General features: G+C 37.5%; 1 protein-coding gene across 4 annotated transcripts; it reads right to left on the minus strand.

Annotated features, from left to right (window-relative positions):
- Positions 1-5356: 5356 nt before the first annotated feature.
- ST18 (ST18 C2H2C-type zinc finger transcription factor) lies at positions 5357-53948 on the minus strand. Of its 4 annotated transcripts, XM_069005961.1 has the most exons (19): positions 53759-53942; positions 49164-49523; positions 48729-49079; positions 45843-45977; positions 44043-44133; positions 42461-42565; positions 41147-41352; positions 37785-37996; positions 28940-29185; positions 23190-23305; positions 19868-19930; positions 19003-19071; positions 13930-13992; positions 13754-13834; positions 12492-12713; positions 10339-10427; positions 8774-8877; positions 6452-6595; positions 5357-5653 (listed from the first exon to the last, which is right to left on the minus strand). In XM_069005961.1, the coding sequence occupies exons 1-19, from the start codon at positions 53931-53933 to the stop codon at positions 5513-5515; spliced, it is 2973 nt and encodes a 990-aa protein (XP_068862062.1). In that variant the 5' UTR covers positions 53934-53942; the 3' UTR covers positions 5357-5512. The 4 variants fall into 4 exon arrangements, with proteins under 4 accessions (XP_068862062.1, XP_068862061.1, XP_068862063.1 ...); XM_069005960.1 differs by having other exon boundaries at positions 48729-49523; positions 53759-53948; XM_069005962.1 differs by lacking the exon at positions 28940-29185 and having other exon boundaries at positions 48729-49523.
- Between the last annotated feature and the right edge of the window lie 18141 nt (positions 53949-72089).

Consider the following 72089-nt stretch of genomic DNA (forward strand, 5'->3'; position numbering starts at 1 on the left):
CTTCTTTTTTTAAATTTTCTGTCAGAAGAAAAAATTTTAAAAAGTAAAAAAAAAAATAAAAAAGATGTGCACAAACAGTAAACGAGGAGTGTGGTAAGGTTTAGAATCAGGCTTGGGGAGACAAAAAAGATGTTTTCTTCAGTACCTGGGATGGCTACAAGTACCCACCTGGAATTTTATGGTGTATTGTTTGTGCAAACAAGTATTGACAAGGTATATTATATATATATATATATATATCTCTGCATATATGTATATATCTCAATGCTATGAAATAATATGAAAACTGAGTAGCTGGTAATTTGGATTGGCCAGGGAAGGGAATTTGGAAAAAGCCCTGCTTGGCAAAAACAGCTGTGCATTTAGCTTCTAAAAATGAGGTTCCTCCAAGCATGTGAAGCTGGGCATCAAAATCTGGTGCTGGGCACCAAAAGCTTTTTGGAAAAAACGTTGTGCAGTAACAGTTTCAGGAGCAGACAGCAGCAACCTAAATAGTAATTACTATCACATAACTGAAAAGTCCTGAGATTTACTTAGACAATGTCCCTGGGAACATTCGTTAAGAATGAAATGCAGTTGGAGCAATTTGTACCATGAAGTCAGACAGGAAATCAGACTAATCCCTGATGCAATTATGTGTAAGCTTGGCTGTCTGAGACTTACTAGAGCAAAAGAAACAGAAGAAAACCAAGCCAGAATGAGATATTGAAAGGTACTGAAACTAGGTCACTGTCCTACATTACACAAAGGCTAAATGGAGCTCTATCATCCCACAGTATCCTGAGCAAGTTGAACAAAGGACTTTGTCTGGTGCAGATCTCCTGGCAGCATCCAAGTTACACAGCTGCATGAATCATAAAAAAACCTTAAGCACAGCAGAATTGCCAAGACAGGTAGAATGTATTCTGAAGGAATACATTCTGAAGCACTGAAGGAACACAGGAGGAAACCAAGGAGAGGACTTGTGTCATAACTCTGTGTCACTGCATGATAACAAATTACCATCAAGGGATCCTGTGACTTATTACAGTGTAAGTAGGACGAAGAGACATTGAGTAGAAAAGCCATGACATAGATATATATACACTAAGTCAGCAGAAGAGATGCTTAATTGGTAAATAGAGATGAAATTGCAGTAGAAAACAGAATCTCTTTTCTACAGAATCTATTTTCTACATCATAAACTCAAAAATCTTCATCATGGTTAGTTAAGAGAGAGGATAGGCTTCCTGAGATGTCAGGACAACAGATGTTGACTGCTCTTGCTCCCCTTCCTTCTCTTTGGTATTTAAAGCTTCAATTCCTTTCAAGTTAATTCAATAATTTGAATTTACGTATTTTTACTGAAATAAGTACTTTTCCCCCTCCTACAGGCATAGTTTGTTAAAAAGGGAAACTTCAGAAAATGAAAATCATTTGAAAGGTTGTTCAAGCACAATGGGTGTTCTTGTTTTGGGTTATCCCTGACCCCCCAGCTTATATTAGTTTAATAATGAATAAAGTTTAAGTGGTTTTTTTGTTTGTTTTTTTGGTTTGGTTTTTTTTTTTTTTTTTTTTTTATGGAAAAGGGCCATAATTTCAATGCTGAAACATTATCAGATCAAGTTGTTTAAAGATGAATGTAGATAGTCTCAGATAATAATAACAATTTAATCACTTAACTGTGGATATCATACTCCTATCCAAAACCACTGGGAAAAGTGTTTTTCTACTCACAGAAAAAAACACAAATCCTTGTCTCAGATTGCTGGAAGCATTTGAGAATAGAGCATAGTTTTCTCAGGTGTATGTAGAGCCTAACATCCTCACATGACTGCCTTTCCCCAATCTTATAAACAGTAGATAATCATATTAGGTACAGAACTTTAAAAATGACACGTGAACAGCTGTCTGTCTGACAATAAGGCCCTCTAAATTTGTGATTTGAATTTAGGCATCCAGACAAAATGAAAACGTTGGCCTCAGTCTTTATCTGTTTAGCATTAAGGCACATTGCTAACCTGTTTCTGCTTCATCTGTGATGTGTGAGAAGAGACTGTCCCACTAGTGTCTCATGATATGAAGATCCACAGTGGGAGTTAAATAGTAAATTTTAAGAACCCTTAAAAATATTATTTTATATTCATTAAGTCATATTACGTAAATAACTAATAATTGGCTTAATCAAAAGAACCAGTTCATGCTGTCCTTGGATAAGTGTCTTAGAACAAAGAAAACTCTGAACCCCAGTGGAGCAGAGCTTCCCAGGTCAGGTCTGTCTTCATTCCAGCCCTTTGCTGACTCTACAGCTTCAAACCTGGCAAGATTTGTGAGCATCATGGATTCATGTGATGCAAATTTTGAAATTCTCTTCTAGCTAAATGCAGGACATGTCATATTTTTATTTTTCCGTCCATTCTGGTTTATCTAAATATGTCTAGTCGAATAAATAATTATCAGATACTTTATGGTATTTAAATTTGCCTTATTTTCCAAATTAAAATTATTCTCTATCTGGGAAAAGTTGGAATCTGAGACAAGAAATGCTCCTGAAGCCATTAGCATGCATCCTAAACAAAACTGTCCTGTTTTCGCTACAATGAACAGTGAAAAAAGAAAGTCCATTAGATGGAAATATTGTCTTTCTAAAACCAGAAGATTTTTATTTCTGCAATGTCGAAGCACTGCAATTCTCAGCAGAAAATTGCACTGGAACAGTGGGCGGTTCCTAATTGCTGGAAACTTTGCAATGGCTTTTATGTTTAAACATCGTTTAGCAGCCGTTATAGGACAGCACAACTCCTGTACTTTATCAGTATAAATGAAGTCTACAACTGCCAAGAAAAGAATGCATTAAATAATGCAGTGATTATCATCTTGATTTTTTTTCTTCTTCAGAAGTGAAAAGGACCTCTTAAGCTGTTCTATTTTTCTCCTCCTTATTTCAAATTGACAAAGTAAAACACTAATTAAACTATTTATATCAGAAATTTACTTACGAGGATGACACATTTTGTACACAAAGCAAGAGAAACATTTGACACATCGTATAATGCCAGGTGCAGTTAAGAAGGTGTAATATAAGTCAGCAGCTAGAGGCTAAAAAACCCAACAAACTTGCTGCAATATTTCATTATCAATTTTATTTCCTACCATACACCAAATGTACAGCACAGAACACAATTTTGTTGTTTTGATGTAAGAAATATTAATTGTATGAAGAAACAGTATACAAACTACTCCAAATTAAAAAATGCATACATCATTGCTCTTTACAAAAGGTCTAATTTACAGTATAGCTCATCAATGCATTTAAACACAAAAAAAAAAAAAAAAAGAAAAACAGAAAGAAAAAAACCAGTGCACATTACAAAACACATCAAGTACAAGGGAGGCAAATAAATACAAACATACTTCACAGAACATCCTGAGCAAACAACCAAACACAGATAAATTAACCTGAAGCCATAGTAAATCATAATAATAAATACATAGGTCAGTAAGAGATTTTTTTTACTTAAATAAAATATATGACAAATTTGTTAAAATATTTAGTAAATTAAATTTTAGTCTTTGTAATGTGTGAACTCATTTTGTATGCATTTAACAAGTATAACAAATGTTTGCTTTTTGTGTTTTTAGCAAGAACAATAACTTTAATAGCAAATTTTTGTTTGGTGTTCTCCTATTTATATTAGACAGCACATATGGTAGCTTTTGAAAAATCAATTTAAAAATAAACACAGCTCCTAAGAACACACATTTTCCCCTGTCTAAACTAAGATTGGAGAGTTGAATCAACCCCCCAACAAAAAGCAAGCCCCACCTAATGCAGAACAGTGACCACAGTGCATGAGAGTTGAATCACTTCTGAATAGTACTTTTGTGCAGGAACAGTAATAATATAATTGTATATGTCAAGCCTGTGAATGCCATCATATTCAATCTAAATATAAATGCGGCTAATAAAAATAAACACTTTCATTATAGCACGGAAAAATTAAACACACACTAGATCCATGTATACATTTACACTGAGGCACATATGCACATGAGGTGTGTGTGCATACAAAAAAGGCAGTTCAGCTGGTTGTTTATACCTTTTTCTTAAAAAAAATAAATATAAAAAAAACTTCTGAAACAATGCTTAATTACTTACAATCCCTGAAATAGACATTGCCTCTGTTATAGCAACCGCCAGTTTCTGACGGAGTCAGAAGTTCCACACCCAGGCTAACCGGATACCGAGGCGCACGCCCGCACCCCTGCGCAAGTGCTCATCTGTCCACGCCTGCCTGTCTGCTCTGTAGCACTTGGTACCCTACCAGAAGACTGGTGACAAATTCAGTATCAGCCTAGTCTTAGTGAAGAAGGATGGGAGAAACCAGTCACGGTGTTGCTGCCGGTCATTCAAAGGGACAAGCGACCACCGTGGTGCCAGAGGGGTGTTGTTGCCCTCCAGACCGCTGCCTTCTCAGCTGCCATTACCTTCAAACCAGTATTAAATGCCATTTCAGGGGAGATGTGTTCGACTCATTATGTACAAAGCCTTCAGCTTGGGATGTGTTTGCGTTTTTTTAAAATCCAAATCCATTGCAATACTGGTCACTTGCTTAAAACCTCAATGTCTCATACTAAAAGAGTACCAGTACCTACCTAGTTACCCTTCTTGTTTAAAGATAATTGTCGTTTCCCTCCATGAGCTAACTCTGAACAAAAACTGCAGTGGTAAAATAAATATGAAGTTCTCTTGAAACATTTTAAATAATCATTCTCATAGGCTAAATCACACAGCCAAGTCAAGTGCTTTGCTGATTGCTATATTTCATTATTGCTAACATATTCTTTAACACACTGTTTTCCAGCATACTGTGCTTTTAAGAGCCCAAGTTCCCCACTAGTGGGCACCATTTATCTTCTCATTCCATGCATCTTCACATCTCATGTTACTGCAAACCCATTTCTGATACAAAGCCATTATAAAAAAGCAGGATGTGAGGAAAATAAAACTAGAACCACGGTTCAGTCATTTGTTACTTTCATAGGTTTTTTTTTTTTCTTCCTGTACAAACCCAGCAAGTTATTTAATTTACAGTATAGCTTTCAGTCTATTTAAAATCCCATTGGAAAATAAATTAATAAACACATTTGTAAAAATATGGCAGGCCGCAAAAATGCTGTTAAAAGATAAAAAAACCAACTCTTTGATTAGAAATAAATAAAAAATATAAAAAATAGTCGCACACACTTTTTACATTCACTTTACAAAAACTGAGTGCAAAAGAAGAAAAAAAAATTGTACTGAAATAAATACAATATACTAACAGAGTGCATTGCTGTTAATACAAATAGTCTGTTGTGGTTTTATTCTTTTTTTTTTTTTTTTATGTCAGCTGGGAAAAAATTAGTGCAATGTTGCAATTGTAAATGCAGCATGGCAACCTACACCCCTTAGCAGTACATGAACTCCTAACAGATCCATCTGGAGTTTACTGCTGTTAAGTAATTTCTGTTGCCCAGCAGCTTTCACATCCTACACATGGATGCCCTTCACTGCCTGTTTGATACTTTCCAGCAGAGCTTTGCATTCGGGGGAATAGTCCCGTTCCAGATTGCTGTACATGTCTGTGAGTGTATTTACATATGCTTCGAAATTCTGCTCACTGATTGGCCCCTAAATGGAGACAAAACAGATTATAATTGTAGGAGGTAAAATTAAGGCTGAAAAAACCCAAACACCCAACCCCAAAGCATGTCAAAGGGGCAATATGGCAACTAGGGAGAAGTCATAAACAGGGCAGCCATCCAAATTAATGGAGGGGTTATGGAAATTACAAGAGTTGCATGTCCTGGGAAATCCACACTCTCTCCAAGCAGGAAAAGGAGTTGGAGATATTATGGTTAGTATAACTTTATTTTTTCTTTTTTATGGTCGATTTGGCTCTGGGATTGTGAATGACATTCCTCTTAACTGTCCTTACTTAATCTTCCAATGGCAGTCTTGATGTTTGGAAAGGGGCTTGGAAACGAGTACCTCTGGATTTGGCCTGTGTTTGAGGGTAAGATGTGAAATTTTTGAGAAGATAGAGCTTGGTTGGCTCCAGAAGAATCATCTGTATGAAACAGGTTAAAGTTTTGATCTGGGAGCTGAATAAATAAGGATTCTCATCAGTGTGAAGTTTTCACTCTTTGTGCAGTGTGGGTGTTCAGATAGGGAGGGACGAGGGAAAAGCCTGCCTTGCACAGCGTGGTACAGGGCAGAGATACCAGGGCTGGCTCAGTCCTGGGAGCAACTGCACCTACCACCACACAGATGTCATGATCCTACATCTCTGCAAAGTAAATCAGCCTAAAAGTGCTCTCTGCTAATGCAGCTCCAGTGTTCCTGCTGGTCCCTGAGCCTGCTCATCTGCTTCAAGCACTGGCAAGACAGTCTCAAAAGAAGGTGTGAAGTTGCTGGCTGTGGTCTTACCATCTGTGGAAGCTGAATGTCAGCGAGACTGGAGATAAGGGCTTGGCTTAAGCCAGCTAACTCCTTCAACAGGCTTTCGTTGTTCTGCTCTATGAGTTTGTTCTCTTCTTCTATTGTTTTCAAATTGCTCTCCATAGATGTGATCTAAAAACACAGGCAGGTACAAACACAGACAGACAAACCCTTGGCAACATCGTTACTGCAGTTTGAACCCAAAATATCAACTGGGTGATTACGAGAGGCCATGATAATCTGAAACTCAGCTATGCTTTTTTGGGGAGAGACATAACTTCTCCACCGAACATTCAGAGCAAAGAAGAGATTGTGTTTGCTCTGAAACAATGGACTTTGCTGCTGGTTCATGAGGAAACCTTGTGAAAGCAAGGAACTGGAGAGTGCCCCAGAGTGGGAGGAGGGAATTGAGCCTGGAGAGGAAGGTCGGTGTGGAGCTGGGGTGGAGAGTGTGGCCTCAGGGCTGGCGGAGAGAAGGAGAAAGGAGGCTGATGTTTACTTTGCTGTCCTGCTCTTACAGCATCCCTGCTGCTCGGCCACAATAGCGAGGGCACGGGTATTAGCTGCTGTGCTACTTTCCTGCCCTGCTCCTGGGTGAGCTCTGGGCTGGCTGGGATTAGCAACAGGCCTGGCGCTGGAAACAATAAGGGAAAATAGAGTGGAAAGCAAACTGAGAGGATGAGCACACATCACAAAGATGATCTCTGACCAACAGAATGGAAAGGAGGATTTTGGAAAGAGTGGGAAAAAGCAGCCAAGTAGAAAAAAATGGTGTCTTTTTGAAGTGAGAGCTCTGGGATATACTGAGCTCTGAAAGCTTAGATGTCAAAAGCAGTGCTGAAAAAACAAAACCAGCAACGGCAGGGTCTGGTTTCCTCCTGCCCCGCTCCTTGTCCCGGGAGCAGCCAGCTCGGCAGGGCAGAGCCAAGGGCTGCCATCCCTGTGCCCCGCCACAGCTCCACAAGGCGTGGATCCGTGCAGTCGTATCCACGATTGCCATGCCCACCCTGTCCTTATTAGTATGCACCTCTTTGCACTACTTAATTGCCTCCTGCTGTGGCCACTTTACTTCCTTCCACACAGCAAAACTCCCCAGTGTGAGAAACCAGTTTTTGCGTGCCTGCCATCCACTACAACCCCTCCTTTGGAAGGTGTTTGTAGCAGTCTAACGCCTGGCGGGGGTAGATTTAAAGGACGTAGGAGATTCACGTTTTCTGCTGTAGTTCAGTTCGGGCTTTGCTGGTCAAAGTGCCTTCACCAGGGAGAAAGTCCGGGGAGAAGAAATCTGGCTGCATAAATGGGGCAATCTCCATGAAAATAGCACAGCGATCACCAGAGAGAGCTAAGTGTCCTGAGACACTGAGCAGAGGCCCCCCTGCAGTGCAGTTTGGGCTGGACATCCTCACAGATTGTTTAGATCCAGCACAGGTGGCACAGACTTCTACCTTGTTTAGACCATACACGCAGTGGTTATTGCAAAAACAGCGTGAGTCAGCGCTGCTCATTCCAATGTGGTACAAATACAGGGGGTATGGTTACACTCAGTTTGGTTTAGATCGGTTTAGACTTATATTCAGTTCACAGATCTCATTTAGGAACTTTTTCCTTTCACTCTTATCCTGAAAATTCTGAGTAAGCTTCTGCCCTTGCTTTTACCCAGTCTGCCCAGGTTAGCTTCCAGGTGCACATGGGAGTCTCTGTAGGGATGAAGCTATATAGCTCACTCCATAGAACCACTGGCAGCATCTTAAAGCCAACTTCATTCTCCAGTATACAAAATACTGACAGAGAATGGCTCTTTTCCATAACTCCTGTCAAAATCCTCTGCTACACAAATTAGCAAAAGGTATACATTCTTTACCAGGTGTTGCCTGGAGGCAAAATTCAAACTATTTCAATAACTGACAGCAGGTGAACTAAACTGGGAAGGTTTTCTTAGGTACACATAACAAAGTCAACTCTCATTAAGACTTGGAGTGGGTTAGTAAGAGGAATTATCATCCCTAAAAACTCACGTCATATGATCTGCATGGTTTGGTGAACAAATGTTTGGTCAACAAAGGAAAATGCATGTTTTGTTTGGTGAGTATGTTTTTTTCTGCTTGCCAAGATTAACTCCAAACTGCCCTGAATCTGTCATTCAGATCTTTAAGACAATACCTGCTGCTTATTTACAGAAAACACAAACAAGAGCTGGAAAAACAAGTGCACAGGAGACTAGCAATTTTTAAACATAGCATTTACATAGCATTTAATTTATTCATCGTGCTTAAACATAACATAAGAAAAGGTTTCACATTTATGGCATACCTGAGTTTGAAGTTTCATCATATCAGCTTCAATTTTAAGATTGGATTCATTCAGTTCTTTTATTTCCTCATCCAAGTGTCTTATTTCTTCATCACTCTCAATACCTGTAAATAGTTGAAAATAACAATATCAGATTTAAAATGTCCACATGCAAATGGATGTATGAGTAATAAGCTGTGTTACCTGTTACCTAACCATAGGAAAATAAGCTTTTCATCAAATGATTGATCCTTAAATTGTCTTTTAGTTTGCTTTTACTGTCAAAATTGTTTCCTACTTGTTAAACATCTACATGATCTGAAACATAGATGGGGCTATCTTAGTCCTCATTTTTTCACAATTTCTTTTTTTCATTGCAACATGCAACTACAAGCTGGAGGGTACAGAAAGGAAAAATTTCCCAGAAAGAGGAAAGTTTATCATAAAACATGAGGGGATATTTACGCTGTTTAGGATTGGGGGATTTTTGGTTTGGTTGGTTTGGTTTTAAAAGAAATGTAACAGCAACCCTTCTTTTTCAGTGAACATCCCAGGGCAACATCTTCACTAGTAAAATTGCTGACTCCAGTAAATCAATCTGTACCTCTTTCTGATCTTGCAAGAATTTCTGTGGGGGCAAACTCCTGTGCAGAATAATTTCAATAAGCACAGCCTTAGTTATATCTGATAAATAGTGAAATTTAAATAACAGGAAAGGGGAAATTGTCAGAAAGCTTACAAGCATTACAGGGAAGGAAAAAAAAAAAAAGGAATCTAGTGTTTTACATCCCAACAAGTTAGACAGCAAAGGAAAAAAGCTTCAGTTCTTTAATGAAAGCCTTGTCCTGAAAAACACTGAGCTGTAGCAGCTGCCGGCAATACGTGTGCATGTTTCTGCTTAGCATCACTGTGAGCCCAACTCTGCCTGCAGATTTGGGCCACTGTTGTTGTTACAGCTTTAAAGCCTAGAACTGAGTCTACTGGGGAGCCAGCCTGGGAAATCTGTAAGCAGTAACACAACCGTTTTGCTCAGCAGTTGGAGGCTAAAGACTAAATTTCCTGAATCCTGGCTCAGTGCCCAACTTGCTAAAGCACATTGTATAAGAAGGGAGACTCCTACACATTTCCCCCCTGCAACTCTTCGGTAATTATTGCTTTGCACTTAGCTTAGCTAAACTACACAAGCACTGCAAAGATACTAAACCGTGTAGGATTCAAGTTAGGGAGATGAGTCAATTTCTGCCCACAATATTTCTCCCTTCTTACCTTATTCGTCAGATAGCTAAGTCCTCCTGATCTGGAACTAATAGTTTGTTAATAACAACAATATTGAAAGCATATCCAAATAAAAAAAATAATACTCTGGGACAAGAGCATACCCTCAATGCTGAGTTATCAAGATGTAAATAAGAATAATTTTATAATCTCTCATGCAAATATTTTTGTTATTCAAGATTTTTTATTGCTAGAGACAACTGAAAGTAGTGAGAATTAATGCCAGAATGGCATGAAGGGGCACAAGTATAAATGGGAGCTAGGGCCCTTCTATCTGAATAAATGTCATCATCTTTTACAGATCTCCTTACCACCACTTGCTTTAAGCTTGATAGTCATTAATTCTTCCGAAATTTTGCCCTTTTTTATGGTTTGTGCATTCAGAGGACAACCAGACAGGCTGAAAAGGATAGGAAAAAAAAAACATTATCACCCACTTGAAAATGGCAACAATCTTTTCAGGCAATATTATCATGCACTTGGACAGACCTCTGTACCTAAGGTCACATCAGTATCTCCATTATAGCATGGCTTCGGGGAATGACATAACTCATAAAGAGCCATTTAGCTGTATATTCCAGCTTGAAAATTGGCACAGAAATCTCAGTCTGTGAGTAAACAACTCTTAAGCATATTTCAAAATAATCAAAATTGCAGTGGCAGCTGCTGTTAAGTTACATGAAGAAGCATTTACAGAACTCTTAAAGTTCAAACATTTATAAACTGTTTTTATCAAGGGATTGTGCTCCAAAGGAGAGGAGAGTATGGTAGTTTAAAATGGCAAGTTTGCTATCCTAAAAAAAATTAATTAATGGGATGATGTCCACAGTGCACAATTATTGTATCACTTTGTTGATACATAATAATCATCAATACAATAATAACTCTGGATATACCCTATAGGCTGTAATAGCTTTTTTGAATGGTTCTATTATATATTCAGTTTGCTTTTTAACCACTCTTCACATTAAATTACATTTTGCTATTTCAAAGCTTACAATTTCATCAGCTGGTAATTATCTGAGGCAATTTTTATAGCCCACTAAAGGGCTAAGAGGAATTGCACTGTCTTAATACTATCTTTATAAATAACAAAGAATTACCCATATGCTGAAGAACTGGCAGAAGGATTTGTATTTAGGTGTAGCCAAGGAGTGAGGGAAAATTTTGGTCCACAGGAAAATGAATGATGTGCGTGTGTGTGTGTGTGTGTGTGTGTGTGTAAAAATTTAAAAAAAAAAAAAAGAAAATCCTAACAGACATGGAATTTCCACATAGGAAAAAAAACCCAAAACAACAAAAAAGCTCCCAACAAAACCCAAGCTTTTCCTGTTAGCTTAGGTAAAAATTATACAGGGGAATATGTTAGTTCTTCAGATCTAAATTTCTGCTTTTTACCTCTGCCCAGAGCAGATTGCTAACTGGGAGGTTGTTTGAAAGTCATGAATTACTTGTTGGGCTTCAAATGTCTTAGGAAAGGATACCAAACCAAGCTATATTTGCTACCACATTTTAACTAATGTGATCTTGAGAGTGACCCAGTCTTACGTAGGACAGGAATCATCTGTACTACGAATTGCAACCAGCTAAAATACAGTTTATGCTACTTGCTTAATTAGCCACAATTTAAGGGTAGTGTCCTAATAGAAAGACTTTTAGATGGGATATAGGGAATAAAATTAGGATAACACTGGACTCTGACTGAATTCATTCAAATCACCTTGGACATTCTTGTATTGAAGAAGTTGGTTCAGTGTATTAGGAAGAAAGCAAAGGAGATAGAGAATGTAGACTTAATTACTGTTAAAGACAGAAAACCAAACTTGCCAGATATTAATTCAGATACTGTAATCAGATTATTTGTTTATTTTTGATTCAATATGGTCAGATTATAGGAATTTTTTTTCACAATGATAATGATGTTTGTTGTTGTTAGTTATGTGTGTGACTCCTCTGTAAGGACAATTTTTTTGTACGATTGTCATAACTTCAAAATTCTTTAATCCATATGAGTGCTGCATGCTTATTGTTTTTTCTTTGTATGGCTTTAGTTGTTTAAATACAAAGTTTATGAGTATAACTTTTCCACTGGTAGAAAGATGAAATGAATGACTCCTGGCTGAAACTTTCCTGGTGACATTTCAATGATATTTCTCTTTTCTTTTGAAGATATGTGGATACAACTCCATATTTCCCTAGGAAAGAACTCTATTTAATTTTAAACTGCATAGGCTTTGTGCTAATCTGAACACTTCGAAAAGTCATGCTTCAATGGGAACACAGAAAAAGACATAAAAATTTAAGTCTCTCAAAGTAATTCTGTTTTGTATTACTTTAGCTGCAATGTAAACTGTGTTGTTACTCAAAAAACTTCAGCACAATTTATTCTGACTCTAACCTCACATATTGCCAATTCAAAGTGGAATGTTAAGGAAAAATGAAAAGAGAAAACACAAAGTTATACCTTCTGTGGGTGACAAAAACATTATTAACATGACCCAGCCCGTTGCAGCCTGGCAAAGGACAGTGTGGCAGCTCTTGTTTGTTCAGTTTCCAGGATAGTGAAGACCCATTGACAGGACTCTCCTTCTGTCTCTTGGCAGCCAAAGGACAACCAGAAGCAGTGCGATGAGAAGTGTATTTACCTGATATGTGACCTTGGCCATCACAGCCTATCACTGGACATCTACAGAAACACAGCAAAAGAACCCTCGTTTTCACTGGAGAGATCAGGCAAAGACAGTCTCAAAAAATTCTGAGAAAATCATTCCAGCTGCCTTTGCTACTTTGCTTTAATGGATTAAGTCTTGGTCCCTGGTGGCACACTGTACCTGAGCATCCAATTCTTGTCAAGCTGAGTTATGGGGGTTCAGGTGATCTTAAAATAAGGCAATTTAAATTACACTTGTAGAGACTAAGAAGATAAGACATTCATTTAGATAGTATTTTACCAGAAAAGAAAATTGAAGTTCTATCACAGCCAATAAATCTTCAAGTATATGGAAAGTCAACATTGCCTCCTTTCTACCTCGGTTTCTGGTATGAAGAGGAGGGTGGGTTCCTGTAACTGGAAAACTTGCATGGAAACCCATGCAAATACTTGCAAAGAAAGGATAGGGAATTTTTTGTGCTGCTCTGTCAGTGTTATGCAGTTTTGCATATATCACTAGCAAGTATTAAGGCAGGTATTGCATTCAGCTAAGTCTTCACTTTTATATTCTGACAGTTATCATTTACAAATTTTAGTGGAATGTGCATTCTAGCCAGGAATGTAGTGAATCTCTACCGAGTTTCCAGTTTTCATTTTAAGTGAAATTTTCATTCATACATAGAGAAAAGACATGAGATTTACAGATATTTAAGTTCTCTGGAACATATTTTGAAGGTGTCGCTCTGATTTAATTATCTGATATGTTTCACCTCAGTCAGTAATAATTTTCCTTCATTTTGCCAAATTTTTCAACCAGGTGGCACTTGCATAGCACTCTTTAAAATAATTGGAGCGATGCAAGCAGATATAGCAATCCTTCCTCACTGTTTAGTCTCCTAGGTGATGGACTCCACCAACTTCACTAGAAGCAGAAACACTTGGTTTGGTTCCAGCTCTAGGCACTATTCTCATATGGTTCAGATTAACTGGAGCATCTCCCTGAGATTCCTCAAGTCCTGAACACTCACAGGCCACTTCCCCCCTCCGCTGGTGGTGGACCCCTGCTTCTCACTCACTTAAGTTCAGGGTCTTCTTTTTCTTCCTTGGTAGGAGTGACTTTGATACCTCCTTTCCTGGCACGAGGACAACCAGACAAGCTGAAAGAAGCACACAGAGTAAGAGCCACCTCTTTCTGCTGCTGCCAGCCGAGAGCCCTGAGCACTGCAGCCCCCTGCGATGGGATGGTTGTTACCTTCTGTGGGATGCATAGTTCCCTGTCACGTGGCCAGAGCCGTCACAGCCAGGTGTTGGGCACCTATGGAATAATACAGGAAGCTTACAAAATACAGCCACAAAGATACAGAGTGAACAACGTGTACATTCTATATTTTGTCTAGAGTGGAATAAAGAACAGCAGAGCTTTTGTTGAATAACTAAACCTAGCTCTCGTGGGTTTTTTGTTTGTTGGTTTGCTTTTTTTTTTAAATAAGCAGACTCCTTTTTTTTGGGTATTTTTTTAAAATAGCAGAATTCAGTAAGAATGAGAGATATATTGTATGTGATGTGTAGATTTAATTAGTTTTTATCAATATTTGCATTGAGCATTTTTTCCTTGTACAGAATCAACATTACAAAGAGAAGAAAAAAAAGCAGCTTGATATAGATCTATTTGTAAATTTACTATCATGTGTTTGTTTTTTATGATGATGTTTTCAGGTACAGATCTAAAGAAGCCCTTTGCCAGTATTTACAGAAGGGGAAATGAAAGCAGAGAAGCAGTTTTACTTTTGGGCATCAGTAGATGATATCCAGAATTTGAATTTAATAATCTGTGTGTTCTAGCACTGGAAGCATACCACAGGACCATCTCTTTCTAGCATGAGATTCAATTGGGTATTCAGCTGAGCAATTGGATTATGCTTATTTCTTATGGTTAAGGGGTATCTCTGTGTATGTGCAACAAACAAGCCTTTTTGGGTATGAACATTTGATACTGAAACATCTATACAATAAAAAGAAAAAAACCTGCCTATTACTGTGTTTTTTCCAGTGGTCTGGCAGGTAGGGCTTCTTGCTTGCTGTGCCCCAAAAGCCAGATGGAGTCAGTAGGGCTTCCCACTGACTTCTGTGGGGTTTGCAGAAGGACCTTACTCGTAACACCTTCCATCTCAGAAGTACAGAGATTTTTCTTTTTTTTTTAATTTTTCTTTTTAAAAACTATTTTATTTAAGGCTGCTGTATGTTTGTGGGGTGGCTTGGTTTGAGGTTTTTTTCAGAGACTATAAACATACCTCAGCACACAAAGCAGCACCAAAAACCTTTGCCTTTAGAAGTTATGCCAGCCTTTTCTATGTTTCTGTATTATACAACACAAAGTTCTTATGCTAAGCAACCCTAGGGGACTTTGAAATGCTATGATTTTTACAGAGTATCAGAATTACATAAGGAGTTGTGCCAAATAATGTTGTACTGAACCATTAAGGAAACTTGCATGGTTCAATATGCTCTTAAGTTGTTACTGAATCTTTCCCGAGTTAAAGAGATTCGTGATTTAATCTCATCATTGGTAGGCTGCCATGGAAAACACCTACAAATATAATTGTAATAGCACATCTGAGTGTGCAGGTGCATCTCTTCACAGAATATTTAAAACTACTTTTCTGTGAACAATTAATTTGTCAAAAATCTGACTTCTTTTGGACATGAAAAAATTTATGCATTGATTCACGTAGAATTCAGCAAATAATTTCAAATTAAGAAGGGGGTGACTTTTTTTTTAAAAGATAATGTCAAAACATTTCACGATGACACTTTGTGAACAAAATATTTTTGGCAGAACAACTTGCCTCACACTGACAGCAAAGGTAAAGGTGGGGGCTGCAGAGTGCCAGGATATGCTTGGCTGTGTAGAACTAAATATTGACCTGTCTAAGTGTGGGACAAGGACTGGGCACAATGTCATGTGGAGCAGGCAGCAAGGGCAGATGTCTGGAGAGCGTGAATGCTCAAAAGTAAATCCAGAACACCTGCCAAAAACTATGGCTATTAATTTTAGCTACTTGTTTTATCAGATGATCACAGATGGAAGGGCTCCCTGCATAGACTGGAGGTGGACTTTAATTCAGTAAAATTTGTGTGAGACATTCAGATCTGAAAGTCTGAGAGTTGTGAATATACTTAAAAAGGACACTGAATTAAATTTTAAATCACACCATCTGTATTTACCACTTCTGGCAGCAGACAGATTTCCAACTGCATTGGAATCCAAGCTATTCTGGAGGTCACTGAAGATTTGAGGCTGAGATATTATCAATCATAATGAAGTTATAAGATGATATTTCAGGTGGACTACTGACAAATCAGTAAAAAGCTTAATTAGCAAGACTCTTAATCTTGACCACTGGGTTGGGTTTTCCAAATATTAGTTATATCTTTGTATGGATTGTGAAATTCCAGAACACAAAATAGACCAAAAATCTATTGCCTTGCACTCAGTAATGCTGTGGAATTTCATCAGCTTTTAACTGGTGTTTGGACTGGTGCCCCAGCTTAGGGAGTCATCCTCTATAATGGATTCCTGTGCAGAGCCAACAAAATAAGATTTAAATTGAAGGGCCAGAGGTCTCAGGAGGTCAAATTAAGAGATGTCAACCCTCAGGTGGGTGTAGGTTACAAGTTCTTTTACAGTCCTTCCAAATTTGTTATTCAAACACAAACCTCTCAGCAATTTCACATATAAAATCTTGCAAATGGGCATCGAGTACCTCCCATTTTGTCCCTTTCTCCAAGAGGATTGCTTTATCTTTAGGAAGATGAACTACAACTACATGCAAATTTTAAACACTGAGCTGCAGGTTTAGGAGCACTTCTGGTATATTTGCTCCCTCAAAAGCTCACTGGGGGTGTTGGATATGAACTGTAGTTTAAGCAAACCCAGTATCAGTATCAATGTTTTATGTAGAACTCCTGTAGAAAAACTGCTCAAATCTCTCCTAGAAATTGACATTTAACTACTGCAAAAACTTGTCTAAAGATAGGACTGACCACCTATTCCTCAAAGCTTCTGAATTGTTAGTAAATATCTCTCTAAAGTACACATTTAAAATTCTTTAAGGCTTGATAAGCAAGCTCTTCAACTAAATAGAGTATCAGCCAAAATTATCCTTTTTAGCTTTAAAACCTGAGTCATCATCAAACTTATTATGTTTTAAATTGACCACCTCAGATTGTTCTGAGCAGCAAGAATCCTCATATAGAAATTTTCTTGAGTCTGAATCGCAGGCCCACTTTCTGAGCAGATCTTCCTTATTTCCAAACTGTGGATCACATGGAAGCCTTGTATCTTTGCTGGCATAGAGTTTCATAATTAAAGCCAAAATCTTATCTTGATTCTGGCAAATTAAACATGAATAACATTTGGAAAAAATACACAGCTTTTTCATATTCATGCCTAACTACATGAGGGTACTTTCCTGGCCTGATTCTATGAGCGTTTATGCCCTCTGCTCACACAGCAATACTAAAATTAACTATTGATATGACTACACCAGCACAAGCATGACTGCAGAATTTTGGCATAAGGTTTAATTTAGCCAGAAGCAGAGTTTTGTTCAAAATATCACCTGATCTATGTTTGCAGGAACCTAAATTAAGGTGGTACATTTGTGGAAAATAATTTTATTTAGCCCTTTTTTCCTTTTGCGAATTGTCTGTGAACAGATTTTGATTTTTGCTCTTTTTCTAGTTAATTGAAATTAAATGCTAACTGCGTTATGCAACATATTTCTGTCTGTGAAATGTCCATGAACCTTGACTTTGTCTTTCACAACTCACTTATTATACATGGCGTACAGTGTGCAGTTTGTCATTTAAGTCATATGCTGTTGCTCCTCTTTCCTTATGGCATGACCAAAACTCTAGAAGCTTTAGTGGAAAAATAACCATATTGGTATGCAAATTTACTTATTCACACATGAATGGGGCGGGGGGGGTGATGCATGAGGAGCAACTATTCAAAATATTTGTGTGAGTGTCTTTCTATGGCAGAAAGCCAATAAAAGCAGGGACAAATATATATGACTCAGCAAATGATTTCAAATTTGTCAGCATTTTTGCAAGTCAGCTCCTTGCTAACCATTCTGCTCTTTTAAAACCAATTAAACATACATTTTATACCTTTGAGGATCAGGGATGTCAAAACATGAAGCATTGTGCCAGTGTGCCAGTTTACCTACTGGCTTTGCGAACTGCTTTGGACAGCTGCCTAAATAAATGGTCTTTCTTTGCTATTTTGCTGCATCTCCTGTACATTCAACTTCATAGCTACCATCAGTTCAGCATTTCAATTATAATTTAAGTTGTAAGGCTGGAGAATAAGACCACTAACATTTGATCTGGGGAAGCCAAACGCTGAGCCAAGTCTAAATGTAGTCACTTCTGCTATTAATACCATTAGGAAAGGAAAATAGAGCCATCATCAGACTTTATTTTCTTCTATCTGGACTAGGGATGAACTTAAAGGACAGAAAGGACAGTCACGGGGTTCTCCCCTTTTTACATGCATTCATGAGTTTTTCCAAGCCATCTATTATGGGATCCAATTTACAAGTTGCAGAGGGAAAGCTATGAAAGAACTCTAATTATCCTTTCCTTTTCCCCACATCCTTATTGACAAAGCCAATTCAATAACTAGATGACTGGTTGCCAGTGCCTCTCGACTACAGATTTTTGAAATATTCATATGTCCCTATACATCTGTCTATATAGCAGAGCCTGCACAGTCCTTTTGTAAGTGACATTTCATGGTGAGAATTATGCCAGCACAAAATCATATGACTTGATGTCTGCTTCACTGACATTAAACTCATAGTATAGGGTAGTGAGTAATAAAAAATGATTTGCAGGTATTCTGGTCTCATTTTTAGATTTATTCTAACTAGATTTATTTCTAACTAAATAATTCCAATTAATTCTATCTGGATCAGTTATTTGCCAGATCAGTCTTATGTATTAGATATTTTCTATTCCTATCTGATTCAGAAATACTGAGAAAACTGCATCTTTCCTAGTGTTTACAATTTTTTCCCCCGAAGTCCTGATTAATTAATGAAAATGAAGAGGTTAATTAATCAATGAAGAATGAAGAAAGACAAATGGAGAAAAGTAAACTTTATTTCACTCAAAAGCTTTCAAACCAATTCACTTCACTTTTCAAACAAAGGTTTGATACCGCTCAGAGCAATTCAAATTTACAATTTCAATAACGCAGGGAACATGTTTGTCAAAGACAAAAACCAATAATATTTGTGCTATTGTTAATACTTACTTGAGCTCCTGAGAGTTAGCAGCCATAAGGGATTTTAATGTCTTGTCAGCTAATGGGCACCCAGAAACACTGAAAAGAAAACCTGATGTGAAATACTTTACTAAACGAAGGCCTTTATTTTTATCAATACAACAACATACAGACAATCTATGACTTATACCAGTTAAAATTATACCTTCAAATGTTTGTTCTTGGCAAAGAAGGAGCAGCCAATATAAGGCTGTGGTTCTTAAGTCAATTAAAAAATATATAGTTAGGGACAAAGGTTTTTCCCTGTAAAGCTTTGCTAGGGTGGGGCAGCGGTACACAGAATCCATCCTTTATGCTTCGTATATGAAGGACAGCTAGAGGATCTGGTCCACATGGGTGGTAGAAGGCAGAATACACTTCCATCCTGCTCCCAAGGGAAAAGCAGGAAAATATAGTTTCAACCCCTAGGTTGACAGTAGGCTACTTTGAGGAAGATATTTAACATCCTCAGGTTGTAATAGCAGATCTATGAATTTTAAAGCCATTCATAGAGAGATATTCAGGAACCTTATTTCTAGTTGCATGCAGCAGCATTTGTATAGAGACTGCTTGTACACTCAGGGAAATGCAAACTTTACTAAATGACTTATCTGCAGGTCTCAGCTAAGAAGTGCAGCTACATTAATGAGCATATGCTGCTTAACTCTGCATTAATATCTAAAGTCCAGACTTTCACAAATATACCAAAACCAGGAAAAACAGACACATTTCTCTGTGGATTATTTACTGCAAAGTGCTTTCGAATATTTACCCATGGTTATTATAAAAAGGTTAAAAGATGACAAGAGCTAAAAGTAGCTCTATTTCCTGTTTTAGGCTTCCTGTTGTTTCTTACCTGCGGTGTGAGGCATAGTTTCCTGTTACATGACCGCTACCATCACATCCTGGAGTTGGACAGCTATGCAAAGAAGAAGCAATGAGAAATTAGAGTATATGTAATTCACCACATAGTTCACCATACCCTGCAGTGAATTATGTAATGATCTTTAGGGCAATCACATTCATCATTACACATTTCAACATTGTCACGACGCTGCAGAAAACTAGAAAAACTTCACTTCTATTTTTTAATGATTACTTGAAGCGGAGATGGAAAGAATTTCTCCTATTTCCACAATGCAAATCATTCAAAACCTTATTTTTTATCTATGTAAGGTTACCTTTGCATAGGTATTTTGGTTACAAAGTGGGTTCTTAAGAAGTCTGTTTCATTGTCGGTACAAAATTTTGACAGCAATTCTTAAATGTTAGAGCTGAAGTTTCTGACCTGACCTCCAGTATAACATAGGGAAGAGAACAGTAATATTTAAAATAATTCTTTTCACTTCTGACTAGATTAAGGCACTGTCTTTAGAAACACATCCAATATTTATTTACTGATAGAGTGAGAAAGGTGTTAGGGTTGCTTGCAGAACAGAAAGCACTTCAATGTCACACAGCTGAAGTTCAGAAAGAGCACAGAACTTTCTCAAGATGTTTTCCAGATGAACTGAGAAGTGATTCAAAAGTGGTTGTTGTGGTTTAGGAATGGTACTCTCCAAGTGAGTGTTCCCACCAAGACTCTCCAAACCATAGGCCTCTTTCTCACCCTCCCTTCCTCCTTCCTCTGCAGCAGGTTGGAGAGGAGAATTGGAGGCACAAAGGTGAAAATCACATCTTGAGGTAAGAATAATTTACTGGAAAGAGCAATGAGATAACAAAATGCATGGTAACAGCAAAAATATCCGTAAGAAGGTGTACAGGATAGGCACATGATTGCTCAGAACCAGTGCTGCACTACCCTGGCTCAGTACTGGTGTTACCCAACTGCTCCCTTTGCCAAGCTTACTCAACTGGGAGGAAAACCTTCTCCCTGGGTGAGGTTCCAGGTCCCAGCCGTGCCATCTCCTGGCTACTGCAAAAATTAACCCTGTCCTGGCTGGAACCAAGACAATGGTGTACATTTAACAGAACACATAAACTCATTTAAATCAAGGGATGGAGGTATATGCTCAGCCTGGAGAAGATGTTATAGCTTCTCTTTTTCCTCAGCCCTTCTTCAGTTGTAACGCTAAACTCATTTATCAAACTGCAACACTCCAAAAGGGTGAAGATACCAAGAAATGCAACTTGTGCATGGAGAGGGAGGTGGATTAAATATTCCTTTGTACAGTACCTTAAAACACTCTTAACACCAATGCTGCAGAGTTGCCTAATAAAGAACTGGTTTTCTTTAACTGGGAATATGGATAAAAAGGACAAGCAGATGCTGTTCAAAAACCATTATCTAGTGTTCCATGCTAATGAAAAAGGGGTGCCTGAGATGCTCACCTGGGTATTTTCTCTGAGCTGGCAGAGTGCTAGGAAGTTTTTCAAATCTGTAAAAAAGCCTTAGGAAGACATCAGCCTCATTTTCACAGCCCATTTCAACCTGAGTGATGCCGTTAAGGGCATCAGAATTAACATGGAAAAACGGAAAGCACATGCTAGAAGGTGGTGTTCATACAGTTCTTCACTGTAGCTGCACTAACCACGTTCAAAAATTTTTCTCTGCAAGTGCTTATGTCATTTTAAAAGCTTCCTCATGATGGAGCCAACTGTACTGAATTGTTCAGTACAATTTCTGAGCTCAATGGGATCACAGGAATGTAGTCTGATCCCTACATAGCCTATGGATTCTTCTGATAAATTAAAACTATTCCTTATTTAATTTTCAGCACAACTACATTTTAGATACCTATCTCTACTCACTGTTTGAACATAATAGAGTACAACCACTGTAAGCTCATCATTGCCCTAGTAAATACTCTGGTGTTATTATTTAGGAGAGTGGAAAAGTATTTTACAGGCATCTCAAAACAGGTCAGTATGACAAAGGAATAAATATTATAAAAGAAAAGCCATTAGTCTTCAGAAAATAAAGTCTCAGTGATTTTGTATGCATTTGTTTTAGAAGAAGAGGCAAAACAACCTGACCTGTAGCAATTTAGGTCATGAACTACAACTGCAGATATAATGTGGTGAGTAGGCAACATGCAGACTGCATGACATGAGGGGAAAGAATCACTCTTCATAGCAGCATTTCCCCAGGGAAATGTAAATTCTAGAGACAGAGGCAGCTCTAACTGCTTCAGTGCCACCGAGTCTGGAGAGCAGGACACAAGTTGGTGGGATGTGACTCATTTATTTATGGGTGAGCATGCAGTGATATGTTATGGGCTATCATCACTCAGTGATACAGACCATGCTTGTTCAGAGAGACCTGCTCTGGTTTGGGACAAAAAGAAAAGTGCCATAAATGATTGCTGAGTCCTAGTGGACTATTACAGTGAAAACTCAGTGTTGATATCAAAATGATGTTGATGTGAACCCATAAGGACTTTTGGGAAGAACCTAGATGAGGTTTTTAAAAAGTGACTTGTGCTATGAGCTGCTTGGGACAAATTTAGTGAACAATTCTAAACTGAAACAAGCTGTTGTATGCAGACAGATTTAACAGAATATATTTGCAGTTCTAGATAGTAAAGTTTTGGATCTTAAGATAGAGCAGGTGCATCTCAGTACTTCAGAAAAGAGGGTATTAGCCTATACTCTCAGAGCATGACTTTGTACAGCCACTGGGTTTTCTGCAAGACTGAATAACTGATTCTGCTTGGAAGGAAGCAGATGAAGGACTTAAACATATTTCCTACAGGTTGGAAAACACTGTGGCACTTTCTGTCTTGTATTTTATCTTTTTATGAACTCTGCATGTTTTCTGTCTGAGAAATCCTGACTGCTTCTGCACAAGCTCTAAGCAATGGATCTATAATGACGATTGTTCAATTAAAGCTTATTTAATTATGTAAGCATTATCAGAGCCAATCTGTAGCATGTAATGAAACTGTATTTTTTAGAAGGAGTTGTTGCCTGCTTGATACCTATCTAGCTGAGGAATAAGGAGTGGCACCCAGTAGAAATTTAGTCATTGATCTATCCAGACCCCCAGGCATACTCTGGCTTGATGCAGCTCCAAACCTCATGTCTACATACCCACAATGTGGAACTAACCACGTGCAGTAAATTGTGCAACTCTCCCTGCTCAGCTCCTGCAAATCTACTTCAAAGCAGAACTCAGAACAGCAGCACAGCCGGTCTTTACCAGGGCAAAGGAAAATGCAGCATTTTTTGTGACTCACGTGATGAGTTCCTTTTTGAGATCTCTTGAATGAAGCTTGGGTTTAGGACTCGGTATGGAGACATCTCCTGGATACTTCTTTTCCTCCATGTTTTCTGGAGAGCTCACTGGATCTTTCTGAAATATTAGATGAGAACGTGACAAAAGGTTTCTCTCTTCAAGTCCTCCCACACATTCAAGAAATAATTTGCCATGGCAAGAAGAGAACCTCTTGTAAAACTTTAAAAAAATAAAAGGAGAAAGAAATTTAAAAGATATGATGGAGAGAAATTAAGAAAGTTTAGTACATCATAGTTTCAGGTTCTTACAGGTAGCCTTTTAAAAATATTGTGTAAATATTTCTGAAGACAGATGCTAGCTTAAGCCATATATAGGAGAAATTTGGGGTTGTTTTATAAGATGATGATAAAGACCAAAGAAAAGTACAGAGAGAAAATAAAAGTGGCTGTTGGGAGAGCCAAACCAGACTTCAGCAATTATGTTCTTTTTATTTTCTGTGTAAGTATGTTGCTGACTTTTGAATACAGTTGAAGTGGTGACTATTGCAATCATAAATTATAAAATTGCAATCATAAATGTAAAAAAGTACTATTTTGCATAAGCAAATGTAAATGCAAAGCTTTTTAAGTCTGTGGAATGGAATGTCTTGTTATCATATTCAAAGAGCAGATTCTTGCTAAAATAAAAATCATAAAGAAAAAAATGACTTTGAAATTTTCTTAAGGGCAGGATACTAAGGGTAGTTCTTGATTTCTACCATTTGTAGATCAAAATCATCACTTCTACCATGCTGTTTGGTGGATGGTATGAATCATGAGCATTCACTCCCTTGGGAAGGCATTTTGGAAACTTGGAGTCCTGGAAGGAAATTACGTTTTTGTTTTCTGAAAAATCTTTGATCACTTCAGAGTAGCTTGGTTTATACTTTCAATTATTATTACCTTTATGAAAGATAAGTATTTTCTTTTCGAAGGGGTGCTCTGTAGCTATTTTATCATTCGAGAATCCTCCAAAGCTTAAAGCATCAATTATCAAACCTCTATTAATCCCTTCTTGGACTTCATGTTGGCTGTGTGATTCCATTCCAATACGCAGGTATTTCCCAGAGATTACCATCTGTAGGAGCAGAAACTGCTGCCTGTGGTTGAGAGGGGAAGGTCCCAGCCTCTGCTAAACGCATGGGGCTGGTGCCATGGATGCTCTGGGCTTGTGCAGCTGACAGACGTGCCAGGACAGAGGAGCAGGGATGTCTGCAGAGCTGTTAACACCGAGTGCAGGGCTGAGTTGAATCTGGACTGAAAATGGAGTTTCTGCCTCCTGGGTCTTGTAAGCTCTGCAGGGGTGTTTCTTCTGATAAAGCTTCCATATGGTCCTCAATTCTGGCAGCTCATCTTCGGCTGTTTGGAGGCTGGATCCTCAATATGACTCCTTCTGCTTTCTGCTACTGGCTACCTACTGCCTACTGTAACTCACACTACACATACATATCGAAACGATGCCATAGTATTGCTGTATCAATTACTACTGATTTTTGCAACCACATTTGTGGGGTTAATTTGTTTGGGAATAATCTAATCTGCTACAAATATAGAAAGCAAAAATACATATATTCAGCTTTACTAAACATTCTTGCACAGTAGTTATTGAGTAATTATTTTAAATAAATAGAAAAACTCTCATATATTTCAGGCTTTGGAAGTTATATTTCTGAAGAACTTCAGATAAGGAGCAACAGAGAAAATTAGCAACTACAAAAGGTCTTGATAAAATATTAGTACAGAAATAATAAATGGATGAAAGTCCTCCAAACATGGAAACTAAAATGCTAAGATATAAAAGTGGAAAAATGGATGTCAGCTTTGTTCAAGAATCAAGAAACTTCAAAGACACTTTTCCAAAGTTGGGTTAAATCTAGGTCCCAGTGGCATATGGGGGTGGTTTTGCCACTCAAAGCTGCAGAATGGGGATTTGAATTCCTGACTACTTCTGTCCACAAGTTCTGACCTACCTTTCTTAGCACCACATGCAAGCAGGGATCATCACTGTTATAAGTCACTGTAAAATTGAAAGCTCCCCAAAGAAACAATAAAATGGTAACACCCTGTTACCATTATTACCAACCTGTTAACCTGTTGCCAGCTGGAAGGGGTCAGATGTCAAAATAACTTCAAGAAACACAGATGAAATGGTTTCTACTTAATCTATGGAGGGTAAAGAAGGCTGGTTTATCAGTTTCCTGTCTAACAACTAACTCTGCCAGGCTACATCTGCATCACTGAGCTGATGTGTGTTTCCAAAAATTTAAAGCATGCTTTGCCTGGATCCCATGTATCTCAACAAAGCATACATCAGCCTTTTCCACTTCTTCTGAGAGCAGCCTGGAGTAGGGAGTGGTGAAAAGAACCCTCTAGCTCTCCACTGTGATCCTGATCTGGGTCATGTACCTGAGGATTCAACCTGCAGTACACCAGAGTAGCCATAACTGTTTGTGCTGCAGGATAAGTTAATGTTTCCATACGTGTAACTTGTGTTCTTTGTTTTAAATGAAAGACATCTCCTGATCTTTTGCTGATGATGGACCAGAAACTTGTGTGTGTGTGTGTGCGTGTGTGTGTGAGTTATTCATCATGTCACTGTGTGATACTTGCTGCACAGAGCAGACTGATGGAGAATTAAGTATATCAAGGCTTGACAAAATGCTACAGTATTGCAGTTCACAGTTTCTTTTCACTGAGTCATTTAATAAAAATAAGATTTCATGATGAAGACTGACACGAGTACACCTACAGCCACCAGTATAACTGATACTAGAGGGTTTAGAATTGCAGTATTTCCATTTTCTGTCTTTAAATAATTAGGTTTTTTTCAAATCTTAATGGTGAATTTTCTGAATTGAGATATTAAGATTTGTAATTTTTTTAAGTGAAGCTATACACACATAAATATACAGAAACATCAACAATTTTATACAGGATTTTTCCTAGCTATCCTTTAGTATGTTTCCCAGGACTGAGCGAGATATATAGACTTAAAACTGGTGACTTGTTCAGCATTGTCTTAGTTCCTTGAGAAACACTTGGTGTTATTCAAGCAGCATAAAATCTTCAGATGTGTAGAAGCTGCAAAAGCAGGACAGTGCAAAGGAATACTGAAATTCTGCCTTTCTAGAACCTCACATCACTACACATGGCACAAAAAGGGTTGTGTCTGTCTGAAACACAGAAGGTTAGAAATAAAGAACAAATACTTTTTGATACTCTTCACTTAAGACTAAGAGTAGAGCATCATGTCTTGGCTTGTGTCCTTCTCCAGCTATTTATCTTTAGAAGGAGAGCTAATCCTCTGGGAAAACACCTTTAGCACTTCTCTCTTTCTGGTATGTTGGGTGATGATCATCACAGTTAGTCAAGCCCAACTGTATGTATAATTTTTTCCTTTTTCTTTTGAATGGATTTATAGTTAAATGCTGTTAAAAATCTGAAGAATTTCAGACTAAAAGAAAAATCGGAACCAGCCCAAGTGGTCCAAGCACTACTATTTCCTGCAAAGAGCATGTGTGTATTCATGCATGCACACTACAGAAAGAAAGCAAGCAATGATACCCCATTAATGTACAGATGGAAGTTTATATTGATTTCGGCAAAGACCAGAACATAATGGTAACATGAATAACAGATAATAGCATCTGGCACTTTTAACATTTTTAAGCCCTGAAATCTTTGGAGAACTGACAGTTGAACTAACTGACAGCTCTAGTTATTTCTCAGCGCTTTCCTTTTGGAGAGATTTTGAGCTTTTTCCAAATTCACTTTTTTTTTTTTAAGGGGGCATCTGGACAGGCTATTTTGCTGAGAGAGAGAGACACAATATTTTCTGGAAATTACCACCAAAATTAAGCAACTGTTGTGCATATGAACCAGATAACAATGAATTAGAAATAGATATAATCAGTCATTTTCTTTGCATAGGGATAACTGCCAGTCTTTGATTTTGAAAACAGAGCCTCTGGCCCTGACATCACTGGACATATCAAGGCTTCCTGGGATGGCAAAATCTCACAGCAGAGATCTGGGGCCAGATCCTCAATTAGGGATGAAATGCACAGTGTCAAAGCACCGAGTGCAAGGGGCACCAGCACCTGAGTGCATTGGACCATTATGCCCTGTTGGGTAGTTTAGTTGCCTTAAACTCCCTGTGCTGGAAAGGGACAGGGAAACATCCAGACACTCATCAGAGCCTTGTGAAAGTCAGGCAGGGATTGAGGGAGATGTGGAGGTACTCCTGTCTTGGCTCTTTTGCTGAGCTGTGATGGCAGCAGGGAGGAGGAGTGACATGACAGGTCCCCTGACAGGTCTGTGGCACCTCTTGATCTCAGCAGCAAGGCAGTCCTCTCAAAGCTGGATACACTTGCTCATCGCGCAGCATGAATGGGGAAGGGCCTGAGCCCTCAGCCTCCTGCCTCATGTCAAACCCACTCCAAAACCCTGGTACACAGATTGTTCTGTCATTGGTGAGGTAAGGACCATCATTAGCCCCAAAGAGGAGACTGCAAAGGGTTCAAGACAAACCAGCCTCCAAGAAATGCAAGCTTTTTCAGTGGACACATTGCAACAGACTACCCAGTGTTGACAGATTTTTTCCTTACACAACTGAATTATCTTTTAATTCCGGGTGGTTTTTGAATTGGAGGCCTGGATCCTCTAACCTCAATCATAAATAGCTTTTCCCCAACTCTGTCTTCTTGAAGTGTCAGATTTGATGTTTGAAAAAAAGTTAATTTCATAATAAATATAATGGTCAAATTCTATTATTTGATATATAAAAACAAACAGGGAGTTAATTGTATAAAATTGTCCAACTGGGGCATCTTTTAGTCTGTTTCTGAAAGTTGTAACATAAGCTTTTATCTAATCAGCCTTTCAAAGATCTGTTGGTCCCTTCCTGATTTTAAGAAAAATGAAAGCAGTCCATATTCTGAAAGTCAGGCTCAAGAGAAAAAAATAAATTTGAAGTTACTGGCAAAGTAGAAGAATAAGAAGGAAAGGCCATAGTAGACTATGCTGCCTTGTTGTCAAGAGCAGACATGAAAGAGCAAAACTGAAACAAAACCAGAATCAAGACAATTACTGAGTTGGAGGTGACACTCTAGAAGACTGGCTGCAGAAGTTGCAAGCTGGAGATCTAAGACTCTCTGGCGGAAATTTCTTTCAGTATACAAAGTAAAAAGTTTTCCAATGAAAGAATACTACAGGCAAGGTTTTAAGCATGTGTTTAAATGCTTACATAGCAAGTTATCTAGAAGATATCTATCTTCTATCTGAAGAGATGGTATGGAAAAATTGCTTTTAGTTTCAGCATGAAAGAATTGTCTTCGTTTGATTTTATTTGTTGGGGTTATTTTTGCTTTGTTTTTCTTTTTTCCCTGGTGATTGCTAGTCCATTTGGGTGTCTGTGTTACAGGACTGAGCATTAGGAACAAAATTTAAAAAGCAGTCTCTAATGATGGATACCTTTGTTTCCCTTATCTTAGAGACTTACAGACATTAACAAGTAGGCTCTGAAAGCAAGATTTTTCAAAGTGAGTAATGGGTTTTTCTTATATCACATCCAAGAGACCATTAAAACTAGCTCAATGTTCACAAGCCTCTACCTGTGGAAACTGATTCCCTTTAAACTGCACTAGGTGATCCCAAAGACTATTATATGGTCTCTCATGCAAGGGAAAAAGTCACTCAGAAACTGAAAAAATACCTCTTTTTCTTCTTCTTTCCTGCCATGGGTCTTGCTGTAGTTGATTGGTGTATCCCAGCCTTCCTGTTCACAAAGTGCCTGGTAGAAGGCTGCATTTACCAGGATGCTGCTTGCTTTGAAAGGAGAAGAGGAAGGAGTGGGAAGTGCTGTGCTGGAAGAAGTGAGAGGCATAACTTTGTCTTGGCTTCGATTCTTTTTCATGCTCAAATCCAGAGTGCCATTTTCATCCACTTCTATCTCAGCTCCCTGACATGCAACAGGAAATAGAGACACGTTTAGATATGGACATGGTAAGGCTGTAAAATAACCATGTGGTGCTTTTAAAGGATAAATATAAATGCACGCTTTTATTTAAATTTATCTGAATCTAAACCCAGCTTTTCGATTTATGTCAGTTAATGTCCAACTCTTAGGCAGACTTAAGAGTAGCCTCAGTAATGGTATCCCTGCATCTCAGCTTAAACATAGTAAGCGGAATTTAAATAAGATGCCTCTAAACCATAACCTATACACCCTAAATCTAGTTTTATTTAAACAAAGTTTAGCTTTAAATCTTCTTGATCTTTTCACTCTTACAGAGAACTATGACCCCAATTCACAGTTAAAAGTATTAATGCATTGTTTAGGTCATCCCACAGCATTACTATCGCATATCCTCCCTTCCCCCCACACCCTGGAAACATTATAACATCTGCATCATGGGGGAGGAGAAGGAGGGGGAAAGAAATACATCTAAAAGTAGCACAGTGGGAGAAATTTTCACTAGGGTTTTCTACATCACTTGAAATGACAAACTGCTTTTATCATAATTTGACTAGGCCACTAAGGCATAAGTCTGCACTGACACCACTAGACTGAGAGCTACAGGAGGATCTTGAGGAGGTTCTCCCTGATGCAGACATTCTGCCTGAGTTAACAAAGCCTTTTCTTCCTGGGAAGAACAGCAAAGAGCAGCCTCTAATTGCAGAGGTGTGTGCAGACTGGGGAGAGACCCAACCTCTCCTTCCAGTCTGGGAAAAGCTCTCCTGCTCACAAAAAGGGGCAAATGCTGCTTGGCTGTACAGGAACAAAGGAAGGAAACTTCACTGTGTTGCCTTATGCTGTTTGATCACAGAAAAAGAGGACAAACTCCTCTTCTTGCAATGATAAAAAGCTGATGAAAGTACAACATATTAGTGTAAGCAACAATTTCTCCCTTGTGCTTGATATGCTATGCTGAATATTGACATATTTTCTGTATAGGCATGAATCAAAGACTAATCCTTGCAATTGCCAACGTTTACTGAAGTCAAGTAGGGGAAGAGATGAAAGGTGGCTTCTAGAGGACTATTCAGTAGTTGCCCTGAGTAAAGTGGAGAATATTCAAAGACTATGGAGATAAATAGCAATGTCAGAGATCTACACCAAGAATACCGTAATTAACACTGCTCGTTGTCTTCCTGTTATTGTCATCACTTTTATTTTTAATTTGCATCACCACAAAGATTGGATAACACTTGGGAATTTGGGGTAGATGTCTTTGGTGCTGTGTAACTGTAGGAGACAGTTGTATAAAACAAGATTTCCTACCTTGAGTAATATAATAGGAAATTCACAGTGTAAGTGAATCACCTAGATGTGTTGTAAATGGAAAAGAGATGGGTATGTCCAGTGGGCAAGTTTTTCTGTCTTTCTTAGACCTCTTCCTCAGGAAGACACTGGCAGAATGAGTCCCTTTGTCTTTCTTCCCATTAAATATTGCTGGAGTTTGATGGTTAGTCAACCATTTAATTGTTAAAGATAGGGCAATGAAACTTATCCTCTTTGGAGGATCTTAAGAAGAGTTGTGGTAAACAGGGAGTTCTTCCCCTGGGCTGAAAGTGTGGCATGGCCACCCTGGTTGGACTGAGCTTCCTTCATGCAGCCTTGTCTTCTACCACTGCCAGCGATGGCTCATTTAAAGGTAAAATGTGATTAATTAAATCTTCTGAATAAGAAGGAAAATATTGGTAGAAGATGACAATTTAGGGCCTGACAATTTCTCTTCACTCAGCCAGCATGGTTCCTTTTTGCATCCATGAGCCTGACACAGATGCCCACCTAGACTGAAGCACCACCAAGCCATCTGCTTGTCCCTGGTTCAGAAACTCAGGCACCTCTTACGTTTGCTTCTCCCACATAGCTAAGTTCACATTTTCAATCATACAGCTTAAAGAGAGAGATGTTTTATTATATTTATGGGAAGTAAATACACTTCTAATATGTTCATACTAAGACGCTTTGGTTATATCTTTCTGCCCCTTTTTAGTAAATAGTTTAATCTCCTGTGATAGTTTTAAGCCCTGAATTTGACAGTGCAGCTTATCCTGGATAATAACTTAGTAACCACAACATCTTATGCCATCTGTATAATATCAAATACATTTTTATACCGGCATTAATAAACCTTAGTTAGAAAAATCCAAGATATTAACTATATCAGTGCCAAGCACACACTCCAGGATCTGACAATATAACTCTGCCATGATCGCCCCAGTGTTTTTTGGCTTCATAGTTGATATGTAACTATAGCAATGAAACAGAGCTACAGTAATCAAGTTTAATGACCAATGTAAAGTAAAATGCTAAACATTGTAGTTGCTGACATTTTTCATAATAAAAAAACTTGGGTTAAGTCTGCACAACCAACATTCACATAAAATTCCAGACCTCTGTGACAGATGGCTTAGGAAAGGAAGCCATGTGACTGGGCTGCAGTAGTTTTATAGTGCAAAACCCATAAATAGTGCAGATTCTCTGTCACTGACAAAATATCAACTACTCAGAAGGCAACAGCAACAACAAAAAGGACCAAAAACAATCAAGGTCCCCTTCTCAATGCAACTTGACATAGAATAATATCAGAAAATCATTCTCTCTGAGAAAGAGATACCAATAGCCTCCACAAGGAGCTCTGAATAATAAGCAGAAAATTAACCAACACAAATATTTAAAGCTTCCTCAACACTTGCCTGAAATCATGTAGAAGTTGGGTTGTCCAACACGTACCTAATTCTGATCAGGGAAGGCTGGGTTGTGTGTTTGTGAAGTAGCGTGCAGATGGGGTTTAAGTGAGCTCACAGATGCACACAACAATTAAATAAAGTCATGGGAAAAAATATCCCCCTTTACTCATTGCAGGATGGATCCCACGTTTACAGCATGGCTTTTTATTCAGAATGGTATAAAAGAGGTATTGCTTTGGTGCCTTTCTAGCAAACTCCAAATGGCAGAGCGAAAAGAGGGAAGTCAGAGTTATTGCTCCAGTTTGCATTCCTACTCTGATCCCACCCTCCTCTCAATATGTCTCCTTTGCTTGCTTTACTGCATTTATTTTTACATTAATTATAAAATGGAACTAAAAAGACAAAAATGGCAAATGGGAAAAAATGCTAGAGTAGTGCTCTGACATCCTGACAGAAAATGGCACTTACTATGCTTAGCTCAGGCTTGTAAAGGCTGTGTTCTCCTCATTGAAGGCAAGATCTTATTACTGTTGACTCTAGTGCATGTGTGAACAGGCCTATATTTATCCATTTATCATGACATATTTAAAATATAGCTACCAAAACAATGTAAACTGTTCAGATTATTCCTTAGAACTGTAAACAAAACAAAGATGCAAATGCACCTTTTTATTTCCTAACTTATATTTGTTTTAAGCTGTGTAAATCTTTGCAGCCTGATTTTGATCTTACTCACATTTACATTTACACTGGTGTAAACCAGGAAAATATGCACTGAAGCAATGAAGAAAAATCAATGAGCATGAGAGGATACACACAGCAATTAAATTCAAGTTGCTTCTTACCTACTACCTCATCAGTGACAGTCTAATCCCCCCCTCCATGTTTTACAAGCAGCTGGAAAAGGATTCCAGAATAAAAAATGAAAGAAAAGTGATAGGATCACATTTTCTTAATTCCAGTAGCTATTCAGTGAAAAGATAAGGTACAAATAGTACTTTATTACCAAAAAATGAAGACTAATATAAATACATAAACCAAAAAAAGCTAGTCTGTATAGTCTCCAACTGTGTTGTACCATAAAGTCAATCTTTTTCAACCCCCTTTATCTTATGACATAAATATTTGGGAATATTTTCTAGTACTTAATTAGCTCTTGTCCTTAGAATTGAATTACAATAGCTAGGACAATAAAGGATGTTAGTTTTTTGTGTCAAATTTCTCCTGCATTTTTTCATATGCAGGAGAAATTTTTCATATGGTCCATCTGATCCCTCACAATATTTAATACTCTCCAGTGTGCCTCCAGTAATGATTACAAGTTAAGCTTTATCCCAGCTGGATCAGAAAGAGTAAATTATTGTGTCTGCATGGATCTTATTTCAAACCTGTGACATCAGGGAGATTGTGTCATGACATATAAGGGAATTCATGTATTCTTTGGTTGGCATCAGCCATGGAACTTAATGCTAAACAAGTCCAAAGAAACAACATGATCAATGATTTTGCATTCCCCCTAGCAGTTCACTCTGGTTTGGAAAGCTCAAAAGAGCTCTGAAGTTCTGGTATTGGGAGTAAACGAGACTCGTATCTTGCCATGTGTATGAATAATATTCTTAAAGCAAGTCCATCCAAAAGAATACAATCTTTTCCATTCCCAGCCAACAAAAACACAGGCACCTCGTCCTCAATTCTTCACACTTGGATTTAAGCAATGGAGTACTTCTGCAGAAAATTAAAATATTAATTTGGATCAAAATGAGAAAACTTGTAACAGCCCAACACCATCTGAAACAAAAATGGAGTCACAATTTGAGCCCAGAGCTGTTCATAAATTAAAAAAAGCTAGCCAAGAAGGTACTCAGAGAGCAATATGCACAGGATGGTACCTAGCGATACGCTTGGATGATTTTTCATCCTGTATTTAGGCTTTAAGGTATTTGTAATAAAGTACTGCCTGACAAACATGCTGAGTGCTAACTACATTTTTTAAATAATAGATGTCATTTTCACCATCATCAATATCCAAGAATGGAGAGATGACTTAGTTTTGTTCTAAACCAGAATTTGAACTTTAATCATTTTTAGCAAGTGTGATTTTTTTTGTTTGTTTGGTTGTTTTTTTTTGTTGTGGTTTTTTTTTTGTTTGTTTTGTTTGTTTGTTTTGGTTTGGTTTTGGTTTTTTTTGTTTTCTTTCAAGGCATAGTGTGCATATGCCATTTTGTTTAAACAGGTGGGAAAAACACCAAAACATTCAACAAAATGTTTGGCAAGCAGTAGTGACGAGGATACAGATAAACTATTGCTTGCAGCTACCTCACTGAGACGTGTGTGGTGAGGGCTGTAAACAGGGGAGATCCCTGGAAGTTATGATGCTGTGGATTCTTACACAGTGCTAGAAACTGCAGGCTAAGCCTCCTAGGGGAACCCTTCTGGTGACTTCAAAGGGAGCTGAATGAAGCTGCATAAACTGCAAATCAAATTCAGACAGGAGACTGGCTTGGGGTACTGACTGCATGAGAATTGGCTGGTTGGGATAATATTCAAGGGAAGATTTTACTGCAGTCCCAGGCTGAATGGCTCAGATGGTGCAACATTAATGTGGTATTAATTATTTTTGAAAACTATATCATCAAGGTATGTGATGATCTTAGTATTTTGTATGCAATTGATAGATAATTCATAGAGAAGGTTTAAGATTCATTTGACTGCTCATTTAAAATAAATGTATTCTTTTAATGGCTTAACTTTTAAATTAACATTTTTAAACTTGGGATTTTTGTCAGATCACCTGGTGCAGTAGGTCTCTTTGGAAGTTTTTCTTACCAATGGTACTGTTAATGTGTAATAGGACTTCTCTATCCTTGCTACACTTGTCTTTCTCTTTTGTTGTCTTGGACTCTCCCTTTTGAACTGATATGTAGAGAATGAGAGATACATATTTGAATGTCCATTAAATTATTGAAATTTGGAACTATTTTATAAAATACATTTACTTTTTCATTTAAGTGTTACCTGTATATACAGGGAAGTGGTGAATATTCAGGGTAAACCATCCAACTCTTCCTAAGAGAGGGAAAATGCTTTGGGGGGCAAGAAATAAAATTTAAAAGGCAGAAAGAAAAAAAAAATGCTTGGGAACACAGTTGTGCTAAAAAGCATTTTGTTGTTTTCCCACTTGTTTAAGCAAGGCGACATATGCATGCCTTGAGCAAATACAAGAAAATGCCACTTACTTGAAATGTTTGAACTTTAAAGTTCTGCCTTTAAAACTTGGAAGCACAATATTTTTACATCTCTGACAAGTGTACTACTGGCAAAGTATTTCCAGCAAGCCTAGGAAGTCCTCTGCAGTCTCACATATCCTTGCTCTATCACCACACAGCCTCCCATCTGTAAAGAACCAAGCCTTGAATTGCCGGGAGGCTACCTGATGCTCAGGGAAGAGCAAACACCTTTACCTGTCAGGAGCTTTGATCTGCTAAAGTATGGACGAGGCTAATTAGGTTTTCTTAGGAAAAGGAACAAAATGATGTGTCAAGGGGCAGGCCTGAAATGCTTGATAATGTGGGGCTCTGAATACAGCCACTCCACACAGGTATTTTCAAACCTGTGGAATGTGTGTGCTCCTGAGTAGAAAAAGGAAATCATTAACTCTGTAGTAATCCATTGCATTATTTGAGTTCAAATACAGATAAAGCCTCAAGAGGGAGGTTTTTATAATCTAAAATTTTGTAAGATATTCTAGCAATTAAACATTTACATTTGTTACCACAACCAGCCACAAAACAAGTCAGAAACACTGATAAATAGTTAGTAGTCTCTTTTAAAATAGCCTTATTTTATTGTTTCATATTTTAAAATTAGAAAGGGTCTTCATCGAAGAGAGTCTGGCAACTTAATTCCACAATTTTTTTGGTTTGAATCCTGTATGATCAAAGTAATAAATATCCAAAACCAAATAAAAATATGTTTTGTGTACTTTTGGACACCAAATCCGTTTGGGGCTTACTTGTCTGTGTTCTGGCCAGAAGCTAATTCTGATTCTTCTGTCAGATGTTTTGTATCAGTATGCCCTCCAGAAAGTCTGGCAGAAGTGGAGGCAGGCAGATAGCAAGGTAGGCAGGTGATTTTCTTTTAGGCTGGATTCCTGGCTGTGAAAAAGGAGTAAGCTATGTGCCCCAAGTGCCCCTCTGTACCATTACTATTCAGTTCACTTCCATTCAATCCTTCCCCATGATTTGGCAACTGTGAAGCAGGTACATAGGAGAAAATCTTTGGGTTATGTCTGGTCCCTTTACTGCTCTTCTCTGGCAACAAAGGTCTATTGCTGAGGTCAGCCAAAGGCTGCTGCTGCAATTTAATCCAATCATTGGCATCAGTTTCCATTTCCCTACTAGAAGAAGTCTCTGTTCAAGACTGATGGAAGGAGGTTTTTTGCAGCAGATATCAAGGCTTGATCCGTCATTAGGAAAGGTTCTATGAGCAATCTTTGGAACAGATAATGTCTGAGTTACAGGCAATGCATGTGGACATACTCTAAAAAGTTTACCCTGTGGCATTTCCCAACATTGATTTTAATGTCAAAAACTTCCCACATGAGTAGAAATCAAAAGCAGCAAAGTAGGGGATACCACTCTGCAAAGGCACAAGGCTCAGAATACCTAACAAGGTGTTATGCTGGTGGCAAAATTAATTGTTCCACTCAAAAAATAATAGCTAACCTCCTAGCAATGGCGAATGAAATCTCAACCAAAATGTAGATCAACAGCTGTGGAAGCCACCTCTAGCCAGACTGAGCCTTGTGAGGTTCAGATAAGGGAGAGATAAGGTAGAGTGACACTGACTTGCAGAAAAAATAGTCATCTGTCTTTTGGAGCAAACATCACGAGTCAGAGTCCCACAGCAGAAGCACACCTGCTATGCTGTGTCTTGACAAACGCACCTCTTTTCTCTCCCCAGTGATTTCTCCTCAGGTTCTTGTAATGACTCCCTCATCTACAAGGAGCTTTCAAAAGTTTCATGGCAGTGGAACATGTGTGACTTTAATGCAAATAATAAACAGTGCTCCCACACCATTGTCATCAGAAGAAAATCTTGTCTATTTTCATCAGAATTATGATACTATGTAATGGCACAGAAAATAAGGCTCATAGCTCACACAGCACCATTTGTAAATCATAAAGATCTGTGAGGAAACGAAGAGCAGAAACCAAAACACGAAAGCCACACAAACATCTACAAAATTAGGCAGCTTTCCATTATGACAGACTTGCCCAAATTATCTATCTGCAAACGCAGTGGGCCTGATTCTCTACTCTTGCCAGCAGAAAGGGGAATTTTACCAAAGTCAGTTGTTATTCCCCCCCTCTTCACCTTGCCAAACTGTTAGGAGCTCCAAACACAACAGACTCCATAGGTAGTTCTGTTCCATTGCTAGCAAAATATCACCTTGATTAATCATACTATTTTTATATTTTTTTTTAATCAGTCTCCAAAATGATCACTAATGGCAGGTTTCAGAGGGGGAAAAATTCCCTCTTAAAACAGATCTTACTCATTATCCACCACAGATTGTTGTTGGATTTCAAATAACCTTTATCTTTTTTCCTCCCAGAAAACTCCCCCCTTGTAATTACAGCTCAATTATGAAAAGAATTAAAAACATAATTCCTACTATTTATTTAGTTTTATCAGAACTGGTCACTACATTACTGTTTCCTTTCTCTGCCTCTCTTCAAAAGAGCATGCAAACAGAAGCCTTCTTTTGGGGGATTTAATGCAGTCATGCTAACATGAAAGACAGTTTATTCGCACAGTTCAGTAGCTAGCACACCCTCCAGGTTCTTGGACTACCCTACCTTGGCAGACAGACTCTGTGGTTTGTTGGAGAGGATCTCTGCTGCTTCCCTGCAGCGGGTGGAAAGGTTCAGGATAGCAGCAGCTGCTGCTATGTGGGTGTCTTCACTACATTGACCGTAGCTATAAGAGTTGGCATGGCAAGGGCTCTGTGTGTGGGCGCTAGCACTAGGCAGTCGATTAGAAAATTTCACTGGATTTGAAAAATGCTTTGCTGTTGAAGAGAGATTTGATTAGCAATTGCATGTATGAAATTTTTCCCATTAAATAGTTTTGCTTCTCAGACTAAAATTTCAGACATAAAAAATATTCAAAGATTACATTTAAAACAATCCATTTCCTATTGCCAGTAAGGGCTTGCAGTGAAAATGGCTTCAGAAACACAATAATTTAATTTTTCCTTGAGAAATACACATCTGTCAACAAACCTTCTGAGATTTTTACTCATCTTTTACTTATCCTTAACCCAGACATTGAAAGCAGTGATGTCCAAGGAAAGACTGAACACGCATTAATGTGTTACCCATCGTGGTTTGACCACTCCAGTGGGCAAATGCAATCGTAAATGTATTCTTATAAAGGCTTCCTCTTGGAGCTCTGTTGTGCAAAAAACCAACAGTGACTTGTCCAGTCTTAGCTAAAACAGCACTGCTTACCCTACTTAGATAAATAAGTTTGTTATTTAAATAGCTTTGCTGATGTGACTAAGGAGCACAAAACCAGGCTCTTGAATGAAGCAATCAGATAAAAACATTACCTGTAAGGACCATTCAGTACTGATTTTGTGGAAATATTTAGAAATTTAAGTCTATCCTTTAGTCAATTAAAAAAAACCAATGGCAATGAACATTCATATGATCTTGTTTTACAGTCTTTTTTTGGCTATATTTGGGATAATACACAGATTTATTAGGCACTGTAAGGTCAGTTGAGAATGAAATACAAACAGGTGAACAGAAAAGCACTTTCACAGACAAAAGCAGTGTTTGTGGTTCTTTGTTTTCTTCTTCATCATCAGCATTTATTCTAAAGCTCTTAGAGAGAACTCTGCTCTCTCTTCTGGATTTTGGAGCTTGAGATGGGATAAAGTGTTGCAGGGAGAACACAACACCATGATTTCAGCTGTAAGGAAGCAATAATCACTTCTTTTGTCTGCAGCCCTCACAGTGTCCTACAAAGATAAACTAAGCAAAATCCAATTTCTCAGCCTACACCCAGATACATCAAGAACATTTCTGTGTACGGCCATCTGCTCGCTCCCTAAAGATCTGAGCCCCAAGGCTCTGGATCCCTTTGGATGTAGGGCTTTGGCTGAGTGCTTTTTAATGCTAAGAGCTACACAAGGCATAGGACGACTCATCTTCCCTGAAACTTGGGATGCTCTAAAAGAAATGTTTGTTTATGTGCTTTGACTGGAGCTGAATGCTACATTCCATTTCTCTAAACACTGGAGGCATCTCAGTAGAGCAATACATGAAAGCCTCATGATTCAGTCCTCCCTTTCTCTAGTGAAAATTAAAAGGGATTTATCTACCCTGCTGTAATACTGTAGCACAAACAAGACAGTCTACATTTTATCAGTTGCTACAATGAAATTTAAATTGTGTTTAAAGACCAGAAAGTGCATTTTTCATTGCCTATCCTAAAAGATAAAAAAACAACCAACAAACCAACAAAAAACCCCCAGGCTATAAAGGGTGCATGTTTTGCTAACAAAACAAGTTTGCAAGTGCAGAATCCACAGAGGGCTAATGATGGGCTTTTGGCTGGCTATATATTTACATAGGACTCTGAACCCATCACTACATCATCAGCTTCTTATTGCCAACTTTTGTATACCTGAATAGTTAAATCACTCACCAGCTCTTTTACTTTCACCTTCCATTAAAATAATAGCTGCACATTGCAATCTTTGCAAGAACAACAGGCTGTAAACTTCAGCTCTGATACACTTCATACATAAATTGCATATATGTGTATTTGCATTTGTATAAAAACATTTCAATCATTTTTTCCTTGAAATGAACCTGTGAAATAGACATACATCTGTGCAAAGAGACAGCTAATAGGGAATATTCAATTTTAGAAACAAAATTGGAAAATCTGCCACCCAAGAAGGCAGCAATGCATATATTTGCTTTCATTTAAGCAAGCCTATTTTCTAGGTCAGATAAATATCTACTTTTCATTTGCAATTTTAAATAGAGTATTTTATATATATACACAAAAGATAGATACCTACAAACATACATGTGTGTTTTTGTGTACTCAGATGCATACACAAATAAATATAAAAACATACAAATTTTATAAATATATAAAATATATATAATATTTTATAATATTAGAGGTATATTAGACTATAATTAACTTATGTGTGAATTTATTCGTTAATAAAATTTTTTGCTTTTCTGTTCACCTTACTATGCATGTTCTTCTTTGTTGGGGTAAGTGGGACGAAATTTGTTTTCCTATTTTGTTGTCCTTGACTAATATTTTTGTCATTAAAAAAACAAAAGCTAACTTAAGAGTCTTTTTTCACATTGTTCTGGAGCTATTTTCTTCTGAACCCAATTTCAGTGCAATGAAACATTTCTTTTCTATTTCCCTCATGACAACAGAATTATTTGTTTCTTTAAACTAAAGAATATTCTATAATGGTCAATACAATGGCAGTCGTTTCCCATGCAGATTCTGAAGAGCACCTGCAATAAACCATCACTGTCCATGCTGTGGTATCTCATTTGTACAGAGTAGTACCTCAGCAAATCTGTAAATGATGCAAGCAGAGGAATCTTGATAACAATTCAATGCATTGGTTATGTCTGCACTATAAATGTGATTGAGTACAGAAACGTGAGGTACCAAAACAAATTCAGTCCAGGCCTGGAATTAATGTAGCTGAGGCACATGCTCATCTAGGAGGAATAATACCTGTATAGATTCACCTAAATAGTACCTGAAGTACCTTTGAAACCTAACTTGGATTTCTTTGTACTACAATTCATTACATCTTGTGCAGACACATATCATGGAACTCCTCATCTATACCATAAAGGCATCACAATTTGATAAAGGAAGAACGTAACAGGTAAAACATAAAGCATTCCTTTTTACTCCTCTTTCCCACTGATGACTGCTTTCAAAGGAAACATCAAAAAAGTAAACTTTGTAGTAATGATATTTAGATTCTATATTTTCCAAATTAGTGATTCTATTTAACATTCTAGACACAAGTGATTAAAGATGGTTTCTACAGACCTTTCTAGAATTCTAGAAGTTTGAAAGCAGAACAAGCAAAAAGGAAAAAAAAGTCATCAACTTTTTGCCCCTTTTTCAATAGCAAATTGGATTTTGAGCTTACATTCAAGAAACTGAGGTGTTTTTCGACCTTGTGACACAGGTGCTGTTGTGCGTTTGCCGAAGACTTGTGCATCAAAACTGGCATAATCAAATGGGACTTTCCCAAACTTCTCCTGTTCTTTCACCAGGGTGCCTCTGGAGGAGGTGACTGGCTGTGAAGTTCTGTAACTGTACTGAGATACCTCAGGCTGCTTTGATAAATTTGTCCTGCAGAGGGGAGGAAAAGAATGAAGGAGAAAGACAATAATGTCTTTAAATAACCTTGTCTTGAAAAATAGGATATGGTTGAATCTCATAATCTAAAAATGTGCTATTATCACATGAAACTTACTGGTGGGTGTATGCAAGAAATAAACATGGTGGCTAACTAGTAATCAAAAAGTACTTTGACTACTTCACAAACTAAAAGATGAGGACATTAAAAAATGTAGCATTCTTCAGCTGTAGTTTGGGCTTTTTACAAGGAAGTTACTGACTTACTGCTAGATTACCACTGTAGCATGGTGCTTCCTTTCATTCTAAAAAATTGTCTGGATTTTTTTTCTAGCTTTTAGTTTTTTGGATCAGTATTGTTCTCACTTTACTGTGAATGAGTATGATATAAATATAATATAAGATGATCTGAAATAATTGCTTGTGCTACTTGGGAGGAACAAATGATGTATGGTGTGTTATTCCATTTAGTTAATGTTCAGTAACTACTTGTCTTTAGTAATTTCCTAAGGACTTTTCATGTGTAGAGTTAAGGCACGTGCAGTTGGCAGACACATGGACATAATATTCTGTAATGGCTCTGAAGGAACCATTAGAGCTGATCATGTCAATAATCCACAAATTAAAGTGCCCCCAAATAGACCTGAATATAATAGGTTGCAATGGTCGTGGTGCCAATGATGTGCAAATTATGCATCTCTGTAGGGTCCATATAACTCAAACAAAATACAATTGCAATAAAAAATGTTTCTCTTGTTTGATATCGTATAAAAAATAAATTAAAGTAATTAAACCAATAAACTAAGAATTAAGAAACTCTATGAATTGTTCTGATCAGGTTACTTGTGTGGAAGTAAGATTTAGTAGGATATATTTGACTGCTTATCCAAAGATACGTCTTTTGTCTTTAACGTCAGCCACATGCACAAGAACCAACAGAAAGATCATTGTTTATTTTTAGAGTCGGATGTCTTTGCAGACGTTCATCTTGGAAAACTGGGTTACCACTGAAACCTAAATCTGAAGCAGGTGTAAGGTCTGAGGACCAACCCACAGATTATTTATCATTATTTTGGAGAGACTGGTTTGTGAGGACTCCTACCTGTGAGTCTGATCATGGCACTGCCCAGCTTTTGGAGACTCGAGCTGGTTCTTTTCCTGGGACATTGCCAACTTTTCAGCTGCAGCAATTGGACAACCAGAAAGGCTGTTGAAAAGCAAAGGTGAAGAACAGAAAAAAACATTGAAATTAATTCTTGAATAAAGGACATGTGTGCTGCTTTTCTGTGGAAATCAGTGGCTTTGAGCTTCTCTGATGGTCTGCACATTTATGAGAACTGCTGTCATTTTAGCCCAGATTCATGTGTTTTTCAATGCTTAATGCAAAACTGTGAAATCTGCATGTATTTTAGGTGATATATCTGGAAACTGAATCATGTAGGAGTTTTCCACAGTTTAGCTTTGATGCTTTGTGTCTGGCAAGTCACTAGTAAATTTTTTGACAAATGTCATTTACTTTATCAGCCAAACCATGCATATACACCTCCTGCTGATTTAAAGGGAAGTGAATTTGGGAAAAAAACCCAGAGATATATGAGGGACTGTTACCAAAGAACACATTCTGTCATTTCAAGTTGTGATAGCTTATATTTTCCTGTTTGTTTCATTAGATTAGAACATGTTTTCTTATCCTATTCATGGGTTGCTCATGATACAGCCAATGTGCCTCAAAGATGACTGGGGATTTAAAACAGGAAACACAAAGAAAAAATATCTGCTTGTGCCATATATATTCTTGTAGACAAGATTGTCATATGTCTGATAAAGACTGACTTATTATCTTTATTATTAAAACACAGTATGATAAACCTTAATTTTGGTTCACTCATGCGATAACAAATCAATCAATAAACAAAAAAACCCAAAATCTCACAAATATTCAGATCAACAAAGAAAGCTGTTTTTGAAATTCTTATGTCCCAAGTTTGTTTGTAAGATTGACATTATCTTTCCCAAGAAGCTTTATGATGGAATATACTGCTTCCAGCAGAAAGCAGTACTGACAAGAGCTGTGCTGACAGCAATGCCTTGCTGGAGACAGAGTGTGTTGACTCTCTGCCTCACCTGCAGTCCAGCTATGATTCCCCAGCTGCCTGTCTGGAAGGCTTTTCTCAATTATACTTTCTCCCTGCAGGCATCGAGTTAAACAGACAGGAGTGTTCCAGGCAGGAAGATGGCATTCCTGAGGGTAGTAAGTGGAGCTTTTAAACAGATTTTAAAGTAGTCCACTTAAAATTATCTGTTTTTCTAAAAGGGAATGTGCCTTGATTGGAAGTTCCTGTCAAGGACTAACATGTAGTGGTGCAATAAGAATGGGTTTTGGTTTCCATTTTTTCATTCCTTCCCCTTGTACATGATGACTTTACAATGTGAAGACCATGATGAAATTGGAGCTTTAAATCTCATCTATGAAAATACTAGTGGAATTTGCCATCCTCAATCCAGCAGCCATTTTTTATATAAGAGAATTAAGCACAATTATTTGGTTATAAATAATGCAGGCTGCCCTTGCAGTTCATAGACACTCTTCAGTGTAGTACATAGCATCTAATCCAAGATGTGCCTATCAATTTACTCCCGAGTATGTGTAAGGTTTTAAGTGGACAGGAATTTTTCTGATCTACCTTCGGTGTGTGTTGCGATTGCTGTTGACATGTCCTCTTCCAGTGCATCCTGGGGTGGGGCACTTTAAAACATTTTCATGCATGGCAAGAACTAAACAGAAATAAAAAAAAGGTTGGTAGTAAGTGTATCAATTAAAAACACACATCTTTAAAAAAATGAACCTTTGAATTCAGATTCTTAATTCTTTCTCATTTTTATCACAGAAGAAGAGGTCAACACAGTGACCATGGTGCCTCCAGCATAAACCAGCTTATTTCTATATTACTGTGGTGTGGCTTCCCACATGCACAAAATTGTTTCTAGGGACTTTAACAGAACCTAAGTGGAAGTCAGCAAAGATGTTAAATCATGAAGCCCTTTATACATCACTAACACTGGAAAAGGTAGTTGATAGAGAAGCCCTGGGCCACACAGTCCATATTATGTGGAGCTGCAGTCCCTCTCTGTCCCAGGGAAGGAATGCTCTCAAGTACAGGAAGACAGTTTATACATTTTGTCAGATGTTTTGAGTAAGTCCCTTTGAACTGTTACACCTTCTGAGTGTAACATTCTGAGTGTACATTTGAGCTGTGCTGAAACTCCCTTGGGCCAATCGGTCATGGTTCCAAGCAGCAGCTTACACTCTTGGTAGTGATTACCACCTCTTGCCTGTACATTTCCTATGCCCTCGGATGTGGATCACCTTTGCTAAGACTGACAGGTATGTCCATGTTAAACAGTATGCATCTTGGGGGCACAGTGTTTCACAAAAGCTGACTGTTCAGTCCATGAGTTTGTTCTGCAAGGAACAAAATTCTCTGTTTTTTTTTTTTCCCCATCAGGACAGAGAACATCTAATTGGAAGTGTGATAATTAACAAGGACTTGTTAATTTTAACTTTTTAGGAAGTTAATGTTGCTAAGGCCTTCCAAATGCAGCCTGCTTAATTCAGCAGATGTTTCCCTAAATACAGTTTAGTACCAGATTTTAAAAAAGGGATAGCTACAGTTAGGAAGAGGATTTTGGTAAAGTGCAAATATCCTTTTAATTTGTTGTTATGCATACCACCACAAAGAACAATCTGACTAACTAGGGTGTTTAAGCGGATAGTTTCACATTAAATTTTGGCTTATTATACAGCATTTCATTGCATCATGTTGCAGGATTACATACACAAAAAGCCAATGTAATCAGAGCAGCACAGTTAGAAACAAGCAGGGACATTCAGGCTAGACTGGTCTTAAAAGGGTTAGTGTGATACTGTCGCAAGAGAGGGACCTGCTGTGGACCAGCACTGGGATGTACTGATGGAAATAACCTTTTTGAGCTCAGCAGCAAGGGGGACACTGGAAACATCTCTGCATAAGCATGCCCAGGCCTCTCAGCTGTTGGCAATCAGTACCAGCAACCTCCATGTGCGATTGCGGCAAATGAGGCCATGGCTCCAAAACAAGCAGCTGATGTCTGTGCCTTAGCAAAGGTGTGAGCAAGCAACATCTTGGAGATTCATGGGACTACAGGATGCAGGTCTGCTGGCAGCATGGGGACAGGTTGTCTGATCTTGTTCTTCCCAGGCTACCTGAGGAGCCTGCTGCTGTTTGCAATGATGCTGCTGAGGAGCACTTGAGCTGCACAAGTGTGGGAAGTAGGACTGTGGCTATGAGCTGGAGGGCAAAGAAGGTGTGATGGCTTCTTTCCCAGTCTCATTCTGCAATCTCACGCAGAAAAAAAGGGGATTCTTCTCCAGCATAAGCACACACTACCCACAATACTGAGACAGATCCAGTTGTTATTCTGGAGAGCAGAGTGATGATACTCACTTTCTAGTGGCACTCTAACTTTATGTGGACAGCCTGAGAGACTGCGGTGGTGAGGGTACAGCCCAGTCACATGCCCCGTGCCATCACATCCTGGGATGGGGCATTTGGTTTCTCTCTTTTCAGGCCTGGGTGAATCTGCAGAGAAATCAGATAAGGATTTTGTTTGGGTTTAGCCCCTATCTGCACTTAGCTGAGTGATCTTAGCAGCCTGATATTCTCTATTTTATACTTCAGATTTAATTCCTGTGCAAAGTTTTAACAGAGATGTATGCAACTGAAACATCGCTTCAGGTTTTCACACTGTGTCCTTTAAACTATGATCCCCCCCTCCCAATATGCCATTTATGTGCTAAACTATATCGCTTTAGGATTGCAGTGTCATTTATTCCATTCAGACCCTCAAACAGGACAGAAGCCACAATCCAATAAGCCAGAAAACTGGCAGCATGAGCCAACAGCAAGATCTATAAAGGAATAAATAAAAAAAGCAGAAACAATCTTTTGCTCTGTTAATGTCAGACTCCAGGAAGCTGGGACAACCAAATAAAAGCTGAGGTGTGAAACAAATAAGCAAACAAACAAAAAGCATTTCAACCAGAAGCCATTCCTTAAATATCACAGATCTCTAGGCTGTAGGTTCTTTGTTAGGAAAATGAATACATGCCACTTTACATTTGAGAGGCAAGGCAAGCAGCTCCCTCTGGTACACATGGCAATGCTGCTTTGTGGAGCAGCCCACAAAGACACTGAAAACATGGAGCAGCCGATACCCTTTCAAAGGCAAGGTCTCAGCCCAGCCCCACAGCTACTGCTCTGTAATGGCCACAGTGCATTACCAATTTCTGTTTCAAGCACCTGGAATTGTGCAAGAAACACTGGTCAGAAAACCTTTATTTGATTTCCAATGCAGGATCAAAAGTCTGGGCGAGAAATGAATGATTTCTGGTCCAGAAATTCTCTTGTGAGAAATCTGGAGGAAGTGGCCGCATAAATTGCTGAGGATGGTTTTAGCTCCATCTGTGATTGGCTGCCAACAGCATTTGGTGCTGAGGGAGGAAACAGCTGCAGCCAGCACAGGGAGCTGCCTCCTTCAAGCTCATTTTTCTGGACTATGAGGTAGGATGTTCTTAGGGACAGAATCACCAGAGACAGTTAAGAGTTAAACTTCTAGCAAGTTTTTAGGTTAAAAAAATAAAATAAATAAATAGAGAAGGAAAAAATAGACTCAGAATCATCAGGAGACCACATGCTTTTTAGAATCACTGCAAATGGAAAGTGCTGCAATAGTGAACAGAAAATAAAGAGGGACCCTGAAATATGATTTAGTGTTTCCTCCAGTACTTGAAAAAGTTTATCATGAAATAGATTTTTTTCTGATCTAGCATCCAAGAATGAAAATTAAGAGCTGGTGGATTTGATGGTAGATTTTTTAGAAAAAAAAAAAAACCAGTTAATTATATAAAGTGGAAAAATTATGTGCCCAATACAACATTGACTACAGTCATGTGGTGTTTATACAACCTGAACAAAGCCTGGTGTGTTTCTCCATGAGTGTTCCCTCTGAACTCACCTGGAAACCACAGCTAATTATAATATGAGGTAAACAGGGAAGAGACAGATTCTGCCATTCTTACATCAATGCTCTTTCCTATGTGTGCTGTGAGAAAGTCACATTGGCACCAATGTGAGCCTGACGAACACAGAAGCTCTCAGGGTAGGAAAGGATATCTGTAAAGTTCCTGCATATGCCAAAGTCATCTGAGCAAATAAATGTTCACATAGTTCAATAAAAAGGTACATTAATACCATGCATGCACAGCTTAAGACATGCTAATGAAAACACTACCTGAGACACAAAAATGAGATGTATGCATTTTCTTCCCAAATACTGCAGGAAATATTTTGTAGTTGCGACTCCTAAAAATACCTGTCAGTTCTCTTTCACACTAAATGCTTCAGATAAGTAAATTACTATAATGTTTGCAATGTCCACAGGCCTACTCTAAAGTTACATTAGAGATACCAAAGTAAATCATTTATCAAAAGCAGAAATTGCATCAATGCTAGGGTGACCTCGGGATGTTTGGAAAGCCAAAAGGAAAAGTCAAAGGACAGATGAATGTATTGTTACTTACTACCGAAGGGAGTGTGCTTAAAAAATGACATCTCTTGATGTTCTATAATTATCCTCAACTGAAGAGTTTCATACAAGACAGCCCAGTTTATAAATCAAACCCAAATCTCTTAAATCTCCACTTCTAGAAGCCTGATTAATTGCTGAAAATTGAGTGATGTTCCTACGGGTATGTAGGATACCACAAACCATCAGGAACAATAAAGATTTTGGAATTGACTGGTATTTCTGCTGATGGTGAATTAGGCAGAAGGGCTTGTGCTTTCCTGGCTCGGAAGTGCTGGCTGTAGCAAAATGTAATGTTGATATGTGAAGTGGACTGAACTCAGAAAACACATGGATTAAGAATAAGGTAGTATCCTTGGGAGAGGCCAATTTTTCACCCTGAACTTGCCCTTGAGCACTGTTTTAATGCCTTGTCTTTTGTCTGCTGAAATTTTGGAGGTTTGTATTAGCACCCTACAGAGGAGGAAGCAGAGAGGAGGAAAAGGAGGAGAGCGACTGTCAGTGCCAGCTACACAGCCCTTTCAGTACCCATTACTGATCATTTTGCACAGCAGTTTGGCTGGAAGCCAAGTACCTAGCATTTAACCTGGTTAGACGTGAGGCACTAGTGTGAAGGTACATAATTAACAAAATTACCAGCTAAATTCCAGATTCTTTACTGTTGCTATAAAACCCAGCTCAGAATCCTCTATCAGTCACAGGACAAATGCTTAAGCCAGCAAGAAGAGCCAAAAATACTTCCTTACGTTTGCTGCTAAATATCTGTCTCCCACCAATGTCAATAACTTTGGTTTGTCTCCTTTCCCCTGCTAGATGCTCCAGAAGAAACCTATCCAGTTCCTTGTAGGTGCTGTGAAACACATGCCCTTGCTCTGCCTGCAGAGCGATTGCTTGCTCTAGCAAACTCAAGTTCCCTTTTGTTTTGTCCAGCTCAACTGACACATCTGTGGTTTCTGACAGGCACTCGTTGTCATCTTCTTCACTTTCAGGGAAGAGATTCTGAATTCTCTTCTCAAAAGGATCGGGGTTAGGCTCCTGGGGTGCCCTCAGCTCTGTTTCTGAGTCACAGACTGTTTCACAAGGACCATATTCAACCTCTTCCTTCTTAATTTCTGGGACTTCCAGGATGCTGGGCTGATTACACTCTGCAATATACTTCTGAGTTACATGGGGCTTTACACTAGTTTCTTCTGAGAAATTTGAAGAGCTATCCCACTCATCCATAATTTCAGAGTTACTTTCATTTTCCTCAGATGAACAGTATTTTGGGTCAGAAATAGCAGTCTTTTCCTTTCCTTCAGCTGAGTTAATCAGGTAACATTCACCAGTGTCATCACTTTCTGTTTTTAAGGATTGAATGCCACTATCATTTAGATTTTCTGCCACTTTTTGACTGGGTGCATCTTTTGCTACTTTTCCTACGTTCATCAAAGATTTGGCCATGGCATCTTGATAGCTGGAGTAGTTGTCTTTTCTTTGACTGGAATTCTCTTGCCCACCCAAATGAGGGATTTCCTCGGATGATTTTGGAGTACTCTCCTCTGTATGAGAAAAAAGGTAAGAGAAATACGTATGAATAACTATTTTTGTATCTTGTAGAAGTGATATGAAGATATTTACCTATCAATTGCTGTACTCTGGTACTCTGAAATGATTGAATTCACACCAAGGATGTGTTTGAAATGACTGCTTGTAGCAGGATGAAAAGCCCTTTTAAGATTATATCTACTTTATGTTATAGTTCCAGCACTCTATGAGAAAAAATTATATCCCCATTTCTCACTGATAGTGAAAGCATATATTATCTTAGAACACACACACATATGCACACACAGTCATATACATTTACGTAAATATAATGTGCCATACATCTATACTACATATATACATATATATAGATATACACACGAACAAAAACACATTTTAAAAGTCCTCTGATCTATATTCACTTTTATTTCATCTAAGATTCCCAAATATTTTCTCAAAATGAACCCTAATTACTTTCCTAGTCACCCTGGATCCCATGAAAGACCTTGATGGAAAAATCCTCAGTGCTTCACAAAGGGCAAGCTCCTGGTCACCACTGAAATTGCCACATTAAGTGATAGATCAGGTCATGCACAGGCAAACAGAAATGGTTGTTATGTACTGACTCATAAAGGACTTGTTAAAGACACCACTGAAGTGCATCCTGTCTTTATAAACATCTTTCTTCAGAAGAAAAGCAGCAGCCAGCAGGTAATAAAGGCTGCATGTAGGAGAGGTTGTCAGTGTGGAAGACAATATGCCTTTTGTATCTCATTTAATTTTTTATAAACATTTCCTCTGACAAGGACACTCAAAAATACATCTCCATCATCTTCCTTTCTGGTAATTATCTCTCTAAAATCAACACTGGTTTTGCCAGGATCAAGTAAATATTGCCATAGTAACTAAAAGCATTTTTGGATGAAGGGAAGAATTTAGTCACAACACTAGCCCCTTCAATAATGCTGATTATAGGGTACATTCTTTTGTTGGGATCTATTCAACATAAACTGAAAAATTTAACATTTTACTTCCTAGAAAGGAGGATGAATAAACAAGCACAGACTATTTCATAAGATGTGTCTTTCCTTTCCTGTATCAGAAGAACTCCAGGTTTAAATAATAAATTAAGCATAGCCTAAAATGCAAATGAAGTTTCTCTCAATAACACAGCGAGCTATTAAGAGAAAGTGTAAAGGGTTATGATAATTTTAAAGTATTATGAACTACAGAAAACAAATAAAAAGCATTTTCAGTGAATATGTCCAATTCATTGAACTATTCTCTCAATCCACTTAACTACCCACATGTGTACAATAATGATTTATAGACATTATACCTAATTATGCATATTTGGGCTGTGTTAGAGTGCCTAACAAAAGCTCTAGAAAGCAACAATTACCTCTGTTGCTTAGCTACATAGTTTAAAATATTCCTATTAAGTGCAGATTATTGTGGAGGGGAAAAGGGGGACAAAAATGCACATGTGCACCACAATGCATTTCACTTTACTGCTGCCAAACTGTTAGCATTTTGGGTCATTTCCAGTTTACATAATTGTTTGGTTCAACTGTTTGTTATATGTTAAAAGAAAATATTGATTAATTCTTATTCTTCTTCAGAAAATTGGACTCATGCAGGGAGAGGTGGCCTTGTGCACTGTGTGCATAAAGTTGTATTTAAAGAAGTGTCTGTAAACCTTCGTGTAACTTTTTAGCAGCTGGTCTAGTACCACACACATTGCAGTAATCTGAATAAAGTCTGCCATCTTTTCACATCTCAGCAAGTAAGAATGATGATTTGGCTCTATAACCAACTTTAGTCAAATGGGTTTTCATTGTTTGCTCTTCTGCCATTTGGAAAATAACAGAATCCCATCAGTGGGTCATTTCAAAAAGTAACAAGATCTAGTTTAAAAGAAATCTCCCGCCCATCAAAAGAAAGCAAACCAGGCAAAATGTTACAATGGTAAAACATCTTTTCAGTTATTTTTCTGTGTGAAAGATGAAAAATAATATAAATTCATGATTAAAAAATTTTTGTTCCTTAAATAATCAACAATTTCTAAAAGCAACATTTAAAAATTTGTTGTCAAATCAGTACTAATGGTCCAGCTGTCCCAGCTTTGCTTTTTTACTTCTACAGGCTGTACATTTACTTTTGAAATAATCAAAACTCAGCTTAGTTTACAGTTGCATCAATCCATGAATTGAATCATTAACTGCTCAACTGACAAGAATCATGAGAACATAATAAAGGAGCAATATTACTCTAAGAAATCACAAGTAAACCTACATAGCCAGAACAACTGTATGCTTTTGCTGAAATTTGTTCTGTAGCTGGTAAAATTAATGCAAAATATGTAGGTTGTATTATCACTGACACAAGCAGGTTGGAAGATATCATACTGGTATCAGATAAATCTTTTCAAAATCACACGGGATTTTTTGTTTTGATTGAAGGGCATGGTTTCCCCACTTTTTCATCAAAGGATCTGGCCCAACACTTGTCCTTTTTTTTAAAAGGAACCAGTTAAACAACTTAGGTTTGTCTATATATGTCACAGAATCTACCTTTACACCCATCACAGTATCTTCCCTTCATAGAGTTCTTCAAGATGTGCAGAAAAAGGGGAAGAAAAAGATGTTCCTGAGGGCAACTTTGGATGGCCAGGAACCAGGCTGAATCAACACAAAAAATTTAGCTAAAATCCAAATATCTAAAAAAAAAAAATTCCAAACAAACAATAACAAAGCTCCAAGACAACAACCGTACAGGAGCTCTTACTCCTACAAATTCCCTTCTGGTGTTAGGAGATAGAAATACTCCCTGCAGCCTCAAGAGGCACTGAGAGCCATGGGACTTTCTTCTTGATGAATTTTTCTCAACAATATCACCCAAAAACACAGAGACATTTTGTATCACCTTGTTAATTAATGTTCTGTTTGAAAATGGAGCTACCTTCTAGGCTTTCACAGCAATGGGATGCAGATCTTTGGAAAAATCTGCTCTTAGAAGATTTGCAAGTGACAGCTGACTGAAAACTGCTGTTAAAGAAATGCCACTGATTTTGGTAGAATCAGGATTTGACTCTTTAATCTGAAAGACATTCTGCTTCCTCTTCTGTGTGTTCTGTAGTAATCATATGTATAAAATTTGGGGGGTTTGTTTTGTTTTGAGGGAGTTCAATTTAGACTGGATAAATACATGAATTACTAATCTCAGTTCATTATAAAATCATAGGACAGCCTAGGCTGGAAGGGTCCTTGAAAGACCTCTGGTCCAGTCTTTTGTGGTAAAGGGACCCTAGGTGAGATTATCTACCACCTTGTCCTTCAAAAACATTTGATAAGAAGAAACTAAGTGGAAAATAAATTATCTTTTAATTCCATAGCAACCAGCAACTGAGTGACATTTAAGTTCATTCTGTTTACATATTATCTATGATTACTAATTTCCCAATCCCAGATCACATTCCTTTTATTTTAAGATTGCTATGTACAGGTGACTCCTAATGTCTTTCTGATATTTTCCACTGATATCTCCTCACTTGTCTGATTAACTATCTTGGCAGGACTTCTTAAACAAATATGTGAAAAACAATTTGGTTTGAGACTTTTTGTTCCACTTGAATATATATAAAAAATATATTAGGAAGAGTAATCAAGACATGATACAGCTGTATCTTTCTGTGCCCCCATCATCCTCATCCATATTTTCCAGCACACACATTGTAGAAGCTGCCATAAATTGTTGGATGTGTTTGGCTTAGCAGTGTTGGAATAACAAGTATAAAAGTGCTGAGTCTAATAATCGTGTTAAACAGAACACACACAGCAGTCACACGCATGAAATTGCTTTGCTAAATGTTCAAGTCAACAATGTTTTGCTAAGCATTTTTTTTTCCTCCTAAGAGCTCTATATATTCCAGTGAAAATCTGCTCTTCATAAATGTTTTCTTGTCAGTGGTGGGCTTAACCTTGTTCTTTGACAAAGGTAGTGGAGAAGCAGATGCTTCTCCATATCTGACCTGGTGCAGTAGTTGTCTCTGTGTGACCTACAAAGCATCTACTAGACCTCAGGAGAAGTTATTGTACAAAATAAATGGAAGTATGATGGTTAAACCTGGACAGAAAAGCACCATTCCCACTCTCTTAGAAGTTGAACATGTCTTGTATCCTGTGTCAAAATACTGTTTCTTATCTCCCTTCCTGTGGAATTCAAGTTCAAGTGGAGTTCAAGCAACTACCTGGAGTTGAGCTGCTTTCGAGGACACTGATATCTTCCTGTAACTCCGTCCTGTCTTCATTTTCCTCTTTGCATTCCAAGCTGGGGCTGTAGTGGCGGGGTTTCATTAACAGGGACTTCCTTTTGTTGACAGGAACGCCTGATATCTGATCTTCGGCTTTTCTCTTCTTAGCCATGGAGCATTTGTAGGCACTGCAACGATCAGTTGCCAGGGACAGAGAAAAACATGGAAGAAGTGAGGGGCAAGTTGTTTTAAAAATAGCACCACCCTATTGTTTAAGTATAAAAGTGAGGACTGAAAAAATATTAAATCACTTGCAGTTTCAGCAAATTGTGTCTAGAGATATTTAACTTTAGCCCAGGTACTGAAAGTCCAGGCCACAGGCAAATCCTGTTTCTTTTCACTGCTGCCAAAATCTTTTTTGGGAAAGGGGATGAGGAGTAAGACAAAACCATAACCAAACAGCCTTAAGTGGAGTTAAGGAAAGGGTGAACAAAATTGTAGCCTGTGTTGACAATCCAGAAAAACAGCTAAAGAGAAAATTATACCATCAGTTGAATTACAAAATTCTGAGCCTTTGGTCCATTACCTTTACATCAGTATGAATATGCAATTAGACACCTTGAGTTCAACAGCATAAAACCTGTGAGAACACACTGTACATTGATAAATTTTTGCAACACGGGTCCCTATTTCAATACTAGTCCTGACCACTGGTTTCATTTAATTTACTCCAGCCATAAAGACCTGGTTTAAGCTCTACTCAGGTCTCTGTGCAGAGTATGAAAAAAGCTCCTGCAAAGGGCTATTCATGTCACTTAAAACTATATTTATGTGATAAAAGGGGGAGCTGTTCCCTGGGAAAGGTCTTACCCAGTTCAGAGGTCTAACTGTCAGATGACTGACAGGAGTAGGAATGGCAAGATTTTAGAGAGGAAGATCTTTAGGAGGTTTAATATACTTCTTTTAGCTCCTAATAGATCCATATGTTCATGTGAATAGTCTTTTGGTTCTCCAATTATTTAGCCAAGCCTTTGTCACCACAGGAATCTGCATGCCATGTAGGTGTTACAACATAAGACACATCCCTAAAGAGGCTGGAACCTTCAACCCTCTTTTCTTAATAATTTTTCGTGTAAGTGATTTGACATGATTTTATTCTCTTCTCACACACAGTATACTAAGAAATTTTTGTAGTATGAATAATAGTGCTCATATTATATCTGTCAGAGATGAAAAAAACTACATATATGGATCTGTGTAATCCACTCAATGGTTTCTCAACCTTAGGTACCCCCAGGGAGCATTACAAATCTACACGATGCCCTTAGGTGTTGGATTTTGCATTTGGCTCACTGACTTAGCTTCAAGATTTGCAAAAAAAAAAAGCCATGTATGAAGAGAACTCCTATTGGTTACACATATTACAAGCTCAACAGCATAAATTAATCCTTCCAAGGTATCTTATGTGCACTAAATTGGCTCAGGTTCTGATTGTTTTGGATGAAAGCATATGACTAACTTGAGCTTTTTTGTTTAAAAAAAAAAAAAGTTTTTGGCTAAGCACCTTTTTGGCAATCCCTCATTGCAAACATAAAGGACATGGAAATACAGTGATCTGCATTTTAGGGGGAATGTTAAAATTCTCAAACATTGGATATTCTTGATCATCAGAAGGCTAAAATGCTATGGGCATCTAGAATCTAGGAATATGGTATGGTAAGCACATGCTGTAGTTGAATAAAATATGGCTTCTGTGTTATTTCTCTGTTTATGAATAGAGGATAACATGAATATCATAATAAAGGTCAGAATCACAGTAGTATCTGTGTACCACTGGAAATAATGCCCATATAACAGATACCAGAGATGGATGTAGTGTCAAAACATATGCATCATTTGTTTCTAAGAAAATACAGTTATTTAGTTCATATTTGTGGATGGCATTTCATACCAGTGATGTTGTTCCAGGAAAATTAAATAAATGCAAAAATTTGAAATCCCTTCATACACAATTGTTTTTATCAACCAAAACCTTCACTAGGTTTGTTTTTTCGATATTTCTTTTATTTGTCAAGTTACCCTCCAGTTAATACTGTGAAAATGTTTAGGATATGATGAATTTCCAGTGTTTAATTCCCCTTTAACAAAACTACAGCTGTTTTTACGCCAGAATAATTAATAGATTTTTTGGAACAGAAGATCCAATTGGATAATCTAATATGCCCTCCTGTGCAACACAGGTCACAGAATTTCATCTAGTTCTTCAGCCTTAATCCTATAATTGTCTGACTGTTCCTGAGATTTGACTAACCTCAAGTTAAAGTAAAACATGGTAATCTGGTAAATTCATTACTGTATTCTTGCTCACTGAGTACAATCTTTTTCTAGCAACATAAAGTTACAGGTCCCACACCGTGGACTGGCATAACACTTATTCAACATATTGGTTTTTCACCACAACTGGAAAAGAGAATCAAACCCAGATGTCAGCAGACTGCGATCAAGACCAGTGTGGGAGTGCTGCTGCCACCTGTCATCTGCAGATGTGCTCTGGGAAGTGACAGCACAAGAATCCCACCTGACGGAACCACTGCAGTTTACAGCCTTAAATCAAAAGCTGCTGCATCACAGTCAGGGCAGGAGGCCCACAGATCATCCTGGGAGCACACTGGTGATGTTAGAAAATTTCTCCTCAATGAAAGACTGATGTGTTAACTTGTCCTTATGGTATTTTTTTCTGTACATGAGCAGCCACTCATCCAGGTTTCCTCTACAGGTCCCATCGTTTGAAAAGAAGTGAATATATGAGATTCAACTTCTAGTAAAATCATTTCTGACACCATTCTGATTACAGGAAGTTGACAAACATAGTTGTCACTTATTTCCTAGGAAGTTCAAACTGCTCTCCATACTCCAGGAAGAGATTATCAGCTCTTGCTTTTGCTGGTGGCCCTTTAAACTGCTGGTTTTGAGCTTAAATTAGAATGTATTAGTTTGAAGGAACCAGTTTAAAGTTCTATCACATATCAGAAATTCCTCGCCTTTTCTACCTTACAGTGCTTAAAATGAAATATTTAAATAAAACCAGAAAAAAATTCACAAGTGGAAGCTTTTTTAAGTACTTACACATGATTTGTTAAGGATCTGATGATGGAAAACAGGAATTTTAGTACTATGAAAATAATATGTTTATGCCTTTATAACATTCATGTCATGCCGATTTCACCTTTGTCTTTAAAAGTTTCTATTTCTCTCTTTTCCTTGTGCACATTCATACACAGACACACATGTAGGTTATCACAGATTTGTCAAGCTGTACTTTGTCAAGTGGTAAACCTATAATTTAGCTTCTCTATTACTCATCTCTTAAATTCAACATCTAATAGTTTTGTTGCTATTTATCAATGGCCTGCTTGTTGTCATGGAACACTGATTCAGCTGTCAAGGTTATTTGGTAATCTGAGGCTCATAAAACAGGAGAAGCTCTTTTTGTTATGAGCCCAAAGCCAATACACAGTTGGGGTTTTTTTTCCCAATTTAACTGTGCTTAAATTTTATGGATAACAAATCATGTCTGTACTATCTAAAATGAGCAAAGTTTTTATTATATTTTTTTTTTTTTAGTTAATGATTCAATTACCAAAAGCAGTCTTGAGTCAATTATCATAGTGTGAGTCAAGAGGTGAAAATCTAAGACACTTAGGACCTGGCTGCATATACTGAAAAAAAACCCAAGATAAATCTTTCATAGATATTTCATACCTAAATACATTTTTGGGGAATTTAATGGGTCTTTCTCTTTCCTTTATTTCTTTTCAGATCATGTCTTGCAGACACTGGTAATATACAGGCAGTACTTTGCATTGGACCCTCACCACAAATCAATGTCTCAGAAGAAAGAAATAGGTTTTAAACAGTCCCAAACACATAAAGCTTTTCTTAAAAAATGATCATGCTTTTGTTTTGGGGGTTTTTGTTTTGTTTGGTTTGGTTTGTTGTTTTTTTGTTTTTTTTTTTTTTTTGTAATTTGTTCATCTAAGCGATGTGTTTGTCAAGCCTTCAACCCAACCTTTAACCACTTTGTAGCCAGCAAGGTTTTGTTGTAGTTAATCTGCTGGCAAGACTTCCAGACCTCTGGGGACTTTTGCTTATTCACAGGAGCCTGCAGATTGGCAAAACATGAAAACACAGCAAAGAATTGCCATAGTGGGTAAAACTAGGGGTACATTCAGCCTGAAAACTGGTGTTTAATAATGCCTGTAATGGATGCCATGTAAAATAATGAGAGCAGAACACACCACATCTCATGTACACTTCTTTGATTCTAGAGAGAAAATAAATGCCTTTGAATATCAAGGCACTTGCATTTCTTTTCTACTGCTATGTAAGGATCCTACACCTTATGTGAGTTTGTGCAAGAAAACTTAGTGAAACATTTTAGTTTCAGAGAAAATTTTTTAAATCATTAAAATGAATTGGGTTTTGACCCTTTGCCGAACTATTGAATTACAATTAAAGGAGACATCATCTTTTGATGTGCAAAAGCATTTCTGATGTGCAAAAACATTTAACTTCACACTAGTATTTACAAGGAGAAAATCAGTCTGACTACTGCTTAATCATATTGTGGTTAAAGATATTGCCAGATGCTTTAGACCTTCATCAGGATTTTTTTTCCCAAACTTTTAGATGCCCTAAGACAATGTAGTCAAATACTATATTTTCCTTACAGGAGGTAAGAGTTGGTATTTGAAAATTCAGGGACGCTTGCCACTCAAAGATGAAGAAGTAACATAGAAGTGCCTGTCATAGTTGGGCTTTCTTCTAAGAATTTTAAGAATCAAAAGTTATCTAAGGAGAAGATAAATTTTGAACATCTCTCCCTCTTAGTCTCTCTTTTATATCAGTTTGTTCTTTAAGCACAGATGAGCTGGATTCTGTGTAATCCTCTAGCACAATGGCTCCCTAGGGTTTAGGCTACAGCTGTGAAAAATCTGATCACCTAGAATCACAGAAGAATTTTGAGTTCCTCACAAACAGGTGATGATCAGGAGAATTTACTAGCACTAGACACAGAAAGGGGATGATCTGCTCCTAGGATGGATCACACGTCAGTTCAGATTCCATTGCTGATATAATTTACATCAAACATGAATGCCAGAGGTTCATGAAAGGAGATGGAATGTCAGAGTTCAAAAAAGAGTGCTGGTAGTCTCATCACTGCAACTGAAAACCAAAATGGGTGTTGCTAGTTACAGTAACTTCAGATGGAGAGCAGAGGTTGGGAAGGAAGGTGGAGTGTTACTATGACTCAGTGTTTTTTCGTCAGGTTAAAACAGATTTATGTTCCACTTTCTTAATTAACTCTCATTGTTTGTAAAGAGTGTATGTAAATTTTGTAGCTCAGCAAGAGTGATAGCGTTGTCAGCTCAGGTTGCTCTAAAAGGGATAACAAACAGAAAGATGGCATTTACAGTCTCAAGAAGCTGGAATCTCCACAGAAAGTCTGAAAATCCACAGCATCAGTCAGGTCTGCAAGAATTTTTCCACAGCTAGGGTGGAGGGTGGTGTTTTCAATGCCATGAAATTACTTACTGAACATGAACGTGTTCACAAAATCTAACTGTATGCAAAACCAACTCCTAGATTCAGAAAATGAGATAGAAGTGACTTTAGGACACATAGATTAGTCACAGATTATACATATGTATATATTATATTTATATATAAAGAAATATATATTTATATATAAATATATATTATATTAGATATATATATGTATACTTGAATGTTTTCTAAAAGAAAGAAGGCAAAATGCATCACTTTGGATCATGGATACTAGAATACAAAATTTACAAGGCTTATATACAGTTGGAAAAAATGACAGCCAAACAGTAATTCTGCTTACTCTGTTCCACTCTAAAATCCATATACTTGCTGGATTCAAAACGAAGCAAATTCTCTCACAGCACATAAAGAACTACTTGTGTAATAAAAAAGGATTTCTTGACCCATCCCTTTTATAATTTTTAAGAAAGATACTTGATGAGGTGCTTTTCATTAGTGAGAATGTCAGTTAAAGAAATGGCTGTAATGACTTCAACCCATTTGTGTACCCTTCAACTCAATCTCAGAAGGATCTGTTTTTCAATACCTCCTATTTTGTCTGCTGTATGGATTAATAAACATGTTAATTCATTATGTTAGGATTTCTATGGCACTGTATTCTGATGTTCCATCCTGAAATGAATTTTCCAATTCCAGACATCTTTGTACTCAACGGGATATGAAACTGTGCTTACAGAGGTTTTGTACGTCCATGAATTTATCCCTTAATAGTGGAACATGCTGGAGTAAGAGATAAAAGAAATCACCATTCTACCTGCTTAAAATAAGTAAAAGTAAGATTTGTGAACTGTCAGGTGATGGAACATTGCACATGCCCAGAAACAACTGTTTGATTTGTGAGGCATAGGTAGTAACACTACCTGAAGAACTTCAAGGAGTAACACTGTGACTGGCTGCTGAGAAAATTGCCTTCAAGGTTGGGCTAAAATTCATTAGCAGTCTAAGACCAAGTTAAATCAGAAAACAAGAGTTTTCTTTCTAGCTATTTTAAATAATTTTTACAATTTTTGAAATATGCAAATAAAAAATTATGGCTTTATGTGAAAATATTAAAGAAGGACATTTATTAACTCTGAGATTTTACAGATGAAATTTTGAATGCTAGTCCTGGAAAGGACCACTGAGTTCTCATTACTGACAAGAAGTTAAAATGTATTTGCCCTAATTGCTCATCTGGAGCCAGTTACTGGCATTAATGGTTTCTTCTATTTTATAGAATTAACCAAGCTATTGGATTATTTTAGATAATTTATAACATTTGGACTCCATGACTAAGGGTGTTGTATTTTACATTCAGACTGGGAGATGAAAAAAATCTGGAAAACAATTCCAGCTAGAAACTCCTCAAAAATACATTTGTGAGAGAATTCATCAGGTAAAAAGAATTTTCATCCATCAACATTTTAGAGCATTAAAATTGTAAGAATATAAACCAATAAAATGTGTTGGAAAAATTTGCTCTTCATTCGGACAGAGAGAATTGGTTGCAATGAAGCTTAGGACTTGGAGGACTTACTCCAATGGTAATTAAAGAAAATCTGACTGATTCTCATTTTTAAACAGCACACACAACACTAAAATAGTCATGTCATCTCTTTGTAACTCACACACACTTGGCTTACAAATTGTATCTGTGAAAGGAACAGAGGCTGCTCCTGTGCCCTGTAGCAACCACTCTACCTACCTGTAGGACCTTCTACATCTACAGAAGTTTATTGCCATACGTGTGCAATGCTCTTTTTTCTAAAATGCCGGAGTTGTGAGAAGTTCAGTCCAGGGCTGGACGAAGATGAAAGGAATGGACATGAGATATAGATGGGAAAAAGATAAAAGGGAAATTTATATTTATGAACACTAATATAGAGCAAAACAAAATCAGTAACTTGGGGGTATTAAATGTCTTCTATATACATAATTGGAAGGGTTAGCCAGGAAAAAAAGGAACAGAACTGTACAGACAATAATGTGGAGAAAATATGGTATCATAACTGAAAGCTGGCTGGCTGGAGCAAGATATTAAAATATATATTTTATTTGAAAAAGACATATAAGAAAAGCAAAGGAACTGTCATTTATCTTGTTGGTAAAAGAGGATTTATTAGACCTCATAAGAAGAGGCTGGAGAGAAATGGGTAATGGTGTTGAGTCATTATGTACTGAGCTTGGAGGTGTTTCAAGCAGTAAACTGAATGTTACAGGCCACCTGACCAAAAAGAACAACTGGACTGTGAAATGATTGAGCAAATGCGAAGAAGCACGTAAAAAGAGTGGGGCAGTGGTAAGTCAGCAGTAACATAGGAAAAGACATGCAGTTATGGTTAAATTTACACTTGCCTCAAGCTCATGCCTCTGTGGACAACAATTTTGGGCTGCAATAAGCTCATGAAATGGCTTTTTATTTTTCTTTTAAAATATATTTTTATTTTTTATTAAACTCTGTTTTATTATTTTGTCAGGATTCTCTGCAAAGCAAAGGCAACTCAGAAGAGGACAACAGAGATTTAACTTCTCTGACTTTCTTGTTTTCAGTTAATGAGCTTGTTGGATCATAACAATATTCAGATAATATGAAAATTATTACATATAAACCCTCAAATTGAAATACTATGTCAATGAAATTAATGACTTCTTCAGAGAGTCATTCCATAACTCATAAATCAAGAACTCTACATGGTTAAAGTTGTATGGTTGTTTCCTTTTCTAACAGGTAAGTTATTTTTTAGTAAAAGCCAGTTTAGAGAAAACATATCTTTTATTCTGTGGAGCTCAAGAAGTTCTTAAACTCGGTAATATGAATGAATGGCCAAGATCTGGGCCAAATCCAGCCTCCCTAGCCTCTTTTTTGTTTACTCACTCAATCTGTCCAGGTTCAGTAGGTCAATAAATTCCAGTGGGACCCAGGCCAAGAATTTGGCTTAAAATGGATTAAGTTTTCAAGGCAAATCTACAGATCATCCACACAACCTTTGACTCCAGAAAGCCTTGCACATGAGTGGTCAGCCTGCTAGCACCAGTAAGTGTTTAAATATAAAGCATATTGGTAACTACACTCTGGTTAAAGAAGATATAAAGAATATAAGATAAACTTTGTGGGTTTTTTTGCCAACAGGCTGTAAGCAACTCATTGTCAGGAGCCAGTACCTCCCTTTAATGTAGCCGGAGGTCCCATGGCTGCATTCTTCCCTTTTCCTTGCTATCTCCAGGCTGCACACAGTCTGTTTCTGCTCACTTTTGCTTGGCTGAATCCACCCTTGACATCAGTCAGAGGCAGCAATTCAGCTAGCCATAATATTTAGCTCATGATTGATATATATGAGGCAGAAGTTACGGGTTGGCGTTTCCATCACTATATGGCTTGCGGTCATCAACAGGGAAAAGATCTGCCATGAGAGGAAACAAACATTTGGGACTGTAATGTTCTGATGCATTCTGTCAGGCAGCAGAAGGCATGAAGACATATGCAACCCTAAATTTCTGTGCAGGTTTGGGAGGATAACATTTACTATGTGCTGATAAGCACAGAAGTTGTGATGGGGAAGACAGCGACTCATGTAATATATTAAATAACATAAACATTTTAGTTCAAGGCAGGGAGTATTCTAAGATACAACCAGCTCTCAGGTAGAAAAAAACTGAAAATAGCTATATCTATCTAGCAGCTGCAGCAAAGTGATGTGGATTTGACATATATTATAAAAAACTCTTACGGAAAAACATACATTGAAACTAAATTATAATTACCCTTTTTAATAGTAAATGGAGGCTTTAAGTAAAAAAATTGTAAAACCACAATCAAATATAATAACGAAGAGAAAAGAGACTGAGACTGTGGCTTTTGGCTATAAATGAACATAGTAGACATCAAAAGAGCCCTATAATATGCTAGAAATATATCTAATGCAGTTGTTGTTAAACAGAGCTATAAAAGTCACCTATAAAGCAAATGCACATAAAGCATCTACTAAAGCAAGCTGAAATAGAAATCTGAACATGAAACACAGTCTCTAAAAGTTCTAAATAAATACAGGAAGAGAAGGTAGAGGTCACAGTACATAGATCAAAAGGTCTGAACATGTACAGGAATTAAGCAAATTATTAATCATAATTAACATCTCCAACCACAGTTGTCTCAAGAGAATTATGAGATATAGTTCTTCTTTCAACCATCTTAGTGGTTATTCAGAACAGTTCTCTGAATATTTAAGTCAAAGATCTGTAAACCCCAAGGTTACCTGCAAAATGTTAAAAGTTATTACTTGTGGTCACTCAGAACCATGTTATTATTTATTGAAACTGGGTGGAGGTTCTTATTATCTTATTACCTTAGACTCAAAGAGTGACATTTTAATAAGAGTAAAAAAATTATCTGATCTTCTCTATACACAAGTTCCTAACATTTTATGCAAGGCTCTACCCGCTCACATGAATTTTGTGAGAAAACTTGAAGCGGAAAATGTTTGAATTTTGAATTTCTTTCTGTTTGCTTGTTGTTTACAGTTGTCTTGGTTACTGGCTTAACAGTATTGAAAGAACAACTTGGTTCTGAACTATGGAAGCACCTGGTACTGTAAAAAATCAAAAGGTTGATGAGGTCCATGAACTCATCCAAACTCTAGTGAAAGGAAAGGACGAACTGAAGTGAGATGGAGAGGCAGAGTGAAGGGAGAGGAGGAATGACAGCACCGTAGATTTCACAGTTTGATGGCTAATTAGAGGGGGACTGGGAGATGAAGGAGGAAACAAGGGAGGAACATAGACATGACAGACTATAAACTTGATTGCCATTACAATTTTCATTAATGCTTGTTTTTTTTAGTTATGAGAATAGTTGACATACAGGATTTAATAAGGGTAAGAGAGTTCCAACACTATTCTTTGTCACTGTTAGGATTCTGACAATATACTGTGACTATATACTTACCTTTGCCTTACAGCAAATGGCACCACATAGTGATTGTTCAGTGTTTCTTTATGTTCCATTGTTCAGTGTTTGCTATCAAACATCAACTACAAAACCATTTTTCCTTAGTGTAAAACATAGATTTCAACAGATTCTTTGAGGAGAGTAAGATCTAGCACACCAGATAAAGTTCCTTAAGAACCTAACAATGTTGTCAGAAAAGAATAGTAAATGAACAAGATTTAATGGGAATTTAAGAAAGTGTGATTCATAATAATATGACGGACTTGCTTGTACCAGAAATCATGGAGTAAGAGACAGAGGTTAATATTTTCAGCGCCCCATAACCATTTCAATTTCTACAATGGCTAGGGCAGGGAGGAAGTTCCTCTTCCAAGCTAAGGAGCAAGCAGTACATACCCTTAACTTATTCTTTTAACAGATCTTGGGAATCGTTACTCTTAAGATTAATGCCCACTGTTGAATTGAAGATCAGTTATCAATAGAAACAGTATAATACAGGTCTTTGACTCAGGTGAAATGTTTAATCCAATATGTCATGGAGAAATATTTAAATGCCACGGTGGCAAAGCTCTGCCCCAGCCAGTTACCATCATGGGGAGTACCGGGGAGGAGAGCTGGAAGTGTATGCTGTCAACATCCAATCTTCAATTGCAAAAGAGGGCTTTTTTTGAAGCTCAGACATGTCTGGCAGTAGCTGTAACTATTGACCATCTTCATTTAGCATTTACTACTAAGTCTGTTTGAATTCAGAGATACAATTTGTTTCAGCAAAGCGCATTAAGGACTGCGAGGGTCCCACACTCTCTGCCAGTGGGAGACAGATGAGACACCAGGAAATGCAAGAGTCCACCTCAGTTTCTGTTCCAAATGTGCTTATTCAGGATTATGTCAAATGTGCTTTTCCACAGCAGTTTCCAGAAAATCAGTCTCTGACCAACTCCTGTGGAAACAGAAGCCAAGCCCAAAGGACAAACCTGACAGTCTTTCCAGATGCAGGCCAGGAACAAACAGCTTTCTCTGTCTCTGTCTCATTTCTAAGCAGTGCTATGGGATAACAGTACTGTGAAGGTGATAGCTACACAAATCAACCATAATCTCAATTCTTACTGAGGAACACCTTGGTGTCTTTCTGTGTGATTTTGCTTCACATGCTCACTTCTTCCATCATCTAAGTATCACTTTCACCTCTTTCTCCAGTCATCTGCCATACTACTGCTTTCTTGTCATACAAATGTTCCTTAAAAATCTGCTTAGTTTATGAAGTTCAGGAAAAGAGTTGCCAATCATTCCTTCCTAAATGCAGCTAGGCATGCACAGTGCTTTTCTTTCATGCCATGAACTTTTCCTGAGTGGCGAAATTATCTTCTATCTACCAAACTCTCTACCTTCATTCTATTACCGTCTGAAACAGAATTCAATTGTAATTGCATACATGTAATTTAGCAGTTCTTAAAGGAAACCAGCAAAACATTCAGCAATGTAGAATAAGGAATAACTACTTCAGTTACTTAAATGCTTTTTAGCATCCTGTCACATGCTTGTATACAACAGTATATTGATGTACCTCTTAAAACATTACTGGTAAAGTTAGGGAGTACAGTTTAGTAACACAGACTTTCTGAAATACTTCAATTCCATTGCTTGCAGGGTTGCTTTGCTGGTTTCTCACCCTCCTAATCAACAGCAGCAAAAGTGTGAATTTTCCAGTTACTCCTTCTAGCAAGGAGACATCCAGACAGCTCTGCTCTCTTACTCTTCTCTCTGCTGAAGTATTCAATATACTCCTAACTCTGTACATTCACACTGAACAGTTCAACTTCTCTGAATACCTAAAATGTCTCACAACACCTGGAACAAGAGTTCCAGATAAAAAAAAGTAAGTTTCCTTACTTTTGAAGAAGTGATGCAACACTGCAGAAACTAAGGGGAAGTGTAACTATTCCCACCAAAGGACAATGCTGTTCTCCATGATTTTAAACACCTTATGGACTCTATAATAATCATCAGTGACAGAAGCCCAAAACACTTGGTTTCACCTGTATCTAACTCAGAAAGGTACCCTTTCTATTCAGATATGGACTTGGCCAAATTGATCTATGCTTTTGCAACCCTGTGCTTTGATCAATCCAATTTGCTCTTCCTTGGTCTGACCCAGATGCCACTCCATAACCTACAGATGGTTCATTGTACTGTATCCCATCTGTTAAATAAAACACAGTAATGAGAATGCATCACTCCAATATTCCTCACTTTCCTTTGGTTTCCATCCTAATCCTGAACACAGCTGAAGGTCCTGGTCCTTTCAGTGGTCCATGACAAAATTGCCTAAGAGAAGACCTCTTCATTCTGCTTCTTACAGAAGATGGATACAACACAGCTTCTATGCCCAAAAGGTGTCAGATTCAAACTTGAATGTATGTGACAGAGATCTCCTGCCTTCAGCACTTGCTTCTACCACACACTGTTCTTTGCTATGTTTAGCTTGTGACAAAAAGACTCATCTTTTCTTAAGATAGTTTAGCTACCAATGAAAACACCACAGCACTACATTCCTAAATAAAAAATTAAACCATGTTGTTAATAAGTAAATCACTAAGACTTCAAGGAGAAACAGTTTTGTTTTGAAGGACTTACTGAGTTTAGTGTACTATGCTTCAACACTACAGCACATGCAGTAGATATAGTTAAAATAACCTTAATAAATTTTTACTAATAACACAGAAATGTTGATAGTATTCATGTATAAAGAAAATTATTTATATTATACTGAAAGTTGGGATTCCTTAGGACATATAGTTACATTAAATAAGTGCAAGTTTGACACATAAATAGCTGTGTATACCTGGAAGAAAGTCTGAAAAGCCAGTGCAGTGCAAGAGAATTTTTAGTTATTTTACGAAGCAAAAAAAAAATCTAAAACCCAGGTTTGTCCCTTAAGATAATATTTTTCTGAAACTATACTTTTTATGTAGAAAGGTGGTCCTATTTTTCAGGAGAAGATGGATGATTACAACATTAGGCAGTTTTCTCAGTGAAATCTTGGCTTTCTTGAAATCAAGAGATTTTTTTGGCATTGAATTCTATTAAGCAAGACTTCAACGCCTGAAATTTAGAAGAGAGAAATTTTCATGCTTCATTGTATCTAATTGGTGATTGAAACTCTTTGTTTTGCTTCTCATTTATTTTATTCTCTACTTTCGTGAAACACAAGTTGCAGAATAAGAAAAGGCTAACAAATGCTCTAGAACCAATCAATGTTATGAAATTAATAATAATACAAAATGAGCATGTAAGCTTATGTAGTGTCTTTCATGTAGAAGTATCCCAAGGCACTTCGTAACAGAAACTCAATAAGGAGTGCAAAAGTGCTTTGTCAGATAGGATAAGCCAGGGGAAAAGGGAAAATTAATTAAGCATGGATTTAAATTTCTCAGCCAACACAGCATTTAGAACCTTGGTCAGAAGATACAATGGTTCCAATATCTATATCCAGGGAATACAATAGACTACTTCAGTCTTTAATTCTTGAGGAATTCAAAAGTTTTCCCACAACAGTATGGGTGTGATTAACAGGAATGCAGTCTGGTGGCTGCGTTTCCAAAAAGCAGTCCCTGCCCCTCTCCCTCTACTTTTTCATGGACAAGTAGATTCATATATTGATCACCTATGGCAGTAAAGTCACTTGACTGTGGAGATACCCAGTATGGAACTTGGTACAGCAGAAACTACAAATACCAAGTTAAGGGCTGGGTAATACCTTTCTGTGCTGTTTAGCTCACTGTTTTAAACCAATGTGTGTTTCCTTATGGAGGTAGTCCACATCTCTGACAGAGTGATCTGCTACACAGGAGTTCCTAAGGCAGCATGTATTTCACAGGGAAAAATAAAGTTGCTTGGGAAAAGCTATAGCAATTGATAATACATAAATCACAGCTTTCCTGATGTTGCAGAAACTTGCACATCCTCTATTTTTCAAACATTTTTCTCTTAGGAACACATGGACCATCCCCATTTTTGGATGGCTGCCTCTTCGGATTAATGCATCCTTCTGGTGCATAAATTAGCAATGCACAGAGGAAAAAAGGAGAAGCACTAAATCTCAGGAAACCGAAGCCATACAGAAAAATTAGATTCACAGTAGAGCTGAATGAGTGACTCATCATGAATAATTTATCCAAAAAGTTAGCCTACACTTCTGTTCATGGAATAGCTATAAGAAGCTTATAATTTCCTCACTTTTATTATAAAACAAAACCTTAAAATATTGTATGTCTTCACTGCAAATAACTTCCTGTAAATATTTCATGTCCTATTTTAAGAGATAGGGGCATTTTGGTTGATCAAATAAATCACGATAGTGTTTCTGCTCCCTAGATGGATGAACCCACAAGCACATATCTTGGATGCCTGCTGTGATTAAGCAAGCAGCTTAGTAACATGTGATGAGGAGTGAGTGTAGGGAAAATAAGTTAATTTACAAAAACTCTAAATATCTTTGTGCAAAAATGTTTTCAATATTTACACTGAAGCTGTAGTGAATTGTAATTCTGATTAATAACTTTAGGAATTTTCAGCTACCTGTAAATATTTTCTTTCTTGTACATTGGTACTGAATAATCTGCCAGTCTTTCCAGAGTTTAATCTAAGTTTTTGGATCAGTTATTAGGATTTGGTGCACACACAGGTAGATTGAAGTAGTTATGTTGAAATTTTACTTGAACATTTGCAGTCTGAAATATCATTGCATAGTTTGTGGTTTTGAATGGACTGACAGTCTTTATGCAAGTTTGAGAAGTACTCCCTGCTACATCCATAAACTATGAAACCTCAACAAATACTTAAGGAAGAATGAGCCATTAGTGCATTTAGAATTTCCAGTACTATACAGATCAGTTTTATAAAAACCATCTAGTGAAATATATTAATATCTCCTAGAATGTTCAGACATTGAAATGCTATAATACATATTACAGGAAAAAGAAGACTGAATATCTGAAGATTCACCAGAAAATATTTTGTGGTGTGCCCTGACACTGGCTGAAGATAAAGACAACATACCAGAATCCTGCCCACTTCATGTTACTTTTGATTATGCTTGCATAATTATTGCTAAAATTTTGCTTTAATTTTTGGTATATCTAAAAAGTGAATCTGCATAAATTATCCTTTTTCAGATCTGTGCTAAAGCTTTACAAAATGCATTTGCTTGATTCTTTATTTTATGGCAGTAGCAATGGTATAAATTTCTCAGTATAATAAGAAGATAAAACTGAAAAAATAACAATGTGAGTTCTTACCTGAGCTCTTGAGCTATAGAGTCCACTTGAACTGTTAATATAAGCAGGAAAGAATTAATTAGTTTACACTTCCAGACTTGTTCTTTCTGCAACCTTGCACCTGCCTATTTTTAATGACAGAGGAGTGGCTATCAAAACACAGGTGGTTATTTCATGCTAACCACAGGATTGTAGCTACTAGTGACAAATGCTAAACGAATGTGCAATTCTCACAGTTATTTTAGGATGCATGAAACCTGGAGTATGACGTTCAGTGGAACAATAAGCAAAATAAAAATGAAAAGTAAAAGCAAAGACCCTTGTTTTTACTGTTGTTTTTCAGAATTTAAAATAAATTTGGGAATTGCAAAGGCTGGTATTTACAAATTCCTGCCCACACAGGAGTATACAGCATTTTGACAAGGCCAACAGGTGTCTCTAGGGATTACTCATATTGCAGAGGCAACTTTTGTTGTTTCTACTTCTGGGAAAATTTTTTTGATATATTAATTGCTGTAAGAGTGTGTGCACATGTATAAAAACATGGAGAAAAAAAAAATCCATAAGTTTTAAAATTGTGTTATTAGCCTTTTGAGTGAAAGGGTATGAAACCCCTATTGATAACAATTAAAGTTTGCTATTCCAGCCAAACTGTTTTAACTCACAGTCCTGATCAACAGAGAAGACATGCCCTAATGCTGACCTGTAAATATTTCCTATTCAGTTTCTTTTCAAGTTCTCTGCTTGGTACTTTTGAAATATATATGAATTTTTTATTAGTTTCAGAGAACTGAAGGTTGCATCAAAGTTTTGATATGACAATGACTATGGTTTTCAGAAAGATTTGTCTGTGTTCATCCCCTTATCTGCGGTCAGTGTGTGGTACTTCAGTGCTCTTCCTCTGTCTTTCCCTAAGTGAAGTCTAGCAGTTTTTGCCCTTTTGATCATTTGAAAATAGAGAAGTGAGCCAAACCACTCTAGTTTTTCATTCAGACCATAACTTGAACCTGAAGTCACAATATTAACAATCCAAACTAGTGAGTTGTGACAACAAATCAAAGTAGTCTGTTTTGCACAATCCTGAGAGTGCACAATTCCCATTAAAATCAGAGTGAAGAATGGGTGCTTTGTGCCTCTGAAAATAGTCATAAGCAAAAATGTTCACAGGGTAGGCAAAACTCTGACATTTATCTTTAAGTATATCCATTTTTCACTTGTTATCAAGAGTCACAAAAAGTGTTATGAATTAAAATAAAAAGTTATTTTCCTGGAAGGGCTGTATTTCTAGTCAATCATGTTTTCCAGATGTTGAGATCATTAAGGGCCTGTTTATCTCTCAGTACTGCATTTCCATCTGTTCCTTACAAAAAGAGAGTAATATCTGGGAAATACAACTATGTCATAACTTTGCAAATGAAACCTGAGCACCAATACTTCAAAAAAAAAAAAAATGCAAGGTTTTCTTCTGCCACATACACCTGCAGCTTTTGATTAAAGAAAATTTACTTCTGGACCATTTATACAACTAATTTATAGATAATTAATGGCAACAGACAGAAAAGCATTCACGTGGCTGAGACAAAGTTTAGTTATATTAATTTTAAAGCATCCATTCAATGTTGTCAACCCTACTGACTGTGGAAAATCATTTTGGGTTGGTTTTTTTGGTTTCTTTTTGTTTGTTTGTTTGTTTGGTTTTGGTTTTTTTGCATAATAAAAAGCATAGCCTTTATTTTCTTTGAAAAGTAACTCAAAGAAAATAACATCAGTAGATTTTTTTGGCTTTTCTTTATACCATAGCTAATAACATCGTGCCTTTTAATGCCAGCAGTCAGTGTCCTGCCTTGATTAAAAAAGCAGCCCTAAGGAAGCTACAGAGTCTCTTACTGCACATTAAGGACTGTGCACAGGAACTATGATATTTCATGGTGTTCTGGGCACAGGTCGTGGAGCGTGCTTGCTAACTCACCCTTGGTTCCTTTGGAGCGTGTGCGCAGCTTTTTATTTTCCCCATCTGCATCCATCTGTAATATTAACACAAGGTCTTTAATTCATACCTTTTGCCATTGAGGAAAAAAAATACTCCAATGCTTTTTTTTCACATTTCCAAAGGCTAGACAGTAATAGAAAAAAAAGAATAATCATGCCTTATTAATCTTGTCAAAGAGATAAAAAGCCATCTGTGAATATCTAGTAAATACCTAGGAGATACTTTTAATGATACAGATTTGTTTAATAAAGTGATGGTTATGAGTGACTCTGTAAGGTTTAATGACGAGGTCTACAGGTGTTAGCTGAAGGCATAAGGTTAGAAAGAGTAATGCTGCATGAGTGCTGCTTTCAGCATCCGCCTCCTGAAACAAAAGGTCCCAGAAAGCTGCCATGCCTACAGGAACTCTGCATTTTTATTGTAACTGAGGCATAGCTCTATAGCTGTGTTGGAACCTGCATTTCTGACAGCTTCATCCTTAAAGCATGAAACCTTCTTGCTTGACAATGC

This window comes from Aphelocoma coerulescens, chromosome 2 (genome assembly GCF_041296385.1).
Source record: "Aphelocoma coerulescens isolate FSJ_1873_10779 chromosome 2, UR_Acoe_1.0, whole genome shotgun sequence".
NCBI lineage: Eukaryota > Metazoa > Chordata > Aves > Passeriformes > Corvidae > Aphelocoma > Aphelocoma coerulescens.

Coding starts and splice junctions, on each gene's coding strand:
- ST18 (XM_069005960.1), bottom strand. CDS start 53,933: ATGGCTAAGAAGAGAAAAGCCGAAGATCAGATATCAGGCGTTCCTGTC. Junction 45,978..48,728: donor ACAGATATTTAGCAGCAAAC/GTAAGGAAGTAT, acceptor ATTTCTCTGCAG/ATTCACCCAGGCCTGAAAAG. Junction 13,993..19,002: donor GCTAACTCTCAGGAGCTCAA/GTAAGTATTAAC, acceptor ATTATTCCATAG/GTGCCCAACACCTGGCTGTG.